Consider the following 72,089-nt stretch of genomic DNA (forward strand, 5'->3'; position numbering starts at 1 on the left):
ATTTTCCATCACAAGTGGAGGGAAAACATTTTCCATCACAATTGAATTTTCAGTTCAACCAAACAATGGAAAATGCTTAAAATGGAAAATCATTTTCCATTCAACCAAACAATGGAATACTTTTTTAAAAATGATTTTCCATTGTAAAATGATTTTCATACATTGAAAATGTTTTACACCCGATCAACGAACGGACAGGTTCAATTCCTTTAACAGTATAACTCACACTTTTTGCTTAAAATAGATTTTCAAGAGTCCAAGACAGCAGCCCAGACCGCCTCACCGCCGCGCCAAACCACCTTCCGGCTTCCGCACGCCAGAACCCAGACGCGTCGACGCCTCCAGGCTCCACCGACGACGACCAGACGGCAGACGACCAGTGGACTGGTGTCTGGTGAGCTTGCGGCCTTGCGCCCTTTCCCAGTGTCCCTTAATAATTTGCTATTTTTCACTACTTCACTTAGTTCACTACTTGTTTGTTGATTGTTGAAGTGTTGAAATGTCGATTGTCGAATTGTCTATTGAATTGTTGAAGTGTTGATTGTTGATTTTGAAGTGTCGGAATTAGTTGCGGCCGAGCCTTCACCATACGCCACTGGTTAGGTGGTTCGGCACTTCGAACAATCGGTCTTCAACAGTTCGACTCTTTGACTTCGTCAGTTCGTCAGTCACTCAGACGGCCTCGACGCCTCGACCTGCCGGCTGTCGACCTAGTGAGCTTGCCTTTCGCCCTTTCCGGCTGTCCCTTAATGTCTTGCTGTGAAATTGTGGATGTTGTCTTTGTCTAATTGTCTTGCTGTTGAAATTGTGAATGTTGTCTTTGTCCCTTAATGTCTTGCTGTGAAACTGTGAATGTTGTCTTTATCTAATTGTCTTGCTGTTGAAATTGTCGAATACTCAATACTCGAATGTCGATTAACTCGATTTGGCGATTTGCATTTGCTGAATTGTTGAATTGCGTTGCTGACTTGCTGTCTTTCTATTTTTTTCTAAAAAATTAATTACTGCGGGTCTTCCGTCTGCGGTTATGCCTTATTGCCTTATTGATGAGTTATTGGTAATTGGTAAATGATAATTGCTAATTTGATTGGGAATTTGGGATATAATGATATAATAATTGTTGTCTTGTTGAATAATTGATTATTTGATTGAATTAGAGTATTAGACCAATTAGTTATTTAGTTGAATAGTTGAATTTGAATACTTGTGGAGTTGTTGATTAATAATTAATTGATAGACATGATAGATTGATACTTTGATAGTCCATAGTTTCCAATTCATTTGTTTGATTTTTGTATATTGGGAGTTTTGTTAATTACGATTCCAAACTTCTGAAGTTCCGAACCCACACTTTGGAAATCTTGGAGACGGCACCGTCACCTCTACCCGTCGAGCGTCGACGAGCTGACCACCATTTCTGCTAAGCCACAGTAATTCTATTTTCCATTCTTATTAATTGAGTTCTTTGAATGAATTAAGTGATTCAACTATTAAGTAATTAATTTGATATACTGCTGGTTGATTTGTCATTGGATTTCAAGTTTTAACTTGCTAATTAAGCTTCAATTAGGGTTCATGGTTTTCTTTTTATTGGTAATTTGTTGAAATGATTGGGTGAATTAGCAAAATAATCAAATGAATTATCAATTTGATTATGAACTTTGATAGTTTCCATTGTTAAGCTAAGTATGTAATCAGACTAATTATTTACTTAATAGGATGATCTTGCAACCTTTTTCATGATGTTCCAGTATTGCTATTGTGTCATTGTTGAATGACCACTGTGAAAGTCTTGCATTTTTTATTGCAATTGTGGGTTTTTATTATGGAGTGAGAGTTATGATCGTTGTTGTGTCAACTTTCAAGTTATTGATAATGGTTTGTGTGCTTTCGTTTTAATTTTCGAAATTGAACTCATCCTTTTTATTATTACTCCAATTATAGAATCATACTCGGTAGGTTTTTATGAAGAATTATTGTGTCTATTACGGAGTATTTGAGCGTGTGTTAGTTGTAAAACTTGAGCGGTTTTCCGTTAGAAGTAGTAGTGGCAACATTTTAGGAACATTTGCTTATTGTGTTATTAGGGAGTGAATGCCTTCTTATGTCAATGCTATACAATTAAATTCCGTCATAAGGTAATGCCAAGTGATCACGGGATGCAGTGTGGTTGAAGCATTACAGATTATGAAGTTGAACCTTAATTCCATAGCTTGCCTTTATGTTTTTGGAATTTGGTTATCCCTGTACTTTCTTCCACTTGTATCGCATATTTTGTTTTTTCTTTCTTTATTTTTTCTATAGCTCAATTATTTGCAATTGATAATCTGTACTTAGGGTAGTACAGGATGGAAACTTGTCCCCTCATTATATTACTTGCTATTCTGAATAATGAGGTCCTTCTTGCAGTAACACGTTCTTGCATTCATTATGGACACTTCTCCTGCTGGGTTTCCTGTACCCCATAAGAAGCTCACTATTGATATCCAGGTTTCTCTCCCTCCCTCCCTTTCTTAATCAAAGGTGTTGCTTTTGCTAGGTTTTGGGTTGAATATAATGCAGCATGCTCAGTTGCTTAATTAGATATGAGATGCCACTGGTTCATTTAAGAATCAAGCTGCTTATGCCAATGCTAAACTTCATAAAGCTGTATTGTTTGAGAAATCCTTTCCCTCTTATCAACAGCAAGGATAATCTAAATTACCAAAATTTTAAAAGAAAATAGAATGAGCTACTTAAGTAGAATCATGACCAAAAAATTGAGAACCTTATTGTTGTAAAGTTCATGCCATGTACTGCTTGCGTCATTGTCTATGCTGTGTTATTGTTCAGGTGATATTGTCTTCGATTTGTTCTACAGTTTAATTCTTGGTTACGGAAACGTCGAAAAGTCATGTATCATGTTTCTTACAGTCATATTCAATAAAAAATTTTAATTCACTATACATTATCCGTAATTGGGAATTGATTACCTTTATTTTTCTAATCAAATGTCCTTCCTCTTCTGCTGCTATATTTTTCAAATATGTTTAACTGGTGTTTCTTCTACTGCTTGTCTCATCTCAAAATGTTTCATTTATGAATTTTTAAAAATAATCTTTCTACTTATTTTAACTGTTTTTAGATGATATTGCCAACTACAGCTCTTAGATATGTATTAAGTTGCTTGTGGTGCTTGAAAGAGGTTAATTTGATATCTTTACTTCTTTTACGAAGTATGTGCTTTTATTATACATGCATCCATTTAATTTGAAGCTAACCGATCAAGTAAAGAAACTTGAGACATTGGTTGTAGCTCATACATGGCTCTTAACTTGCTTGTGCCTTTACTTAGTCTGAAAGATATTGAAACACATTCAAGTTTTATTTATATTTTCTTTGATAAGAAATTGAAGTTTATTCTTGTGTAAGTTACGTGATGATATGTTAAGTAATTTTGCAGTGCCAATTTGATTCATTTTCAAAAAAATGTCTTTTGGACTGATCCTGATATGTTTTTGACACTTTTATTATTGACTGGATGCTTGCACTTTGGTTGACAGAAAATCAAAACAGATCTGGTCATTTGTCATTATGAAGATCATTTCCTTGTGAGTATTGGACTCATCTTGCTCCATCTAGTGACATTCTGTTTTACAGCTCTCAGTATTATTTTCTATCTACCAGGTAATTGTAATTTAAATAAGAGTATGAAAACAGGTAATTGTGACTCAGCTTGGAAGTATGGGAACGTTACTGCAAGCCAGAAAGGAGGAAGGTGTATCAGTTCAACCTACATTCAATGTTTCTGTCATATTTGGCAAACGAGATGAGGTAAACTGGTTTGTTAACTTCTTACCTAAATGCTTAAAGCCATCATAGGTAAGTAAACTAATTGAATGAACGTGCTGTCTATGCAGCCATTGCTTTCGGCTTGTGCTTGTCAGTTAATTGAAAATATAAGGTAAACTCTTTTCTTGCTCAATCTTTAGAGAAAAGCCTTTGAGCTGATGCTTTGTTTTCATGTGTTAGAAATTTTAAATACTTGGTGTGTCATTTTCTCGGTGTTCTTGGTGTTCAATCACCCTAAGCAGAAGCTGACCTCATAGATGAATTTCCAATAATCCATTGAAGCATAGGCCTGCTTTATGCCTTATGCCTGAAAACCTCAAGTAATTATCTATGGATAAAGCATAACAATAGAGTGATGTCCGATCCTACCTTCCTCCAATGTCTATTGTCTACCCACTTAGGGGAGTGGAGCAAAGTGATAGGAAATAGATAGAATTTAGCTCCTTGGTTTGCATGAATAATTGAAATTGATTGTGAAGAACGTCTTGGAAGAACCAATATCCACCAACTTAGGCTAAAAAAAAGTCCTTTGGTGGTTATTCAGACCTTGCTGCAGAGGCAAAAAGGTTCTTTATAAACAATTTTGACCAAATCACATAGATCCCCAGGCTCCAAGTGATGCAATCCAATATTTTCCATGCCTACTAGTCCTTTATTGATTTTATTCACTTTATTCATGACGGATTTTGTGAAGGTACCAAGGTGGGTAGCCTAGTAGGCCTCTGGATAAATTCTAAAGATTAGGCATACATTTATCTTTCATCCTAGAAGACCAAGTATGTGAAATTTTAATTGTTCTACATGCCCTGAAGATTACAGGTTTGAATCCTGTTCCCGCGGGAACCGAATACGGATAGCTCGCATCAACAATAGAAGTGCTCACGCCTAACCAAAATGAATCTTCCTCCCTCCCTATTGAGAAGAAAGGGGGATCCCTTAGCGAGCGGCAATTCTTCCTGGTGTCTTTTTATCACTTAAAGGATGCTGCTTAATTACAAAGGAAATTCTTTCTTAATCTAGGGATTTCCCTTTCATTAAGCGGGCATCAGCCAGGAGCGGACCTAAGAGAAATTGAAACTTATAAGACTATCTCTCCGAGTGCGAACCTAGACCTCAATAAATACCTGCTTAGACGCCTCTTACCCATGCCCCGGTTCCTGTAGCTAATGTAGTTCCTGTTGCCATATGCAACATTACACTTACTCCATTTATAAATAGATGCACTAGTTCTAAAGTGGCTTTTTTTTTAAGAGAGAAGAGAGATATGGTTAAAAAAAACAATTATACCCTTCCTTTCCATACAGGAACCACTACCATCTATCGTCTAACGATCTTGACAGCTTGACCACCCAACACCAAGCAACCCTTATTTGACTCTGGAAATGACCACCACCTCAAAGTCTCAAACTTCACCCAACCACCATCACCATTCCACTTGCCCACTACACTCATCATAGGAAGCCACCCACCGCCAAATTTTTGCAGCCTCAACACCATTACAATTAATTTCAACCACCAGCTCCAAGTCCAACTCAAGCTTTGGTTTAGCACAATCTATCTTAGCAAAATGTAGAAACCTTTTTTTGGGATGGGTTGATTAGGGGATGGAGAGGGTGAGAAGAGATAGAGGGGGAAGTAAAGCTGGGAGGGGTATTGAAACTCATGAAATGAAATCAGGAAGGCCACTTTGGTCACTTCTATAACAAACATACCAAATGTGGAAATGGTGCAGCTATTATGATATTTCCATAAAAGGAAAATGTTGCAAATATTTTTAATTGGATGAAGTATAAGTCATATTGGAAATAAATGTTAACAGATATAGATTTACTGTTGAAAGGGCTAGTAGTCTGCTTTAAAAGCCCTTGCACTGAGCAGATCCATTCATATTTACTATGTGATTTCAGGAGTTAAAAGTAGATAGCTGACACTCTTATTAGTTACACAGAAGGGCTATGATAGAAGAAGGCATGGCCCAGATTGGATTCATGCTTCAAGTGGCTTGAGACAAGATGATCCTTTGTCATCATCATTGTTCATTTAATGTGGATTAAGTTATAGATAGCTGGTAGAGGTATTGCAATGCTCCTCAGCCCCAGTTGTCCCATGGCTCATTTCTGATAAGAGCTGAGCCCCTCCCCCCCCTCCCCCCCCCCCCTTCTGGCGCTGAGTTCACGTATATTTTTTCTATCTTTAAGAATCTCTGGATGAATTTTTCCATGTGTTACTAACTCTTCAATTGCATAAAATGCTTTAAATTTTATTTATTCTTTTCCCCTGAAGATGTTAGCTCAATCACTGGTATTACTATCTATAGGGTATAGACATGTTTATCCCTTATAAAATAAGTACTTTGGTTACCATTTATCTGTAGGAGAAGCTAATTAGTATACTTTTTAGAATTAATATTTTGGTAAATCTTGTGATAGAATTAACAATTTGGAGAACTATCTCCATTTCTTAAGATGAAAAAAAATGTTGTGACTTGTGATGTGTTTCAGCTCAAAATTTTACCCCTTCATAAACAACCCAGATATCCAGAACATTGTACTTCCCTACCGAACTAATCATGGATTCCATAAAATAATAGATGTATCTTTGGAAGAAGATAGGATGACAAAGTGTTACTATTGACTGTGAAATAAAGCTTATAGATTAAATAAGAGTCAGGCCATTTGTAAAACAGGACATAGCAAATTTTATTTGTTTCAAGGTAAGTATCATCTTGAAAAAACTTTTATTAGCTTATCAACTTGAGATTTAGGGGTTGTTTCGTTGAGAGAGGTTTGACTAGTGAAACTCTAGTAGTAGTGACGTAGTGTTTGGTTGAGGGATAATTGGAAAAGAGGTTTGAGTCCAAAAGGCTGAAAAAGTTGGTTTCATGAGCTTTTTTGAAGAGAGGTTTGTTACTGTAATTGTGAAATGACGTATTCTATCTTATAGTTAAATTTACTATCCTTACAGTTAATTGTCCAAAAAATTTCCATACCATAATTTATTCTAGTGCCCTTATTGGCCATTTTACACGGTAAAGTAGTTATCAATTAACTGCTATTTACTAAGTAGTAAGTACTTTTACACAAAGCTAATGCAATTAGCTAACCAAACCAGCTAATACAACAAGATAATAACTAACCACTAATTTCCAAGTATGACCTAAGTTGTAGGGAATTAGATGAGAATCTTTTACGAAGATTTTGGAGATTAAAGAGGGAGGTAGTATTCATTATTCAACAATATGGGATTTGGTTTATGGCCTTTCTAAGAGCAAATAGTAATTCAGTAGCGTGGAAGCTAACACCTGTCCATTTTACATTTACCCCTCTTGACCATCTCGTTGAATTGTAAGCTTTCAACGGTGCGACTTATTCATTGTCTTCTATAGAGATAAATTTGCCTCTCTTTTTTATCAAACTGTTGAGGGGAGGGGATAAACTGATCTAAATATAGGTTTTAAGGCTTCAGGCAACATTCTCTAATCATTTTTGCATTGAGGGACGAAATTCAGGCCCCCCAAAATTTCTAGCACAACGTAGCTTTGTTAAGGTAATTTCTGGTGCATAGAAAGTGCAACTGGGTGAACTTTTGGATTGAATTACTTGATTTTTTCTTCTTTTAAAAACAAGTTTGCTTACCATTGGATCTTTATTTTTACAATATCTTATATAAAGTATATCTTTTCACTCCTTAAAAAGGAAAGAAAAAAGCTGTCAATCTAACCATAGTCTGGGTATGAAAATCTTCTTGAAGTTAGAATTGTGTATGGAGGATTGAATTAGGCACGACAATGAAATTACATTTTCTTGAGCAGAGGTTAAAGAGTTAAGTCTGTTGTGTAGGACCTGTCTTCTGCCCTAATACTGCAAGGGGAAAGCTCGATCTTTGATATGGCGTCCCTGATCTACCACAATTAGTAGAAAGCCCTTAAACAATCTTGAGGGCTACAGAAAAGTATTAGGCTTCTCCAAGTGAATTCATTTGTAGTGGTCTAGTGGAACATTGTTGCCTTTAAAGAATGAATCGCTTGAGCAGAGGTTAAAGAGTTGCTACTCTTACAGTGAATGTGTCTTTTGATTTAAATTTGTGATGTTATCTAAAAAGGATGGCTATTGCATTTGATAGTTCTCTGTTCGGTTTTTCATTTTTACGGTTACTTTATCCTGTAAGCATTGACAATTTTGTTCGATGATTTCTTCAGCGCTGCTGGCTCGTCTATGTCACTGGTGCTTTCTCTTGGTCTGAAGGACCATTCTGTGGTATGATCCCAAGTCATCCCTTGGCATTTTTATCAATTTACCAGGATTGTTTATGATGATTTTTGCATCATGGCAGGATACAATCAAGGCCATAGTCTCTGCAGTGATAGAAAATCGAATGTGGTGATCTTCTTGCTACATGGAACATCCAACTTACAGCAGTTACATCACTTTTCTGTGGTACAGCATAGCTGGATGCACTCAAGCAACAGAGCAGACGATCTGCACTGGTTTCTCTATGTCTATCTTTCCTAAGATTATGAATTTTCTAATATGCTCAAGGATATATATTCAATTTGCTCGTATTAATACACTTATTAAGTTATTATAGCACATAGGTTTAGGTGATTAGTTGTTATTTGATTCTTGTTGACCCTTTTGGTTTTGATGAACAAACTGACAAACTTGACTAACGAGAGTTTTAAGTCTTGGTGAATGAAAGGTTCAAGCAATGAAGATTGTTTCGGAGTAGGAACTCAAATCAAGGAATGCGGAGTAGCATTCACAATGATGCCTCATACAATCTTACGTTCTAGATTTAATTGTAAGCGCTCAAAAATATAAGTTGGAAGGAAATTCAATGAATCATGTTATTAAAATAATATAACTGGAATAAAAAAGTATTCTAAAGATTTATGATAAAACTATTTTTAATAAGTGGATTTAATTTTGGAAAAGATATTTTATAATTAACTTAATCTAGTTGAATATTTTGAATAAGATAATTATCTTTTTAAGTTTAGTTTTTAATAAATAAATATTTTATAAAATATCTTTTTCAAATAAAATCTTTTCAACAAACTTTTGAAGAAGTCAAAATTGCCTTGTTGCACGGTTTTACTGAAGCTATATTTTAGCTATATTGTTGAAGTACGTGGGTTAATGAGAAGTTTAAGAAACTTCCACTAACTTAACCACTGTCACGATTCTCCACTAATTGAAAGTGGGTGTTGACATGTGTTAGTGGTTAAGGTGGAAGTTAAGGATTAATCTTCTCTATAAAAGCCACGAACTTGATCTTTGCAAAAACACACTTCTTGAGCTAAAACATTCCAGTATACATTAATAACGTGAAGAGAAGTTCCTTTACATCTCTTATATTCTTGAGCGTACTAAGTTCTTGTATTGCTGTTTGTAATCAAGATATTTGGGGATTGGGATTGTGAGATTTGTAATCAGTGAGGTTAAAGAAACTTCATAGTTGAAGTTTCTGTGAGAGTTGGGAACAAGTTCCAATCTTGTGGAACTTGTTACGGGTTTTATTCTTCACTTGTAAAAGAGTTTATTTACATAGTGGAAAATTACAAAAGTCTATATCATCTCTCTTTACTGTTCTACTTAGTTTTAATTCCGCAAAAAGTTCTAAACTTCACTGCTTCTACAATTCACCCCCCTCTTGTAGTAGCCTATTAGACTTTCAATTCTCAATTGTTATTATATTGGAAAAGTAGATGTGATAGGAGATAGTGGGGTATTATTTTATTGAAAAAGTAGATGTAATAGGAGATGTAGAATATTTTTATATTAAATGTGAAATAGTAGGCCCTAACTTTTTTACCGTTGAAAGAGAGTTGTACATCCATCCCAGATAAGTGTCACATTTTCAAAAGCTCTCATGAATATAAATCTGTAATCGATAATCAAGGATTCTCCTTAATCTCACAAGAATGTCCTTTATAATACTAGTCTCCTTCCCGTCTTCTTATAATATCGGTTGCTTCCCAACCTCTTCACAAGTCTATGTAAGTTGAAGCTGTGTTTGGATATCTATAAGTCTCAAAGAGAGGATATTTATATTATCACAAATGAATGGCACACAAATGGGAAATGAGCAGAAAAAGAAATGCATAGTTGCATACTAATGAATGTTGAGGGTGAATTAAGCACAAATTCTATTCTTAAACCGGAAATACCCAAGTGTCTTAGAATGTATTAGGGGTTGATTTGCTCAAAGAAATCATGCAAAGATGACTTCTCAATAGGTGCCCATTTGAGTCATTACATCAGCAAGGTACCACAGTTCTTGACCACTTTTTAAGTTGGTAACAATATTCAAAGTACGAAGCATAACTATTAAAGCAACTTCACAAAAACTGGTTGACTACAAAATATAAGGGGCAAGAAATAGCATTCAATTTCTGGAATCATTACACCACAGCGTCGAACAATATAGCTCGATAAAACTAGTTAGCCAATCAGCCCTAAAAACAGAAAGGCCAGAGAACCAAATATCAATTGAACATTAATTATTTATTTGATAAAGTTACACAACAGAAGGTGGAATACGACACGGAAAGGATTTCATGTCTACAATATTCCACAACATTGAACATTAATTATTTGATAAAATTACAAGACCTAACTAACTAGGCCTAAAAATAGAAACACTAGAGAAAGTAGATTTGGCTCCGCACCATATGAATTTATGATACACAACGGTAAGTGACATGAGATTGTGTGATCTCACCACTGTACGTCACTTTGAGTACCTGCCCCTTCTCATATCCATAATGTCTTACAATTGCATCCTTTGCCGAGATTCGAGGAAGCTGAAACATAAGGGAGACAATTTCCATGTTACTAAAAAAAGCATAGAATCAAGTAGAAGAACATGCAATCAGTTCCTTTGTGATCACACAAAAATTAAAATACAAAAAACACACGAGACCAAGATTACAGGCAATCAATCACTCAAGTGATGCAGGACGAGACTTTCATCAAAAGGTGAAGAAAAACACAGATATATCAAGAGGTCAAGCCAAAATCTTCTAGGAACAACTTCCTGGAACATCCTTACGTGGCCTTAAAAGTACCAAAGTATACTTAGAATTATTTTGAATTCGCCATTAAATTAGGTACATTAACATAACATTCCTTTTACTCTATACCATGTTCTCTCTCCCTCTTAACAACCTCTACTTCCATTCATTGCTTTTGTACCCCCATCCCATCCTCCTCTACCTGTCATTTCACACAAAACAAAAAACAGAAATATTTTCCGAAAAAAAAGTTTCTGGGTATTTTTAAGGAATTCAATACAGATGTTAACTAACATATTGCTGGGCCTTTATCCTATTCCAACTTTCCAAGCTCTCATGTCTTCTGATACCACTGGTATTCTATACAAAGTTTCCCTAAACATCCTAGGCACAGACATACAGATAAGAGTAAGGCTATAACAATCCTTAGTCCAAAAAACAAATAGTGGCATGGCACGAAGATTCATATTCTTAAATGTTCTGTTGCATATGACAAACTGTAATAATCCATAGTATATCCACCATAGATAAGCTACCTACCTGCTTTTCTTCCAAATTGTATTTCTTCAAGAGCTTCTCTTTCTCCCTAGGAGTCAGCACTTGATGCTTTGGCTTCAATACATGCTTTGTGATATTCACGAGCAAATCAGTTATCTGAAAACAAATGTTAAGTTTTAGATTACAATTTCCATTTAAGACATATATACAACGAAACAGGATGTAGAGCTCCTAGAATCATAAAGAAACTCAAAGGGTGAAATCTAGCAGTTAGTATTTTAATTCTCAACAAACTTACTTGAAATATCTCGACTTTAAACGGGTATTCATCCACGGCTTTCTGAGCTTGGCTTGTTATTTTACTTTGTAATATCAGTATCAAGCCATTCAGACCTTCTTTGTTAACAATCTGAGCTCCAATGCCACGTATTGAGTTCACTTTGACCAGCTGAGGCCCACAGAAAATCACCATGATCTGCATTCAAAGTCAAGAAAACCAAATTAGAAATAGATTGCATGGAATTAAAGCAGGTTATTATTTGACAGAAGCAGACAAATGCTGATAGCAGAGAGTGAGGGCTTCTCCATTTTGATTCATTACAACAGTAACACACGCATAAATAATTGATGATACTAAAGGGTATATAACTACATAATACAAAGTATATGTGTTTCCACCTAATAATGGCCAATTCATTTCAGAGCAAAGAGAAAGTAAGATATTTTGGCAAAGCATCTACAAAGATCGGAGCTTAAACATAATGGTTGGAAAAGTAAAGCTACTTGTTACAGCACATAATAAGCGATACAATGACAGATGAAGTAACATTTGTCAGGAATGATTTCACAACAGAGGTTACAATACCAGATATGACTCAACAGTCCCAAAAGTCAAATTTTATTGTCGTCCAATTTCAATAACACAATAAAAAAAAAAGGTCTATGGTGAATTGGTGATCACTAGTTGAGTTTTTCCATATAATTCAAGCCATATAGCCAAAGACGATTTCTAAACAAGATTAGTACATAAATTTTGTACAAGGCAAGATATGATCATCCATATATTCTATACATATGCATCGGTATTCATACACGTGCTAATTAACATGGGTAATTAATGTAAAAGGTAAAGATATGGTATCAAGCTTTAATAAACTTCACCAGATAGTTAGCTGGTATTCATTAACCACCCATCTTAGCTAATAAATCACAAAGCTACCTAGTTCAGACTTCAGAGATTATTATATGAAGTACACAGAAAAAAGAAGAAAAAACTTGGAACCTCCGCATCTAAATCACTGCCCTTTACGTCTTTATGAACTCCTCACAAGTTCCTAAAACTAAATAGATAAATAAAGCAGAAGGTTCACCAAGCTCAACCAAGAACGATAATTGACACATGCAAGCAATGCAACATGAATCAATAGCCAAGCAAGTACTAGATAGTAAACAATCAAACACAAATATGTAGTTTCATACATAATCAAACACAAATTTAGCAAATTTAACTGCAATTTGACAAAACCCAAACCCCTTAAACCCAATTACTCAAAAAATAACACCAAAAAAAGACAAAAATATAGATAAAAATCATAGAATTCTTGGGGTAAGAGGGAATTAATTGATAGTTAAAGCAGGAGGTTGTTCACAAGCTTAACCAAATACGATAAATGACATATGCAAGCAATGCAATATGAATCAATTGTCATGCCACAAATATCACACATAATTAAACAAAAAATTAGCAAATTCAGAGAAATTAAACAAAACCCAGACCCCATTAAACCCAATTACTCAAAAAATCACAAGAAAAAGAACAAATACTATAATATTATACATAATTAGACACAAAGTTACACTTCTTCAAACAAAAAAAAAAAGTTACAAAATTTAAGAGAAAACAAAGAAAACCCAGACCCCATTAAACCCAATTACTCAAAAAAAACACAAGAAAAAGAACACATACTATTATGTTCTACATAATCAAACTCACAAGTTACAAAATTTTAGCGAAATCAAACAAAACCCAGAAACCTTAAACCCAATTACTCAAAAATTCACATAAAAAAAAACAAAACTAAATCAATAAAACCCAAGGGTTTTTGGGGAAAAGGGAAATATTGTTATACCGTTTTAGAGGGGTCGGAGGTGAGAAAGGAGGTGATACGAAGGCGATCAGGGTCAGGAATAGGGCCAAAAATAGTGCGAAATTCATGAAGAGATTGGTCAATTTCGGAACTGGGAATTGCATAACCCCTGTCTTTGAGCATCTCGAGAGTGGTTCTTCGAGCAAGGTAGTAGCGGTGGCTTTCGGTGGTACCGTCGTCTACGAAGCTGCTTAGGCATCGTCCGACCGCCTCGCCGTTGATCTCGCCGTCGATCTCCATTGTCGGCCAGGAATTTTTAGGAGAGAGAAAGATAGAAAGCACACTGGAAAGTAATGAGCGATTAAAACTCCCTGAGACAAGAGGCTGCACAGTTTGATAAACAAAGTACGGAGTACTTCGTATGTTGTTAATCCCGTAAAAACCGCTCCTAAAATACTCTACTCAGTAGTACTTCCTTTGTTCTTTTTTATTTGACTTATTTATTTTATTTTATTAGCTTGCCAATGCCAAACTTTAACGGTTAATAACTTTAATTTTTTATAAGTAAAAATTATATAATTATAATACTTATTGAGACTAATTTAAAAAGATTCTACATGAATATGTTTTTCCTTATATATTATTCACAAAAGACGGTCAAATGAGAGGTGATGAATAGTGTAAAAGTAAAAACGAGTCAAGTAAAAAAGAACGAAGGAAGTAGAATTTTTTTTTTTTATCACAAATTAGTTTTGGCTATGTGTAATGCACAGATTCAAAATTATAAAATTTAATAGTGATAGTCAATTGAAATGGAATTTAATTGAAATTAATCGACTTTATTATAAAATTTAAATTTTTTTAATGTTAAAAATTATTATTCCTCTCATACTTTATTACTTGTTCCATTTCTTCATATCTGGAGTTTTAGGATGAATCATAATAGTAAAAAGTAATAAAATACTCCATGATAGAAGTGGTGTTGGTTGATTAAAAAAAAATAGTATAAGTGGGGAGGTGAGAGAATATTAAAAATATTAAAATATAATGCAAGGGGACGACTAGAGTGAAGGAAAATACGATGTAATAAAATATTGTTAAAACTTTTCAAAAAAGAAAATAGAGCAAGTAATAAATACAGATGTTAAAGAATAAGTCATGTGTACAACGGGTGTGCATTAATTTTATTGTAAAACGGTCGGTTTGAGCGTAACTTTAACTATTTTTATGGTAATTTTAACCACTTAAAGGGTAACTTTTAATTTGTCGTTGTTTTGAATTTTATTTTAATGTGTAATTTCTTATAAATACGTGATTACATAATATAAAGATTAATATGATTAATTTAACACATTATAAGTTTTTTGTAAGATAAAATTTATTAATAGAAAAATAATAACTTTAGCAATACAAAAGGTAACTTTAAGTACTTTTAACACAACTTTAACCCGTTTTACAATAAATTAACATACACCCGTCTTATTGAAGAATTTGAGAAAGAAAAGTGAAGCAGGTAATAAAATATGAAGGGATACTATCATACCTTGTTGAGTTGTTGGGAATATACAAGTAGCATTTTGGTGGGAATATATTTTATGGAGTACAAAATTATGTCAAATGTTCTATCCAGTGATTACTTTGATAGGGTATCGGTTTACTCCGTATAAGTTTGCATATGAAGGGGTATGATTGTCTTTTCCAGTTTCTTATTTGGGGTGCATCATTGTCATTTCCTGGATAAGAGCTTGTTTCCATTTTCTAGCTCACCCAAAGCTTGTTTGTCCAACACTCTAGGAGCTTGCCTTGCCATTGTTTGGCTCACCCAAAGCTTGTTGAGGTGAGGCCGTGAGGGAGCGACTTGGAAGTGCTCCCTTCACCCAAATCGACATCAAACAAGGAAAGCGAGGAAGCAACTTAAAGTCGATATAATCACATTTCATATATATGATATCCTAGATAGTTATTGTGCACCGGGTCTATTCTAGACTTTACCTAATGCAGCACTTCATTCACTCCAAATTTGTGAGTTTTGTTGTCTTTGGCATGTTATTGGTTGTTGTAGATAAAAGGTTTAATGGAGAAAAGGAAGAAAAAAAGTGGCTGTGGATTCTTTTATTTGCGTGAAATTTATGTTCTGATCAAATGTGAAAATATTAGTTGACATCTGATCTTGTTCCTGCATAGGCTTGTGCTGCAAATGCCGCTGAGTATGACTGGTGTAGCTTAGTGCTGGAGAAGCTGATGAAAAGTGTGGTTACATTTGCACACCAGTTTTAAAGTTCCGATTTTGCTGGTGGCTGTGGTGGATGCTTAATTTATGCTGTGGTATTGTACATAAGCTTTCCATTCCCCCTTTTATAATGTGTCAATATTGGGATACCGGGTTTATAGTATACTTTATGTTAATAGGTATTTTATTTGGACCGGCTTAATAGGGATCCTGTAAAATGGGTTTTTTCCCTAGATTGAAGGTTTGGGACATGAAACAGATTGGGAGTGCTAGTAAGGAAGACCGATCACCAAATGGAGGTGACTATGGACAATTAGAGGTAAGTATAGACTGAATCTGTTTTAAACCTGCTCAACCAATTTGAACGTTTTTTATTTGTACTAGAACTCCCCTAATAACGCATCTGTGTTTTAATTGTTTGTGTCCATCAGACTTTGGATGTTGCGTGTGGGGAAAGCTATCCTAGGGAATACCAGGAACCTCTTGTTAACAGAGTGAAATAACTTCGCAATGTATTCCTCCACAATTCAGTTAGTTGATGCTCGACGATGTCATTACTTATAGGCCTAGGCCAAGGCGAGGGCAAACAAACAATGCTTAACAGAGTACTTAATCTGACAAGGGAAAAGCTGTTTATATCATGGGTGTTAAGATAGGCTAACTACTGCCCTCACAATCAGAGACGCGCACATAACAGGGATGAGATGTTAGCCTTCCTGAATGTGTAAAACAAGGTGGGTGGTATTTTGTGGGCTTTTGCTGTATTAAAAACTCTAATGTTAGTAGTCCTTTAATGCGGCTGGTTATTTTGTAACTGAATGCGGCTGTCTATTGGCTTTTGTTGTGCTGTAAACTAAATAGTGAATATGTGCAGCTACTAATCTCCAGCAATGGATAGAAATGGGTGTTCTACTTTTGCTTGTAACTTATGAATGTAAAGGAGGTTCTTATTAAGCTTAGTTTGTGGCATTTTGACGATGTGCCATGGATTGCTTTGAATGGTAACAAGTTATGGTTTTACTGGTTAATTCATTGAGATTTGTAATGGTATTGTATTTAAGATATAATTACCATGAAAATTAACAGTAATAAATAAAGAAGGTACTTGATTAAATTTTAAGGACACATAATTACCATGAAATTAACGGTAGTGAATTAACTAGTATGAAGTACTTGATTAATTTAAAAATTCTTCAAAACTTGTGTTGCACAATGGTTGGAGTTTGTCCATTAAAGTTGTAAAAATGATACTAGTATTAGAATAGGCATAGATGTTCATTTGAAAAACCATAAATTTTACTTGGGCTGATGATTTTATGTTTGCAGATGCAAATTAGATTTTAAAGACGTAATTCTAGCAAACTAGATATGGCGAAAGAAATTTGAGGATATTTTGGTGTTTTAAGAGGAAAGACTTGAGGTTCTCCACTCTCCAATGCGGAAAATTTTTAGTTTACTCTAGGAGAATATTAGAAATATCACCTCGTTTAATAGGTCAACTAGTTTTTAGACCCGGACGATGTCCTGAGTTATTATATGGGGTTAGATCATTAATATGCATTGTAATTTATGACTCATTCTTGTAATTAAATTGTTGTTCATAGTGTCATTTACTACATATTAATATTTTGTATTCAAAAGATTACATAAAAAATTACATAGCTTGATAAATTTGTTAACTAAATATAGACAGCTTTATAAATTAACAAAGTATCGGGAGTTAATTTTTATAAGAAAACTAGAACTACCATACATCACCCTTGTTTTCTTTTCTATATAATGTGGCAAAAAACCATCCCAATTTGCAATCTACGAAGTCCAGTATTGATGATTTTGGATAGCTTTGAAGTCATGCCATGATTGTTTTGTGCTTTTCATAATCTTTTCATGGTTTGAAAACCCCCCCTCTTTTAGTTGTGAATCGGTTGATTATGCCACTTTTGACTTTGTCCTTGAAATTGCACGTTTGAGGTATCTAAAATCACTGTAAATTGGATGATGGTATTGTCATACTGTAAAATTTTACTGCCCCCACCACCCATCTTACTATACAATAACCAAGAAGGCAAGAACTACTCAAGTATCCATGCGCATGAAAAAACTAGGGACCATTTTCATTCTTTCCGTGAGCAAAGTTATTAACCTTTTCAAGCTAACCTATAAGCAGCTTCTACAAACACTTACAGCTATTCGGGGAGTACAGATATGAAGTGTGGGTGTTGCATGATGTCTATCCTACACCGAGAAGTAATATCACACCCTTTCATGTTCTTTGCCCATGAGTGCATCAGAGTAAAAATTACACTCGAGTGTATGATAGAATTGTATGAACTTTGTGGCGGAGTGGCCTTGTTTTTATTTTAAATGTATTGCAGTCGTGTCACACCAGATATTTTACTTTTTGGGTGCCCTCCCTAGTAGGGTTCATTTGGTCCAGTGACTCCAGTCCAATATGGCCCTGAGAAAGTAATTATTAAATGCTAATCTGACAATTTTCAGGATACAATAGACCCGACCCATTTGAATCTTGCAGCAAATTAGGATTTTAACTGCTAGCCTCATAAGCCTTTGCAAGTTTGCAGCCTGCTCTGCAAGCGTGCAGTTCAGGGTTGTTACAAACTAACTTTGTGCTTTAACTCTTATTCCATATATACATAACATTGCCACTTTGGCAAGTTCATTTAAACCACCGAAAACCAAGAATGATGAATGTAGGACAAAAGCACTTAAATATGCAGCAAATCTAGTTGAGGAACAGTAAATGACAATTTACATTCTTATTTGCATGAACCGGAAAAATTCTTTACTGTACAGTGTAAACTATCATGGTTGAATAGGTTGATATAACATTATAACCTACGCAACTGTAAAGATACAGCAAATCTCTATTTTCCTTGAAAGCTATGGAACTAAGAAGGAGCGATATGTCATAAATTCTCTTAATGAGAAAGTGCAGTTAGACTTCGATTATGCCATTATAAGAACTACCGACATTTCACCTCATGTTAATTGTCCGATAATTCAACAAGGTGGATGAGATAATGCATCAGCAAAAGCGATCTATCTTTAGGCAAAAATAGGACCACACAATTCAAAATGGAGAAGGTTAAGCCTCTAAGCACATTACAAGGCTGACTTCCCATCAAATCAAGAGTAGACAATAAGCCCCTTTTTTCCCAGAAAAATACCCTACCATTGCTTAAGACTACGCAAGACATAATAATTACCAGCTACTACTACTCTCATGGCAAAATTTCAGCCTTAATCACAGCATCATTGTGACATCCAGGTCTTCAGGTGTGACTTTACAACTATAATTACAAATGCAATTGATAAAACTTAAATAGCTTCAACAACTAGACACCAAAGAGAAAAAAGGCTAGTAATGATAAGCACTGGAGTCACAATAACCCCATATCATAATTCATATACAGGCAAAATCATCCGATTCAAGAGTAATTTCTTCCAAAACTAACCCTATTTAGTCGCACAACCCCCAAAAAATTTGTATGCCACAAAAACAAAAGAAATGCCTAGGGATTCAAATCTTTCTAAGCCATCTCTGAGACGGAATTATATCTAACAAGCACTAATAGTAGTGCAATTCATGCTAGAAAATAAAAAGTATAAAGGCTAATTCAACCCTTGTTATTGGGGAAGAGTTGCCAGCCTTTCAAATCTAAGTAGTTTGCCCTTGCTATGTGTACATTGTGCAGTTCAGGCAGGTGTGATAAGACTTCCAGCTTAAAATTAAGCCTGGCCCTTGTCATATCAATTAACCACAGTAGAAAGTAGAAACCGAATAAAAGGGGATAGCAGTGAGCCAGCCAAGTATGCACAAGTATAGTTGAGGAATAGTAGTAAAGGAAAATAATGACCCAATTTACATAAAGAAAATTAATGAGCCAACCTACAGGCTCAGCTTGATAAATATGCTGTACCACCAAAACTAATGCAAGGGCCACGGGTTCCGGTAGTATGCACCACCAAAGTCCACAGTAAGAAATCATGAGTAACAGGCAGGCATGAAGTGACCCTTCAGGCATTAGTCTCTAGGCAGGATTAGGACCACAAAATAAATACGAGACGGAACTATTCTATCCCTGCCTAATTCAGAGATGAAATTAAGTACCCTTTTACCTGGTAAACTATCTTACTCCATCTCCATATACGTGCTACTTAAACAATTAATTTTGGTTCAATACTTAACATTTCACATAATTAATCTGATTTTTCATAATATCGGTACAGCAACTATCATATTCCTTCCTTGTGGGCAAAATCTTAAACAACAAATATTTACGAATTAAGAACAAGGAGGTTCAGGGTATCACACAGTCAACAGCAAGCACTTAGATATCCGGAATTTTGACCTTTTAAACTTATTGAAACAGACAGATTAGAGAATTCATCAACCTTCACTACAACTTTACATTCTACCAATATTGGATACACACAATCAAGTTTAGTATTTATTTGTCCAAGATCCTAAGAGAAAAATGAACAATTTAGCGATGCATCCAATGGCAAAAGATATTGATATATAAGAATAAAGGACACATTACACTGATCCAGACCTAGGCATAACAATATAGGAAGAATTAATTACTACCAAGAAACTGATGAAGTTTCGTAGTAAAATGAATGAATGAAACAAAAGTACATTCATGAGCAACAGCCTGGACAACGAACTAACCCATTCTCATTGCAGTCAGGGCACCTACTTGTTCGTCCTTCATCTTCCAGGAAAACCTTCCGACTTCCATAACAATTCGAGCAAGGAACAAACCTCGCATCACCACAACTCTCACATTCAAACCCGCAATCCTGAATAGGAAATCCATCCAATAGCCTCTCCAACTCTCCATTTTCATGCAACTGTTTGATCTCATCAGCACCTCCTATGTGCTTCCCTCTAATAAACAATTGGGGCAAACTGAATGCTTTTCCACCCAGTGCACGTTGCAATTCCTTCTTATAAGTTGAATCCATAGAAATATCCTTCTCATCCACCATCACTCTACACCCTCTAAGTATCAATCGGACTGCGCTACAATCCTCATAAGTCTTCCTAATCCCTCTCACACTAGTAAAATATAGCACAATCTTGTCCTTACAACCACCCACCTTAACCTTACCAACATCATCATCATCACCGCATAATTTCGAGACCACGGCACCGGAATCCACACTCTTGGTGATTTTAGGGGAAAATGGACTCGAACCCACTGGATTATTCATCCTCATAGATGTATTACACCCCAAATTTTTAGCCGATAGCGCCTTTTGATAGCTTGAAGCGACATTAGGGTCCATCTTAGATAACAATGACTCCTCAGACAAAAGTTGCCACAAAGGTTTCGAATTTAGGTTAGAATCCAACTCCCCTTCCTCAACTTTTGGTTGAGGCATTTCAACAAACACATAGGAGTCACTCAATTTTTTCACAGAATCAGTAAAATTTAAGCCTAATCTCAAAGTGGGTTTTTTCTGGGTATCATCAAAATCACATGAATTCAAAGATTTAAGCTTAAAATCGTTACCAAATTCATGATTAAACTCTTCTTCCGCTTCTTCCTCAAGCCCTTCCATAAGCTCCCATGTGTTGATCACAGAATCCGGCGATGATTGGCCGGAGAAATCGCCGCCGTCAACGGCGGAAGCGTGGTTGTCGACGACAATAAGAGACCCATAAGTAGTAGAGGTGAGAGAAACAAGGTGATGAGTATCGCCTTTTCGAATCGCAGGATGATGAACTAAAGGGGTTGTAAGAGAACGAGGTTTTGGAATTACAGAAGAATTTGCAGAAGTAGAAGAAGAAGATGATGAAGACGAAGTAGCAGCAGTTGCTGAAGAAGAAGAAAACGACGAGTGATGAGAGGAGAGAGAAAATGAAGGATCTTCAATGGCTTTTGCTAGAAGGGTATCAAGTCTTGAAGCTGAACACCCCATTGAAATTGATTGAATTGACTCACAGTTGTTCAGATTTCTGGGTATCTTACAAAAAAAAGTTGTTATTTTTGATAGATTACGACTATTTCAGTGGATTTAGTTTTAACAGGGCGTTAGGTTGGAGGGATGAAAATAAGAGGGATAAAAAAAGAAGATAAAGACAAGGGATGGATAGGTGGAACAAGGATAAAACATTATCCCATGTTTGATAAGTATGGGAAACAGAGATAAGTAATAAATTTATAAAAAAAGGTACTCTGTATTATTAGAGCTTGTTAAACTCTGACTTATCTAAAGTTCTAAACTCGAGCCGAGATAGGACCCAATAGGGAATTTCAATAGGTGCTTGTATGAGTCGGGATTTTAGAGTTTATTAGATTCGGACTAATTTAACCTCGAGTCAAGGCCGACAGGGGATTTTGGCAGGTGGATTGCTTGTATTAGTCAGGAAGGTAAGAAGGGAGTATCAGAGGACAGAGAAAGAGTTTGAAAAGGAAATATACAATGAATGAGATTATTATGGAAGTTTGGAGTAATTAATGAATATAGAAATTTGGAATTTTGCTTCAAATAAACAGAAACTTATGTCAAATTAAATTGAGTAATAATTGAAGGTATCTAATTAAGTAATTATTCCTTGTTTTTGAAGTTTGGTTGTGTTTTATAACCAGACAAGTTAATTAATTAAAGTACAAATTGCACGAACTGCCGTGCTTCTTTTACATGATTAACGACATTATTGACTTTTTATGGTGATTTAGATAAGTGAAATAGATTTTAATAGTATTTCCTCGTTTTGAAATTGACTTTATTAAGTTTGAAAAACACATGTAATGTACTCCATTGATTAATTATATCAATTGGTTTTTTTGGATTAGCGTATGACGTTTTTTGCGATTAATCCGAAATCCAATCCAATCCAAATTGAATTATTCATTCGAATCGGATCCGAATTTTAAATCGGATTGAGATTTTTTGAAAATTCGGATTTTTGAATTGGATCGGATTGGCCCTAATTGAATCCAAATCAAATCGAAAAACGAATTGTAAAATCTGCTGCCTAAGACTACTAACGACAGTTTTCCTCAACATCACGTCAATGAGGAATTCCAGTTTTCCTCATGGCGTGATGAAAAAACTAGATGAACAGTAGCAAGTGGGGCCCATCACCACTTGCTACTCATTTTTTTTTGGCTTCTTGCACCCCAAAACACTGAGTTTTGGGCTTCAACACCTCGAAACTCATCATTTTGATGGTGCTATGAGCAAAAAATTATAAATGATGCGCTGACACGTGTCCCTATCAGCGCTGAGCGCCAATTAAATTCAGCACTGTTTTGCAACGGTTATTTCTTTAAAACCAAATTTTCATGCTTATAAATTATAAAAAAATTAAAATAAAATAAAAATTACCAACGGTTATAAAAATATTTCCTCTATAAATTGACATCTATTTTCATATATTTCAGTATACTCAACAAAATCATAATAATTCTCTACATTTAATAATCTCCCAATTTTAGTACAAAATTAATTTTCTTTTTATCATCTAAATAATTATTATTAAAGATATTTTTATCTGGGAAAATTTGTCAAAAAAAAACCTTTTATATGCGCCATTTTGCGAAAAAAAACCTTTTAAAAGCTTTATCATAAAAAAAACCCGAAGTTAAAAATTTTGTTCAAAGAAACCTAGTATCACTAATTAACTTAATTAACCTCTAATCTCTTCTAATTACTCTTTAAATCTCACTTAACTATTTAATAATTAAATTAATGTATAAATTAAAAAAAAAAAAAAAAAACACCACCACCAGTCCACCACTCTAACCACCAGCCACCCTCCTCCCTTTCCCCCTCCCCTGGCAACAGCCCCCTCCCCCAACTTAGCCGCCACCTTAAACCCTCCACCTCCGGTGACCCACCTACACGTCCGACCAACCCCCTTCCGAAACCCTAAACCCGACAACCCACCATAAGATTATCAAATCAACCCCGTCAATGGCGGTTTTCGATCTTCGGCACCATGTTTTCCAGCGTCTATTGCTGGCTTAGTTTCCTCAATCATTTTATCTTTTTCAAACTTGAAAAATTGAATGATTGTAAATGGTTGAATGTTGATGGTGGTTGAAGAAGGGGGAAAAAGTGAAGTAGAAGATGGAGGAAGAAAACACAGTCCCTCCCCCCGTCGAGGTCGTCTGTGGGCGGTGGTACTTCGGGAATTCCGGTCGAGTGAGTGTGGCTGAGGTGGTTTTCGCGACTGATGTGGTGGGTATGAAGGTTGTCGGGATTAGGGTTTGAGAGGGGGTCGGTCGTAGGTGAGGGTCAGGCCGTTCGGAGGTGGTTTTCGTGGCTGAGGTGGTAAGGGGGAAAGGGAAAGGGGTCGGCGGTGGTGGAGTTGGGTCACCGATGGTGGGAGCGGCTGCCGGGGAAGGGGAGAGAAAGCAAGGTGGCTGGGTTGGTGGTTAGAGTGGTGATGGTTTTTTTTTTTTTTAATTTATAAATTAATTTAATTATTAAATAGTTAAGTGAGAGTTAGAGAGTAAATCAGAAAAGATTAGGGGTTAATTAAGTTAATTAGTGATACTAGGTTTCTTTGAACAAATATTTTTAGCTTCGGGTTTTTTTATACAATAAAGCTTTTAAAAGGTTTTTTTTTGCAAAATGGTGCATATAAAAGGTTTTTTTTTTGACAAATTTTCCTTTTATCTATTTTGTATCAAAGTTATTGTATTTTTGTTAAGTCTATTTTTTGTAATTAATCTTTACCAAATCCCTCCCCTATATATATATATATATATATATATATATATATATATATATATATATATATATATATATATATATATATATATATATATATATATATATATAACATACTGATACAAACCATATACAACTAACATTCGTTTCACTAAAATGGTTATAGACTTATACGGAGTAATAGCTTTTCGCACTGTTCAATTCACACATCTAAGTGATTTAACCATTAATGAGTAGTAATTACCACTCATTTAAAATTTGATTTTATTAAAATACTCGTTGAGATTAATCAACCTAGATCTTATATATATAATACATTATTCATAAGTTCATTTAATAGTCATTGAAGAATAATTAAGGTGATTTTACATTTCTACACAAACTCTTAGGTGACGAGAACCAAGATGCCGAAGTTTCCTGACATATAGCTGGACCATCCGAATGATAAGCGCAAATGCCATGTTCTGTTGCCTGTTGAACTCCTTTTAGAATGCAGAATACATCAGAAAAAGAAGCTTGATCTTACAAAAACTTAGTTGACTTTGTCTCTAAACTACACATCGGATTGTAATTTGATCTTTACTTGACAGCATTTAGAAGCAAGGGAGAGTTGATATTACATTTACAAGTAAACTGTATGTCTGTATGTATGCAATGTATCATGTATGTGACAGAAACCTGTATTACCAGCTTCTACAAGTGAGCAAAAATGTGATTTTATGTGGATTAAGAAGCATCCTCTCCATTTCTAATATGAATATGTATATACAAAATCCTCATTTTCTTTGTATGAAATACGAATGTGTTGGAAAGACTGATGCTTCCTGCAAAAATGTTCTGAAAACATAGCAGGTTGCCTCAATCAGATACTAAGTTAGACACATTGATCACACAGAAATTACATGCTCTTAAAAAAATTTCATGGAACATATATAGGCACATCTTGTTCCATAGTTTCCTAATATTTGCACAATGATCCATACAACAATATCAGAGAAACAGTCTCATCCAAAGTAAGAGCAGCACCATGCCTTGAGAATGTCAGAGTTAACTGAGCAGACCATTATACTGAACTTCTCATAAGGTACCTCGTGTATCAGTTACAAACTAACCCAAATTGCTTCATAGGCCTATATGATCACTTGCATCACTGAAAATGGAAGCAGTGTGAATAAGCTGCTTGGCCTAAGCCACAGCAACCTCAGGGCTTGCCTTGGACCTGGTCTGGGCATTGGGGGCTTGGGAGTTGGGAATGCTACTTTATCCTAGCAATCTGACATAGGGATAGCAGATGCATGTCACTGCCACTGGAATCACCGATCCATGGCCCCAGCAATCTGACATAGGGAGTAGGGAATGCTACTTTATCCTTGTTGCTACGGACCGAAGGGCTAAAAATAGAATATACAGACTAACACACAATCACCTCCAAGCCCCCAAGATCCCAAGACAAATTCTGGCAGCAAACTATGCTCTTTCATTCTGTCAAATAAGATAACTCATCAGCTGAGATGTAATACTTACATAGCTGTATGAAATTAGCAAGTCCAAGGCTCAGAATATCAACCATATAGCCAGAATTATAAGCATGAATATACTCCCCATAGAAATAATCATAATCAACCTCAGAGTCTTTCACAAGGTTTGACAGAAGGCGCATATTAATATTTTATCCAGCTCAAACAAAGGCCATCGACTCTAGTCACTCTACAATGAATAAACGAAAATTTCTAAATACAATGTGTCACTTAGGAAAAAGCAAATTCCAAAGCCCTATTTCCCTGAGAATAGAGCAACTTACCTGCATAATATTTACAAAAAATTAATTCCTAAATGGAAGTTTACATCTTCACTATCAGTCTATCATCGCTGAGGGCTCCAGACGAAAACATCCCAAGTTCCCCTTTACGACTAAGCAAGTTCTACAAAAGCTACAGTGTATAATATAATTTCTACAGCTCTGTTCATTGAAGATCTAATCCAATTGAAATCTCGAACCCAATATATAGAAAACACAGAGAAGCTGAGAAAGAAGAGATCCTAACATACCAATACTATCCAGGCTTAAAAATACATAAGTGGGCATATCCTTAACTACATAGGTCAGATTTTTGCGAAGTGTGACCTAAATTGTAGCTAGCTCTTACACCAAATAAAGAAACTACATCCTTAGTCCAACAACTCCAACTCCAACCAACGCAAACATGCCTCTTCAAGCCTAATATATCCACACCTAAAATTTAAGCAAACTTCTTAATCCCCTGTTTTCTTTCTTCTGAATATAGGAAGGAATTCAAAAAAAAAAAAAAAAGGCTTCAAAACAGACATTTAGGTCCAACACCGGCATTTGACCATACAATCAGGACAACTTTAAGCATCATAACTCCCTCTCTACCAGTCCGTTTCGTGCGTGCAAGCTCTTGAGATGAGCAGTCACCTCCAAAATAAATCACCTTCAAATGTTAAGTAGGTTCGAAGACGTGTCCATTTGAATCAAACCCTTGTGCATTCATGCCTTCAAATTCTTCCATGCCATGTAAGTATCCTAGGGTGTACCTACAAGATTAAAAGCATAAAAGCAGTTTCAACTTCAAACTCAAACATATTACGAAGATACCAGACCATCTATGGCAAATTGGCAATAATTTAGCTAAAACAATGAAATCCAGGCAATCCCCTTTTAGATGAAACATTATAACAAGTTAATCTCTTTGATAAGAGCAGTTCATGTTGTGGGAAAAAATATAAGTTAGTTATTTTCCCTCCATCTCATGTAATGCAGCTATTATATATAGCACACATGATGGTCATAATAAAATTAGTAATCACAAAATTCACTCACTATATTTTACAAGCTCCCTATCAGTTTTAGGGTCATTCCAAACTATATTTTACAAGCTCCCAATCAGTTTTACGATCAGAATCGTGTTCCAAACCTCTAATGCATCGAGTGACATTCATGCTAAAACTAAAAGCATATGTGCCAAGTGATAAGCCATTTATCAGACATATGTACAAAAAGTTATCAAACAGAAACAAATATATCTTTAAATGCTTCCAAAAGATGTATCAATGGAACAAACAAGAAAGACTAGATTTCACTCCACAATAGCAAGCCACGGACTTGGTACAAAATTGTCTGATTTTAGTTCGGCAAAGAGCAGGTACTTAATAAGTTAATATTGGACTATCTCAAACAACCCTAACATAATTTTCTCTCTAGCTGTTTGTTTAGGCTATACTTCACGTTAAATACAACAGAGGTTGCGAAAAGAAATTGCAACCAAGCAACTAGCTATGACAGTACCTACTTATGGTATGAGACTTGGCAATTTACCATACCACGGCCAAGCAACTAGCTATGACTAGCTCAATTCATTTATATTAGTATCCAGCTCCAGCTCAACTTCTGCCAAGGCTGATCTGCAAAAAGACTAAATTAATCAGTTGAGAGCCCGAAAAATGAAAAAATAAATAAATAAAAAAATTTCTTAGCATGTATTTCAAGTCAAATAAGGTTAGAAAGAAAAACCTGCTGGATAGAGTTTGGAGTCATCTGACTAGTTGATTGTCAAGAAAAAATTCGCGGACATGCTGTATGTTACAGAACTCTTCTCCATAAGGTTTAGCGCATCTAGTTGTCAAATGGGAGCAATTTCGGATCCTCAGAGTCTCCAAAGAATGGAGATGTCGAAATCCCTTGGGCAAAGCCAACAAATTTGGGCAATCGTAAATGTGAAGTCTTCGAAGATGTATGAAATCTTGCAGCCAATTAGGAAGCTGAGTAGTACTTATGCAGCATCCGATTGAGAGACTTAGAAGAGAGGTCGCAGCAGATTGGAGATCATCCGGCAAAGAAACCAATTTTGGAACCCCTACAATCTCTAATATTTGAAGGTTTTGAGTGAGAAGGAAGCTTATCATAGCTCAATTTCAAAATTCGCATCACATTAGTGCATTGAGTTTGCACCTCTACAAGGCTGGTTTTTCTATCAACCTGTAGCCATTCACTCTTGTTTCTCTCATTACGTAAAAAACTCGCTAACGTTTTAACAAGAAGTGGAACTCCAACACATTTCTTCACAATAGATCTTCCAATTTGAACAAGATCTGGATATCTCTGTTCATCTCCTTCAATGAACGCTAATTGCTCGAAGATAGACCAAGAACAGTGATCTGAAAGCCCAGCCAAATAATACGGCTTTACAGTTCCAATGACAGATGCAACATTTGCATGTCTTGTAGTGACCAAAATCACACTTTCATCGTTACCAACTGCTAGCATGTTCTTAAACTCAGTCCACAGTGCAATGTCATGTAACCATATATCATCTAGCACAAGAAAATATTTCTTTCCCCTCAGCAAATCTTGAAGTTTCTCTAAAACTCGACCTAAGCCTAGATTTGACAAATTATCATCAACAGCGGATTATATAATATCCTCCATGATTTTCTGAATGTCAAATTTATGCGAGATACATGCCCAAAGCTTGATATCAAATGCACGTACAACCCACTCATCATGGTACACCAACTTTGCTAATGCAGTTTTCCCAACACCTCCCAATCCTACTATAGGAAGCACAGGCGGATGATTACGAGCACCACCAATAGCTGATAATATATTTACAACATCCTGTCTAGCCTCATCTCTTCCAATAATGTCTGACATATTCACATAAGCACATGTATCTAAAGGGTTCCGCTCTACATGTGTGATTTCAACTGGATGCTCAGTCAATCCAAAATCATTTTTCTTAGCCACTATATCATCTAATTTTTCACGGAGATCTTTTATTTTGTTGCTCAACTCAAAAACGAATAATAACAGGATTAGAGGAAAAACAGTACCTCAGCTGGATAAGCAAATGACCTTCATTGGCAGTACGCTGCAAAGCATAAGTCGAAACTTCATCGAGAAGATCATCAATGTCGTAAACAACATCCTTGAGATCTCTTAGCCAAATTTTAATGGACTCGTTAGCGTACTGCCTCCGCTCTGCATCTTCAAGAACAGCACAAATGACAGAAAGTTTGCTCGCCATCGTCTTGAGATCTTTTCTAGCTGCTTTGGCAGCTCTGATCTCTTCTGTAGCCGAGGTCAATGCAAGATCAGCTGCGAAGGAAGCAAGCTTTTCAACAACAGACTTTGTGACTGCCATGAGAATTGCTTCTGCCATTACAGCAAAAGCTTAAGGATGGCTCAAAAGCTTCTATTTTATTCTACTTAACTTACAGATTGATTGTCCAGTTCTAGTACTTGAGATGGAAGTGAACAAATAAATGTAAAACACATATCGTTGACTTCTAATTACTAAACGCCCAAGTCTTGCAAGTTTTTTTTTTTAACCATGACCAACATCAACATTTCTAAACGAGGAGATAAAAATTTTGGGGGTTTGGGTTTCTTTGGTATTACAATTCATTGGGGTTTTGAGTTTTGGATTGGTTGTGGTTGTGGGGTGAGGGAAGAAGAAGATGGGTGGTGGTTGATGTGCTTAAAGTTTAGTTTTTTTTTTTTTCTAATGGTAAGAAGACCCTGATCATACCTCAACTCTCTCGTTTTTTTGGTCTAGTATTTGCGGGTAAGACGCTTGGGAGTAGAATGGAGAGTAAGGGAATTCCTACCCCCAAATACCTGAGATTCGAATCTTACCAAGTGAGCCAACATTTTTTTAGTGTGCTTGAAGTTTAATTATACGGAATATAAAACCATCTTTATTTATCATAATTATCACATTTTCTCTAAAATAATATTGATTGATTAGTTACATAATTCTGATAAATTGTGACTATTTTTGGCATTAGATCAACCATATAAAAAAGACTAGTCTGAACATTTTGACAAAATGGAGTGGACGATATGGACTAACTTGCTACATTTGTCATACTATCAGTCTATCATACCCTTGCAAATTCAACTTTGTGCTCTCCTCCTTTTCATTGCATCATGCTTGTTGATGCAGATTGTCAGCCACCTTGGTTGGTTAAATATTGGGTCCTATGTTAACATCACTCTCCGTTGTGGCTCTATATATACACACACAAAAATCTGTTTCACTAAAGCCTTGTTTGGTACTCCCTCTATTTCATAATAATCGGAGCAGTAGGGAAGGCACAAAATTCTAGGAAAATTATAGGCACAAAAAGAAGCTTGATCTTACAAAAACTTAGTTGACTCTGTCTATAAACATGTAGCTGGACCATCCGAATCATAAGCGCAAATGCCATGTTCTGTTGCCTGCTTAACTCCTTTTAGAATGCAAAATACATCAGAAAAGGAAGCTTGATCTTAAAAAAAATTAGTTGACTTTGTCTTTAGACTACACATCGTATTGTAATTTGATCTTTACTTGACAGCATTTAGAAGCAAGAGAGTTGAGGTTACATTTACAAGTACTGTATGTATGCAATGTATCATGTGTTTGACAGAAACCTGTATTACCAGCTTCTACGAGTGAGCAACGATTCGAGGCTTACCGCTTCAAATAAAAATTCCCTCCCTCGATGCCATATTGAATTTGTGATGTATGGTGATTTTATGTGGTTTAAAATACATCCTCTCCGTTTCTAATATGAATATATATACAAAATCCTCATTTTCTTTGTATAAAATACAAATGAGGTGGAAAGACTGATGCTTCCTGCAAAAATGTTGTGAAAACATTACATGATGCCTCAATCAGACACAAAGTTAGACGCATTGATGATTGATCACACAGAAATTACATGTTCATTAAAAAAAATCATGAAACACAGCCACATCGTTCCATATTTTCCTAATATTTGCACAATGAATCCATACAACTATATCAGAGAAACATTCTCATCCAAAGTAAGAGCAGCACCATGCCTTGAGAACGTCAGAGTTAACTGAGCAGCCCGTTGAACTTCTCATAAGAAACCTCATGTATCAGTTAAAAACTAACCCAAAACCTCATGATCACATGCATCTCTGAAAATGGAAGCAGTGTGAATAAGCTGCTTGGCCTAAGCTACAGTGACCTCAGGGCTCACCTTTGACCTGGCCTGGGCATTGGGGGCTTGGGAGTTGGGAATACTACATTATCCTAGCAATCTGACATAAGGATGGCAGATGCATGTCACTGCCACTGGAATCACCGACCCATGGCCCCAGTACCAGATATCCTACTGCTCAAGAAGTGCTCGAAACAATTCTTGCTGCTACGGACTGAAGTGCTAGGAACAGAATATACAGAGTAACGCACAATCACCTCCAGGCACCCAAGAGTCCAAGACAAATTCTGGCAGCTAACTATGCTCTTTCATTCTGTATAATATGATAACTCATCAGCTGAGATGTAATACTTGCATACTTGTATGAGATCAGCAAGTTCAAGGTTCAGATTATCAACCATATAGCCAGAATTATAAGCATGAATATACCCCCTACATAAACTATCATATTCAACCTCTGAGTTTCTCACAAGGTTTGACAGAAGCAATATATTATCCAACTCAAACAAAGACCACAGACTCTATAATGAATAAAATGAAAATATCTAAATAGAATTTGTTTCTTAAGAAAAAGCAAATTCCGACACCCTATTTCCCTGAGAATAGAGCATGTTACCTTCATGATTGTTAAAAATAAAACGAAGACCCTTTCAATCAAAAAAAAAAAAAAAAGGTACTCCAATATTCCTAAATGGAAGTTTAGGTCTTTACTATCATCGCTGAGGGCTCCAGTTGAAAATATCCCAAGTTCTCCTTTACGAGGCTAAACAAGTTCTACAAAAGCTACAGTTTAAACTATAATTTGTACAGCTCCATTCATCGACGAACTAATCCAATTGAAATCTCGAACCCAATAGATAGAAAACACAAAGAAGCCGAGAAAGAAGAGATCCCGACATACCAATACGATCCAGGCCTAAAAATACATAACTTGGCCATTCCTTCACTACATAGGTCAGGTTTTTGCAAAGTGTGACCTAAATTGTAGCTAGCTCTTACACCAAACAACGAAACTTCATCTCTAGTCCAACAACTCCAAGTCCAACAAACGCAACAACATGCCTCTTTAAGCCTAACATATCCACACCTAAAATATAAGCAATCTAAATGATCTCCCAATTATAAGTAAAGCAAATCCCATCATATCATGCATAAATCACTAACTATATTTTATACAACTAGTTTCGGGTTAGTCTCCAATCTCACCATGTTTTGGCCAAAAAATAAAAAAAATAAAAAAAAATCTCTTGTATATGTGTTACTCCTATAGATATACAAACAATGAAACAAATGGCCAATTCAAAAAGTAGCAACGTTTAGATCCTACACGTGAGAGCATGTCACGCTTTAAGTTACATTTTTTTCCATAACATCCACAAGTTCTTTTTCTATTTTTTCTTTTTCTACCAAACTTTCAAATATAAACCCTAAATGCCCTCTACTCTAACCGGCCATAGAACAAAACAATTCAATCAAATAGAGCAATAGAGATTGAATCAAACAAATTGAAAAAAACCCAAATAGAAAAAATTCAATTTTTGCTAATTAGAAACCATCAAAATTTAAAAAGTCAAAACACATAAATTGATGAAGAAAATAGATGATTGAAAAACTCACCAAAAAATTAATATAAAAAAAGAGAAGAAATCAACCGACATGGAAGGCACCAATATCACCAGTACGAATAGAGCTGGCAACTTCATCGGCTACGATTAAACAAGAAGAAATCCAACCGGCAAGTGCCAACCATACCATCTTTGATATCCATAACGTCATACTCCAAGGCATCGCCATGTTTGAGTAATTGATTGAATTTGAATTTGATTTTGATGGAATTTGAAGGAGAAATTTAAGAATGAAGGGTGGTTGATTTGGAAGACAAGTATAGTTAGCTTCTCAGTTGGATTCTCGGGGTAGCTTATGAAGTAGTTGACTTTGGAGTACTTGATTTAAGCATACTCTAACCAATAACGTCACTTTATTCTTACTAATCGGAATCGAGAATGGAATATGGAATACTCCTTTCGTCTCTAGAAGATAATTACATTTGTCATTTTAAAGGTTTTCCTAATCACCTATCACCTATTCCTCTTTAACATTACATATTAATATTTTTAAATTAAATTATTTTTCTCTTGTAAATTCTCCTCAAATATACATATTTTCAATGCAACTATCCTTATTCATCAAAATATTTGCATATTTCTACAGCATGTTTGCTTAGAGGGATAGGAAAGAAGGGATAAGGATTTAAGATAAAGGATTTAACTAGTCTTTTGTTTGTTTAGAGGGATGGGATCATGGGGAATTGGGGATAAAGAGGGGGGTTGGGATGGGGATAAAAAAAAAAGGGAGTTATCCCTCGTAACTAAAGGGGTGGTACAAGGGATGAGGATTAAATAAATGGATAAAAGATGTTTTCTACCCTTAATGAAGGGGAAAGGAAAAGAGAGTGGAGAAATGATAGTAAGGGTAGTTATGTATTTTTATTAGTTATTTCAATCTACTTCCAACCTATACCAAACAATGGAATATATTACTCCGTATTTTTTTTAATCCCTATCCCACTTATTTATTCCACCTTCTTATCCTACTTAATCCCACCCCTCATACCAAATGTCCCGCTAATGTAATCATTCTTATTTAATTACAAAAATATTTACCTACTTTCAATGCAAATATTCTTTTTTCAAAATTTATTTATGCTTACTTGATAAATCAAAGTATAACATCTACTTTCATTGTTTCCACTATTTTATTTTCCTTATTAACCGTGTAAAACCCAGCAAACATGACCTTCTTTTAGAAGGAGAGTAGTGGAGATTAGAGTTAAATGTGGGTAGAGACGTAGAGTCATTTAAATATGAAGTTAGCCAGGCTTGTTGATGGACCATAAGGCCACATTTTTTTAATACTAAGTGAGTTAGTCGGTAGATAATTAAATTTCTTGATTTTTTCGGTGACTTAACTTTAAAAATTAAGAGAAATTTCACTAACCTTTCATCAACATGGGAATCAAAATCTTCCAATTCCTTCTTATGAATGCACTTCACATGAGCTTTGTATAAGTACTCCATTCATCTACAAATAATTTTCTAGTTTTCTTTTTTGGATGTTCACAAAAAATCTTCTTTTTACTTAATTTTTTTTTTTTTAATTACAATTAATCTATATGAAATGTTTTTCTTGTGGACCCCTCTACTACCTTTTTTTTTTAGCATGCTTACTTCGTCTTATTAAATTCCTTAATATGCGTGTCAAAATTTAGCAGAATAATGTGAGTACTTTATAAGCTTTATTACACAAATCAAAAAGTTAAATCACATTGCAATAGAAATTAAATTACAAGGGAAACACCCGACCTATCCCTTATCCATATACAGTTGAGAGGTGGGTGCAGGGATAAAGAATTGAAAGCAATACACATGGTTCCATAACATAAGCTACTCTGACTTATAATTACTAGTACTAGTATAAGGCTAAAGCACTAGATTGCCATAAATAACTTAGGGGCCGTTTAGTTGGGGGTATTTAACAAAGGGAAAGGGAATCAACTGTCATGATTCCCTTTGTTGATGTTTGATAGGCAAATTCAATCATTCCCTTTACCCCTCCCATTACCCCATTTTCCTCTATTTTCATTCCCCAACCCCTCCCGGTGGAATCACCCTAACCCCCAAACTCCTCTTCACCCAACTACCTTGACCAACCTTTTAACTACCTTGACCACCCTTGAAACACCAACTGCCCACCGACACCACCACCCAACCACCACTATAATCATCGCCTAGCCACCAACAAATCGTCGACACACTGACGCCACCACCCAGCCACCACCGAAACTACCCAAAACCACCCAGCCACCACCGCACCACACTACCCACCACCGAAACAGCTAGCCACCTCACCGAAACCCCTCGCCTCGTACCCTCGCCCACCACCGAAACCCCTAATTAACCACCACATAAACAACCCCAAACACCCATATAAAGCCTTTAGCACCCTAAAAACAACCAAGCAAGCTAGATCTAAGAAAATTTTACTAAAAAAAAAAAGAGAAGAGGGTTGGCGGCGATAGAAGGTAGCAAGTGATGATTGGAGGGATCGAAGGGCAACAACCGTGACTAAAGTAGTGGTTGTAGGGTGAAAGACAGAGGTAGAAATGGTGGTGGTTGTAGAAGAATAGATAATGGTGGCTGTAAAGGTGGATGGGGAGGGGCAGTGGCAGCAAGCGGGCGGCGGTCGGATGGGAGGGGCGACGACGTGGTGAAGAGGACGGTGACAAAGCAGTGGTGGTAGGGTGAAGTGTAAATTGAAGTGGTGGTGGTTGTAGGGGGAGATGTAATAGTATTTGTTTGGCTAATTCACTTTCCTAGATGCAAAACAAACAACAATACAAAAATAAGGGTTTAGCTTTCCATTCCTTTTGTTTCCCTTTCTTAAAGTCATTCCCTTTCACCTTCACCAACCAAACGACCCCTTAGTTTTGAAGTGTAATGCCATTGATACCATGCTTGTACAAAGACTCGAATATACATGTCGGGGACTGAGTGCATATTAACAATTAATCCTGGGCACCGTGCCGTGCCGGGCCGCCGCGGGCCGTGCCGGGCCGCCGCGGGCCGTGCCTGGCGGGCCGCGGGCTGGTTCGTGCCGTGCCGGTCGTGCCGGCGGGCCCAGGATTTCGTGCCGTGCCGTGCCGGCCATTTTCACAGGCCAGCCCACGGCACGGCACGGCCCTCGTGCCTGGCGGGCTCGTGCCGTGCCGGCCACGTGCCGGGCTGCGGGCTGGCCTGCGCGGGCTGGTGCAGTTTTCATTTTTTTTTTTTTTTTTTTTAATGACAACATTATTAATTAATAAGTTTATAATGTATATAAGTTATAAAATTATAATTATAAGTTTTATAAGGTAACTTATAAGTTTATAACTTATAAGTTATAAGTTATTAAGTTATGAATTTTATAATTATAAGTTGAATATTTATGTTTTATAATTTGTATATTCAATATTTATATTTATATATTTACTTTATACTATTACTTTAAAATTTAATGTTTATGATTTATTAGTAATTGGTATAATTTTATTTTATTTTAATATGAATTTACAAATTGTAACAAAACGGGGAAAAAAGGCAAATTGGACTTTGGATGTGAATAATGCGTACTTTATATTATTATTACTTGAGTTGAGAAAATTGTACAATGATAACAATGATAAAAATCATACAATGATGGTATTAAACAAAAATTGGAAAATGATAAAATTGATATTTTTAAAATCGTACAATATACAATAATTGTCTATTCTTCTTCTCCTTCTTCTTGCTCGTCTTCGTCTTCGTCTTCGTCTTCGTCTTCGTCTTCGCCTTCAAGGTCATCGGCTAGTTGCATAGATTGGGAACTAGCCGAACCCGAACCGGAAGCGGAGGTTCCTTCTTCGTTGTCGTTGTGGTCGTAAGAACGGTCTTGTGAGCGATTTTCCGCATCCAACCAATCTTTGAAACACACGCACATTTCTAGTGTTTCGGGTTTTAGACTTGTTCTTCTATCGTCTAAAACCCTTCCGGATGCGCTGAAAGCTCGTTCGGAGGCGACGGAGGAAACTTGGATAGCAAGAATGTCTCGTGCCATTGCCGCCAAAGTTGGATGCTTCGAGCTTTGTTGTTTCCACCATGCAAGGAGGTCGAGGCTGTTTATCTCATCGTCGTCCATGCCTTTGGTGAAGTCGTAACTCAGGTACATCTGCAACTCCGAGACGTCGCTTTGCGTTCTCCTGATTGATGAATCACCTGAAAACCTTGAAATCAAGTTAGTAGCTTGTGAAAATAAATGTTTGGCCTTCTTACTTACGTTTTTAGATGGTTGGGAAGGCCCTGAGCGAGGAACGGTGCCATATTTGGCTTCATAGACTCTATATAAAGCAAAAAACTGATCCTTCACATTAGTCTTATAGTTTTCTACATCATCGTCAAGAAACATGCATTGAAAGTAAATGTCAACTAACATAAATGTGTTTTCATACTTTTGCCTAGGATCTAATATGGAAGCAAAAATATAAATCAAAGGAATCTGACTATAATATTTACGCCACTTTTTTTCCATTGCTGGAAGATACTGATCATAATCACTTTGATCGCGATGATCAGCGAAAAGTTGGGCGAGTAAGCATGCATTAGAAAGAAAGTTTTGAGCACAAGGATTGTAAACAGTAGAAAAACAATACGTCATGTTATATAATAATTGTAAAAATTGCATATATCTTTCACAGTTATTCCAATCATCATCATACAAAGCATTTTGTGGAAATTTTTGGTTGTAAAATAATGTCAACGGGCCCTTGTACTCAATTGCCTTTGTTAACATGTCATAGGTGGAATTCCACCTAGTTGGGCAATCGGTTCTAATTTTTATTACCCTTATCTTTTGTTGTTTTAGAAAACTCTTCCATTCTTGGTATCTCATGTTAGAGCTATTAATAGACATAATAGCATCTCTGATTTTGCTGTAGTATGGGCCAATTGCCCGAACTCCATCCTGTACACATAAGTTAAGTACATGGCAAACACATCTAGTATGAAGAGCTTCACCGTCTAATAGTACATCGGTTAAGTTTTGTTTGATAAGATTAGTTGTGTATGTCATAGAGGTTGCATTATCAAAAGTCATAGACATCATTTTATCTCGAAGGTTGTATTCGTCTATTGCTTGCATTAAATGGTGAGCAATGTTAATGCCGGTGTGTGGGTATTCCAGCATTTTGAAATGTATTATTCTTTTTTGTAACATCCATTGATCATCTACCCAATGGCAAGTCACACATAAATAGTGATATTTATAACCACTATCCCAAGAATCGGCTGTTAAAGATACTCTACAGTTAAGGTTACTCAATTCGGCTTGTAACCGGACTTTGTACTCTAGGAAATTTTTCATTGCTGCGGAACGAACGGTTTTCCTAGAGATTCTTTTATGTTGGGGTTGTAGTGCTTTGTTAATGTAGGTGTTGAATGCGTCACTTTCCGAGAAAAGAAAAGGTTGTTCGGCGTGTACTATCATTTTTCCTAGTTCATCCCTATCCCTCTCATAGTTGTATGTAAAGCCGTATGGATGGAATTGGGAAATTTTGGGTTGGGTTGGATCACTAGCTGGTTTTGCACAAGCTTTCATGTGTCTAGATAAGTGTCCCGTCCCGTTTTTGGTAACTGCCGTGAATACACTATTACATGTTTTACATTTTGCCCATTGTTCACCATCTTTACTTAGGACAAAATAACGCCATACCTCACTCCTTCGGTTTTTCAAAAGTAGCATCTCAGTTTCGGTTAACCATTCATGATGTGTGTATTGGTTAGTAGGGGGACTAGTGGGAGTGGCAGTAGAAGGGATAGAACCGGAGGGAATTCGGGTACTTTCTTGGCTACCTTGGCTAGAACAATAGTTTTGTTGATTACCGATATAATTAGGTGGAAATTGGTATGGTGGTAGTGGAAATTGGTTTAGTGGTGGTGCTGGAAATCCCGACGTATTATATGGCTCATAGCCCGGGGGGAAGTAAATGGGGTCATTGGTTTGACTCGTAATTTGGGGGCTCGTTGTATTTGGTGGTTCCCTAGAACTACTACTACGGATAAGTCGGCCTTTCCCCCTAGACCTAGATGATGGGTTGTTCGATGCCATAATTAACAATTAATTTTTTAATAAAAAGTGGTTAACTATAATAATAATAATTAATAACAACAATTTTAACAATAAAAATATCAATAATAATAATTAATAACAACAACTATAACAATAACAATAACAACAAAAATAAATAATAACAACAATTGTAACAATAATAATAATTAATAACAACAATTATAACAACAACAATAACAATTAACAACAATAATAATTAAACAAGATTATTCTAATAATAACAATAAAACAATAATAAATTTAAGATTAGTTTAGATCTTACAACCGTGCTTCAACGCTCCACTAATTACGATTACGAACTTTTTAATTTTTTCCGATATTAGGAAAATAATTAGAGAATTTAAGAGAATAATTAGAGAATTTAAGAAAATAAGGATTATTAGAGATTTAGAGAATATAAGAGATAAGAAGAAGAGATTGTGATTTTGTGATTTGGGAATGAAATGGAGGTGAGTATTTATAGAATTTTTGGCAAAAAACTAGCCGTTTATAGCCGTTTAACTAGTCGTTGGCCCGCAGGCACGTGGGTCGTGCCTGCGGGCCAGCACGGCGGGCCTTGCCCGTGCTCGTGCCGGGCCGTGCCTGGGAATTCTCCACCGTGTCCGTGGCACGGCCCGTGGCACGGAAGTCGAACTTCGTGCCGTGCCGTGCTTGACTTCGGGTCGTGCCGGGCTGCTCCGAACGGCGGGCCGTGCCGGGCGGCACGCGGGCCAACTCGGCCCGTGCCCAGGTTTATTAACAATGAATGCAAGGGAATGATAAGGAGCAATGAGAGTGGGAGATTTCTTTTTATTCATGTTTATTGCGCGAAAGGTAAAGAGGTGGTGGATTGGCTAGCAAATGCGGGAATCAATCATTCGGCTAGAATGGAGTGTATTCCTTTGGGTTTAGAGAGGATTCTTCATGATCAATGATATATAGTTAGAGCGGTATGACTATGATTTTTTTAGTAATTAATTAGTTTGAGGCCTTGCCCCTCTCTAACACCCAAAAACAAGAGAAAAAAATCACTGGTAGTCCATTATATCATTTGGCGAGCAAGAGCCGTGAATTTCAAACTTTATCAGCATCGTTTTTTACTCGATTAATTTCATATCCTAAGGTTCGACGTTAAATTCACCACTTCATGCTTGTAATCATTACTCATATCATTACTAATAATTACGGAGTAATAAATTAAAACTATCTTTGATTAGGGGATTTTGCTCCCACCAATCGGAATGCGCCACGTGGACCAATCAGGTCCTGCCAAGTGTCCCCCAGTTGGAACAGTCAGGGCTTCCCACGTGGCACGCGCTTATTCGTCCACCTTGGACCTGTTATGTCAAGACATGTGGCATACTCCATGCCTAATGGAGAAACCGGCCACCCAGGCCCAACTTCCGAGGGAAGCCCAATCGGCCCTAGGTTTACCTAAACCTAGGATGGGCACGTTTCCCAAGGTTATAAATACCTCCCTTAATCCTCATTAAGGGAATTACAAAAAGAGAACAGAAACGTTACGGAAAAAACACATTAATTACACACAGTAATAACCGGCTGATCTCGCTAACAAAGCAGATTACCTACATTAAACACTCTCACCTAGAGAGACCAAATCACTTTAATTTCCGCATTAATTACTCCTTAATCAGGTACTAACTTGACCGTTGGAGGCGGAGCTCACAGGAGTCTCCGTTATTTTGCAGGTACAGGCGTCCGGTTCCAGTCTCGGAATTGTAACTCTCCCGCAGGACATCAGAAAACCCCGAAACATTTGGCGCCGTCTGTGGGGAGAGTACTTCTGAGATGGAATCCAAGTCTGTACCGACTCCTGAAGAGAGGCGTCCCCTAGACGACCCTCAAGTTCAGTCGGACCATGATACCGAAAGTGAATTCGAAGTTGAAGCTCATACAACTTCAGACGGGACCCTAAGGGCCCGACGTACCCGTCATACCGAAAGGAGGGAACGGGAGCATCTTCAAACAGGAAGCGAGCCAGCAGGCACACCGCCTGTTCGGCAACAGCCGACTGATGGGTCTGCTCCCATCACAAGGAACGAACTCATGACCTTCATGAGGGACTTCAAGGGAGAGATTCAAGAGTTGATCAACAAGAAGCCGCCTGCTCCAGTCAAGGAGCAGTCGGCCAAGAAACCCTCTATTTCACTGAAGAGGAAGCCAGTTCAAGGGCGATAGGCGACTCCTCATCCTAAATCTAGGAAGCGGGAGCCACTTGCCCTTGATTTCACAAAATTCCGTTATCCTACAGGAAATAGGAAACCTGTTCGTCATATTTAGGCGGACGGGTCGAAGCAAACATTCACAGATGCTCGGCTACTGCTAGAGCAGAAGAAGAGTGACCGATTGTCAGAGTCGGCCTCTACTTCAAACTTTCAAGACAGTTTGCGAAATGCCTCGATGAGGCATACTCAGTCGTATCATGAGAGTTAGTCAGGCGGCACCTCCCGTCAGTCCGGCTTTTATAGCGGCCAGGCGGTACCAAACTTACCATTTGTGCCGCAACAACAGTATTTTTTGCAGCCACCTCCGTTTGGTGGACCTGCTGCAAAAAACGTCCAACCTATGGACTGGCAGCTACGGTTGCTTAGACTTGGTGAACAGTCGTCGGCCTTCTCCAAGGAAATTACTGAAGCCGCTCAGCCGACCAAAGTGAAAAATGTACTAGTAGGCGCCTATGACGGCACTACTAACCCAGAAGACCATCTGATGGCATTCACCAACCTGATGTACCTTCAAGGGTTGGATGATCCCACCTGGTGCAAGTGTTTCCCAGCGACTCTCAAAGGAATCGCACAGCAATGGTTCGGCAACCTGCCGACTGGTTGTGTAAATAGCTTCAGGACGCTTGCTTACTTATTTTCCTCCAACTTCGCCATGAACATCCCTGCGAAGAAAACGACCCTTGATTTGGGAACAATTCAGAAGGGCGAGAAGGAGGGGCTTCGTTCTTACATCAGGCGGTTTAACCTGATGAGAATACAGATTCAAGGGTTACCGGATGAGGTAGCTTATACTGACTTTTTCAGAGGTCTCAAAGACGGGTCTACCTTCAAATTTGATTTGGTTCGAAAAAGAGTGGCGACTCTTCAAGAGGCCTTGATTGAAGCAGAAGCCTATATACAGGCGACTGATCTTTGTACGATAAAACAGTCGGACGGGAAAAGGTTCGAAAAAAGAGAAGGACGACAGAAACAGTCGTCTAACAAAGATGAGAAAAGAAAAGAGGTATGGGCGGCTGATTCCTCTAAACAGCCGGCCCAGAAAAAGAAAAAAGAATTCAAACCATACTCCCCAAAGTATGCGTTTAACAAGGATAACCAGTTTATCCTAAAAGAAATCAAGGGACGGATCTCAATTGAGAAGCCGGTCCCCATGAAGGGTTCTGCAAACAACCGGAACCAAGATAAATTATGTGCTTATCATGATGATGTTGGTCATCACACCAATGACTGCATCAGTCTCATGCGGTACCTAGACCACCTGGCTGAGCAAGGTGATCTTGACACTTATGTCAAGAAATCTACGGGGAACACTTCCTCAAAAAAGCAGTCGACCAAAAAGAACCAACAGGCCGACAACTCCGATACAGATGATGCAGTCGTCTACACCATTGCAGGCGGCTTCTCAGGAGGCGGCCCCACTATTAGGGGCAGCAAAGACAATATCAGGCGGTTAGATGTAAATTCCGTTCACCAAGAACGGTCGTCCAAATATTCATTTCCTGAGATTGTCATCACTGAAGAAGATCTAGGAGGGGTAAGGGGGCCGCATGACGACCCTCTCGTTATTGAATGTAAAGTGGCCAACCAGAGAGTTGGCCGAATCCTCATAGATACCGGAAGCTCCTCAGATCTCATCAGTAGCAAATGTCTGTCGAAACTAAAATATCAGACTGATTGCATACATCCGGCCTCCCACCCTTTAGTAGGGTTTGGAGGAGGAGTCGTCCACCCACTGGGACGAGTAGATTTACCCATCCTCCTGGGCGAAAAAGGGGAAGGACGACACATGGTAGTCCGGTTCCTGGTAGTAGAGGAACTCTCGGCCTACAACATGATTCTGGGTCGACCTACCCTGAATAATTCCAAGGCTGTTATAATCCCGTCTCTTATGTTGCTCAAGTTTGAGAGGGATAATGGAACAGTCGGCTCCCTAAGGGGAGATCAGAGGATGGCCCGAGAGTGCTATCTCTCGGATGTCAAGCCCACTGTTATGGCTACTGGGTCAAGCGGTGAAAAAACAGACCTTGACAAGGAGAGTGCGCCTGTTCAAGAAGCAGGCGGCAAAAAGAGAAAGGCATCCCAGACAGGGGCCGCAAGAAAAGCAAGAAAATAACAATCATTGGCAGAGGAGCGGCCGGATGAGTTCCGCCCTCAGCCGGCTGGTGAGCATGCGGACCTGATCTTAGACGACTCACGTCCTGACCGAACAGTCAAAGTTGGGACGACTGCTCTGAGAAACCTTGGTGACAACTTTCACAACCTATTGAAAGAATACAAGGACATATTTGCATTCTAAGTCCATGAAATGCCAGGCATTAGTCCTGATCTGGCGGTACATAAACTCGCCGTGGATCCGAAAAAGAAGCCGGTACGGCAAAAGAAGCGGAACCATGGCGAAGAAAGAAGTCAGGCGGCAGCCGCCGAAGTTAAAAAATTACTTGATGCAGGGTTCATTCGGCAATGTTACTTCCCAGACTGGGTTGCAAATGTGGTGCTTGTTAAAAAGCCGAATGGCACCTGGCGAATGTGTGTAGACTACACAGACTTAAACAAGGCGTGCCCCAAAGACAGTTACCCTCTGCCTAAAATTGATAACCTGGTCGACTCAACAGCCGGCCATGCCTTGATGAGTTTTATGGACGTCTATTCTGGTTTCCATCAAATTCCTTTATGGAAGAAAGATCAGGAGAAGACGGCCTTTGTCACTGATCAGGGGTTATACTGTTACACGGTCATGCCGTTTGGTCTTAAGAATGCCCCGGCTACCTTCCAACGAATGATAAACACTGTGTTCTTTGATCAGATTGGGAGAAACGTCGAGGCATACATTGATGATATGATTGTCAAAACTAAACTTCAGAAAGATCATCTGTCGGACCTCCGAGAAACTTTCGCCACACTCAGGCGGCACCATGTCATGCTCAATCCCAAGAAATGTGTATTTGGAGTTGAGTCTGGGAAATTTCTCGGATTCCTTATCAATCAGAGAGGAATAGAGGCGAACCCTGAGAAGGTGCAGGCGGTCATTGACATGCAGTCGCCTCGTACCATCCGAGAGGTTAATAAGTTAACAGGTTGTCTGGCGGCCTTGGGAAGATTTCTAAGCCGATCAGGCGACAAATGCCTATACTTTTTCCAGGAAATTAAGAAAAAGGCAAGGTTTGAATGGGGGCCGGATGCTGAGGCCACCTTCCAGAAATTAAAAGTTCACTTGCATTCCTTGCCGAGGCTGGTCAGCCCTTTGCCCAAAGAGGTTCTCTACATGTACCTGGCCGTCTCTGATCATGCGTTAAGCGCTGTTCTCCTTGCTGAAAGGGACGGTTGTCAGCTCCCAGTCTACTTTGTCAGTCACGTACTGAAAAATGCCGAGTTGAGGTATCCCCTAGTGGAGAAATTTGGTCTTGCACTCTTCATGGCTGTTAAAAAATTGAAGCCCTACTTTTTGGCACATACAGTCGTCGTGTATACAGACCAACCTATCAAGCGGCCACTTACCATCATGGAGTCGTCAGGCCGAATGATCAAATGGGTCATAGAAATACAGAGCCTCGAAGTTACATTCGAGCCTAGAAAAGCAGTGAAGGGGCAAGCCTTTGCTGATTTTATTGTAGAGATGACTCGTCCTCCTGACTCTCAAGTTCCAGACCAAGTATGGAAGGTATATGTGGACGGAAGCTCTACTTCAAATGGTTGTGGAGCAGGCGTCATATGTCAGTCGCCAGAGGGCGACAGGTACGAGTATGCTCTACGCTTCAGTTTTCAGGCTTCAAACAATGAGGCAGAATATGAAGCTTTACTAGCCGGGATCCGCATGTGCAAGGCGGCAGGGGAAAGAAAAATAGACGCTTGTTCCGATTCACAATTGATAGTGAGTCAGTACAATGGCGAATACGAAGCAACCCATCCGGCCATGATCAAGTATTTACAGGCGGTCCGACAAGCAGTCGGCTCCCTTGAGGATTTCCATCTGATCCAAGTGCCGAGATCAGAAAACAACCAGGCGGATGCACTGTCAAAATTAGCATCATCCGCCTCCTCTGATACTCCTCGAACTGTTTTTTGGGAAGTAATGGAGAAGAGAAGCATCGAGGAAAACCCTATTGGAATCCTAGACAGAAGCTCAACCTGGATGGATTCAATCAGGGCATATCTGACAAACGGTACACTGCCGGATGATACTCAACAGGCGGCAGCACTGAAAAAACGAGCCACCTGTTTTGAAATGATAAAGGGAGAACTTCACAAAAAGGGGTACCTTCAACCCTTCTTAAAGTGTGTTACTCCAGAAAAGGGACGAGAGATACTAGACGATCTTCACTCTGGTTACTGTGCTTCTCATATAGGTGGTAGGATGCTTGCTCAAAGGGCAAGGCGGCAGGGCTACTTTTGGCCTACTTTGGAAGCAGATGCAATGGAGATGGTGAAAAAATGTGACAAGTGCCAAAGGTTTGGCAAACTAATTCACCGTCCGGCTACTGACCTCACTACCATTCACAGCCCACTATCGTTTGCTAAGTGGGGCATGGACATTCTGGGTCCATATACGCCTGCTACAGGCGGAAGGTGGTACATACTTGTTGCCGTCGACTACTTCACTAAATGGGTAGAGGCGGAGGCTGTAAAGGAAATCAAGACGAAAGATGTAATTTCATTCATTTGGAAAAATGTCATCACTCGGTTCGGGGTTCCCATGTCTATGGTTTTTGATAATGGTCCCCAATTTGAGACGCCTGTTCTCAAAAGCTGGTTGGGTGATCAAGGAATTGCAAACTACTTTGCATCTGTCGGCCGTCCACAAGCAAACGGCCAGGTAGAAGCCTTTAATAAAATCATCTCAGACGGTCTCAAGAAAAAGATTGAACGAGCAGGCGGCCTATGGGCGGATGAACTACCACATGTTCTCTGGGCCATTAGGACGACTGAAAAAGGGGCAACTGGAGAAACTCCATTCCTCCTAACTTACGGTGCGGAAGCTGTTCTTCCAATAGAACACTACGAGCCGACTCTTCGAGTAATGCTATATGACGAAGAGGCAAACTGGGAAGCCATGCGCCTGGCATTAGACTCACTTCCTGAAAAGAGGGGCAATGCTGTCTTGCGCCATGAGATCTATCGCCTGAGAATGACTAGATCATACAACAAAAAAGTACACAGGCGTCCACTCAAAGTAGGGGACTTTGTACTTAGAAAAATGGAAGCAGTTGGTAGGGCTAATGAGTCTGGCAAACTAACTCCCAACTGGGAAGGACCCTACCGAATCTATGAGGAAGTCAAGGACGGTACCTACCGTCTAGAAACACCAGACGGACAACCGTTGCCTCGAACTTGGAATGTAGATTATCTTAAGAAATATTTCTTTTGAATAATGTAAAGTAAAGAGCTACTTAATAAAAGTTTGCACTTACTATTCAATTTTGTACTACGAGGGGCATGCCGTCTGTACCTTTATAGTCGGCTACTCTCCATTGAGTTTTTTACTCTATCTTCAGAGGGGCATGCCGTCTGTACCTTTACAGTCGGCTACTCTCCATTGAGTTTTTCACTCTATCTTCAGAGGGGCATGCCGTCTGTACCTTTACAGTCGGCTACTCTCCATTGAGTATTTCACTCACAATAGGGGCATGTCGTCTGGGCATATAGTCGGCTACTCTCCATAAGAAGATGGCCGACTGGTTCCAAACACATAGCCACCCCCCTAATACTTAGCTAAAAAGATTAGGGCCTGGCCGACCCTGTGCCTAACAGGCGGCTACCCTCCTTTTACTTAGCACCTACGTTCACCAAGAACTTACCAAGGCCACAGGCCGAATGATCAGACCAGGCGCCAAGCCAACTGATCAAATCTACAAAACTAATACGACCTGTCCCAACAGCATAGCAGGCGTCCGACGGCATCCCTCCGGATGAAATTCGTCGCAGAGAGCAGCTCCCTTTTGGGTGGAACATTGTTCTATAAACTAATTACACGGCACCTATACGACTGTCCCCAAGGGCAACCACGTAGCCGTTTTTGAGACAAGGATAACTCTATCACTAACCAAACCAGTGGTAGCAGTTGACATCTGAGTCAGATGACCGCCTGTATTACTTGGGATAAATGCAGGGGGTACCTATTGAGTTAATAGCCAACAAACATTGGCGAATCAAGGGGTCTAGCCGGCCTACGCCGCCTGGTACCTCTACTTCTCAAGCAAAAGTGACGGCGACTGAGTAACTCCAACGTTAACTCATAGTCACTCCCTCAAATTTGGTATGGAACCTAAAAGGTTTGAGTAGACCACCTGTTTTTTTGGCTAACAGGGGCACTCAAACCCCTATTCCTACTAGGTAACCTATTGAGTTAATAGCCCACAAACATTGGCAAATCAAGGGGATCAGCCGGCATCCGCCGCCTGGTACCTCTACTACTCAATCTAGATTGTGACGAAGACTAAGTAACTCCTATGTTAACTTAATAGTCACTCAACTTAGTATGGAGCCTAAAAGGTATGAGTCGTCCGCCTGTTTTTAATAAACAAGGGCTCTCAACCACTACTCTTGCTAGGTTAACAAATTATGAGTTAAAAGCCAACAAACATTGGCATTAAAGGGAAACAATCGGTACCCGCCGCTTTTATCTCTACTACTCAGTTCCTTGGCGACTAGGTAATACTCTATTTACTTGGTCAGACCACTTTCCTATTTGGTTAAATTTACAAATGACAGGACCGCCTGCCTTAAAAGGATCCAGACAAAATAGTTCGAATACTAATTGGATAAATGGCCGACTGATCGTCTATCCTGGAAACAGAAAACCAGTAGTCCAGGGGCATAGGCGGCGTACTAACTATCCGTACCTGTCTGCAACGTTCGGCCATGTAAAACAGTCGGTCTAGTGAACAATTGGATATTAGATATGGAATACTTAGACAAATTTGAAGCAAAACAAAAATTCATTAAAAATAAGCCGGTCATTAAAGACCAACAAAATATTCAAAGCCCCGGCCCCCTGGCCGGGTAAATACAAAGCAAACGGCACGCAGGCCGTGGAAAGAATACATAAAGCTTAAGAAGGGGGCAGTTCAGTATTAGCAGCTGCCGCCTGGTCAGCACTCTTCTTGCTGGACTCGGCTTCAGCTGCATCCTTTTTTGATACCTTACCCCAAGCGGCACAAGCGCCACTACCGGCTCCTCCTCCTCCAACGCTTCCCCCAACGCCTCTTCTTCAGCAGCCGCCAGGATCTCTTGATTATATGTATCCGAACACTGGCGGTACGTTCTTTCCCAAGAGGCAAAGTCGGCACTGGGGAAGAGGCGGCCCCAGGTCATGCGCTGGATTTGAGCGGAGTCTTCCATCATCTCCCGGACCAGCTCTTTCTTCTCTTGCTCGGCCTTTTCCGAGAGCTCTTGGATAAGACTCTTCTCCTGGGTCACCAGGCGTTCCTTTACGCTGGCCAAGGATTTCTCCATGGCTTCGTAAGAGTACATTTTCAGGCGAAGAGGTTTCAGCTCGGCCTTGAGATTTGTGATGGTCGCCTCCAGCTCGTCATTCTTCTTCTGGGCCGCCTCTAACTGAGCCCGAACAGCGGCGGTAGCCTGCGCCTGATAATAAAGAATATCAATGGTCAGTACTTCATTTTGGGCAATTTGAAACATTGCCTTATCACAGTCAGAGGCGGCCATAGCTTTTGCAGCCTTTACCTCTTTGTTCTTCCGATTAAGCGGCTTGCGAAGGCCGTTAACTCGGAGCAGGGCCTAAGTACAAAAAAACAGGCGTCAGTTTCCAAACAAAAAAGAAAACAGGCGTCCAGAAATTCAAATACTCAAAAATATGCTAAGTATACCTCAGCAAGAACCCCTGCAATCCCGTCAAGGTCAAGGGTGCCGACACCCCTGACCGCCTCCCTTTCAGCTGGAGGAACTGCCCTGATCATAGACTTGGCCATCTCTACCAAGTCAGGCTCCTGGGGGCAGGCTGCATCAAGCATAAACAAATGGATTAGACTTAGTAACAAAGGGAGCAAGTCTAAAATTTACAAGGACAACTTCATACCTCTAGGCGGCCCAGTTGGAGTTTTAGAAGAAGTGGTCGGCTGTTTCTCAGCCGCCACCTGTTTCCTGGCAGAACCAGGAGAGCTCCAACCAGTCGTCTTCCGGGCCTTGGGGTCCGGTTGTTGGGAAGATGAAGCTCTTGGAGCACCCGTCTAAAAAAGAAGAAAAAAGTCAGTATATGCATAAACACTCCAAAAAGAGGGTGAAAGGTTCGGAGCTCACCAAGGGTGCCCCCTTCTTAGGGGAGTCGGTTGAAGCTTGTTGCATAATAGAGGCCCGCAACATGGCCGCCGCAGTCTTAGAGGCGGTGATTTTGCTCATGGCGTCAGCTGCAAAAACAAACAGCAAAGTTAATAAAAGATAAACAACAAATGTATGGAACAACAGAGTATTCGACAGGCCGACTACCTCTTGAGCACCGACTGCTGAGGCTGCAGGCGGCCAAAAAGTACTCGTCATAGAGCCACTTGAAGCTCGGGACGCAGTGCAGGGGTACTTGCTCTCGTACCCCTGAAGTAGAGTCGACCCTCGACTCTACTTTAAAGAGTCCTTTATCAAGGATCTCTTTCTTAGCCTTGGGGGGAACAGGCGGCATGCTACGGCCGCCTGCAAGAAGGGGCGGATTCCTGTTCCACCTATTGAAGCACTTGTTCTGCTCAATGTCTGAACTCTCAATGATGAGGAAGGTGCTCCGCTAGTCCTTCCACTTGTTTGCTTTACCTCTTGTCATGAGGTAGCCCCTGTGGCTTGTCAATGGATACCAGCCGGTACCGCCTGTCTTAGGGGTCCGGCTGAGATAGTTCATATGGGCGAAAGCCTCGAAGCTCGGCTCCACCCCGTGCAGTTTGCACCCGGCCACATAGCCGAGTACGTTGACCCAGGAGTTTGGGCCTAACTGCCATAACCCCAACTCATACCCATCCAAAATCCGCTGAACAGCCGGATGTAATGAGAAGCAAAGCCCTGCCTTGATGGCCGCATCGTAGCAGCCAAAGCAGGCGCTTTCATAACTGGAACCAGCCGGCCAGACGACTGTGTCTTCTGGATCCGACACAAACACTAGAAAGTCGGGGCCCATGGTGTGGTTTGCAATAAAGCTCTCCACTTTCTCTTGCATGGCTTTGATTCGGCCCCGAGGTACCGTGCAGTAGTAGGGGGTACTTAGCTGTCGGTAAGAGGTGGATGGTTCCGCCCAATTGTCCCCCTTCTCAACTGCGTGAGAAAGTCTCGCCTCTTGCAGGCGGCTGTTTTTCTCTTCTGTACCCAAAGAAGCATGGCCAGAAGAGCTTGACTCGGAATCGTCCTCCGACGAGTCTGAAGAGGACGACTCCTCCCCTCTCCCGGAGGGGCCCGCCTCCTCTCTTTGAAAAGGAGCAGATTTGTTAACTGTTAAATGGGAGGGGGTCACTATGACTCCCCCCACAGAATTGCCGGCATCCAGGCCGCCTTGTTTCACTTCCACATCTGGCGCCTGGTCAGATGTTTCACTAAGCGGCACCCTGTGGGAGGAGCCGTCTGAATTTGAGATCCTAGCTGTCTTTTTCGTTCTGGCCATCCTGCTCTGCATAGACACAGATACAGTCGGACTTTGTATAAAGGGCAAAGATGGGTCCGGAAAAGGGCAGGCGGCACTCCTAGTCCTAGATTCAGCCGTCCCCGGTGACCGGCTGATCACTAACCTAGGTCGTGTCGTGTGCTTCCGTGGTGCCATTTCAGAAAATAAAAAGAAAATTAAGAGTAAGAGAACTGAGTTACCTGAACGAGTGACGGTTGATGAAGTTCTGGAAATCCGGTGCAGTCGGCTTGTCAGAACAGGCGGTAGGCAGAAAAGGTCCAAAATGTCAGAGCAAGTTCAGGGGTCCGAATGTTCTCAAAAAGTTCTCAAAGTGTGAAAATGACTCAAGACAACTCTCCCTTATATAGGCGAAGTGAGAAGGCGAAGGGTCACTTTCAGAATTCAAAATTTGGGCGAGAAAATCTCTCGTCCTTTCGCCGACTGACACCTGTAGCAGGTCGTCGCCTGTTACAGTGCGACACCTGTCACAGGTAACACGTGACCAATCACGTGCCACCTGTGAGGGGCAAATGATTAGGGGATTTTGCTCCCACCAATCGGAATGCGCCACGTGGACCAATCACGTCCTGCCAAGTGTCCCCCAGTTGGAACAGTCAGGGCTTCCCACGTGGCACGCGCTTATTCGTCCACCTTGGACCTGTTATGTCAAGACATGTGGCATACTCCATGCCTAATGGAGAAACCGGCCACCCAGGCCCAACTTCCGAGGGAAGCCCAATCGGCCCTAGATTTACCTAAACCAAGGATGGGCACGTTTCCCAAGGTTATAAATACCTCCCTTAATCCTCATTAAGTAAGATTACAAAAAGAGAACAGAAACATTACGGAAAAAACACATTAATTACACACAGTAATAACCGGCTGATCTCGCTAACAAAGCAGATTACCTACATTAAACACTCTCACCTAGAGAGACCAAATTACTTTAATTTCCGCATTAATTACTCCTTAATCAGGTACTAACTTGACCGTTGGAGGCGGAGCTCACAGGAGTCTCCGTTATTTTGCAGGTACAGGCGTCCGGTTCCAGTCTCGGAATTGTAACTCTCCCGCAGGACATAAGAAAACCCCGAAACACATGATATCCTTGATTTGAACAAGAGATTGTGAATTGAGTATTTCATTATTGAATGTGGTTTAATTATGTATCGAGTAATGTTAAGTGCATGAGAAATCCAAGCTTAGTATTGCCCGTTGTCTTCCTATCACATGATATTGATCAGACTTATAGTCTTTGCATATCCCGTTTGCCTCTGTGATTCCTTGTTGCTTAGTTACCAATGGTTAGGCGGATTCCCGTTCTCCCTAGTGTCTTAGTTTATTGATTTATTCCATCTTATTAGTATTATTTTAGAACACCATTTTCCATTGATTTCGAACTAGCTTAGGTTTAAGATTGATTTGCAATTACTCTCGTTCCTCGTGGACCGAACCTTTATTTGCCATTGTACTTGGTTATAGGGTGTTCGTATAACTATTGTTTGATTGAGAGTTAGATTGTAGCGACCGATTTAACCCTTGTCAAAATGGCGCCGTTGCCGGGGAACGGTGTTTGTTAATTGCTTTTTGATTTCTTGAGTCTAGTTCATCATAAAAAAAGCACAAAAAGATTTTTCCCTTTTGGCTACACTTGTAGCCCTGCTATTTAATTGGTTTGGTTAGTGTGTATGCGCAGGTCTAAACAGAGAGAATTAATACCCTTCGATCCAGAAATCGAAAGAACTTTGAAGAGCAATCGTAAATCTCGATTGACGTCATCAAACTCTCAAGGAAAGGAACACAACACACAACAGGTTCCAATGGCAGACATACCGCGCCAATCCAATCGGCCAGCACCACGACCCCTTAAGGAGTTGGGAACTCCTGGGGCGTATAGAGCTTCAAGTGGGATTGCTCCACCCACTACTGAGGCCAATGATTTCGAGATCCGGCCGGCTATGATCACCCTCATCGAGAGAAGGCAGTTTAGTGGTGCCAAGCATGAGAGCCCTTTGGCTCATTTGAACGAGTTTGAGAAATACTGCAATACCATCAAGGTTAATGGGGTGAATCAAGAGTTCGTGAGATTGAAGCTTTTCCCCTTTTCACTTATTGGGAGAGCTCTCGAATGGTTAGAGAAGGAGGTGAAGCCGAACTCTCTACACACTTGGGATGATGTCACGACAGCATTCTTGGGAAGATTTTATTCCCAAAAGAAGACGGCCGATGCTAGAGCTTTGATCCAGGGATTTCGACAAAGGAGTGGGGAGTCAATCTACGAAGCGTGGGAAAGGTACAAGGAGTATCAAAGAGAGTGCCCACACCACGGAATCCCAACATATCAAGTTTTACAGATTTTCTATGGAGGATTGACTCCTCAAGGAAGACCAGTTTGGATGCGGGAGCAGGTGGCCCCATTATGAACAAAACCGAAGAAGAAGTCATTGATATCATAGAAGATGTGGTACGACACCACATGGATTGGCAAGATGGAGAGCGAGAGGCCATGAGCAAGAGTGGAGGAGTGGTCTATTCGATAGACCATCTTAATGCAATCGGGAATTTGACATCGCAAATTGTAAATCTAGGTAAGGAAATGTCAATTATCAAAGAGAAGCTCAACGCTCCACCGCATCAAAATCTTCCATCCTATTCTAAGGGAGCAGGAATGCACTCTAACTCTAATAATATGCCTGCTGGATATATATTCTGTGAAAACTGTGGGTCTTATGACCATGATACCTCTGCCTGTAACGTAGATTCCCAATTTCAATCCAACTATAATGATGGTAATGAGTGTGAGTCAATGCCTTGTCTTATGATAATAGACCTAGGAATGACAATAACATATATTTACCACCTAATCAAAGAGGGAACAATTATAATCAATAGGGTAATAATTCTGACTACCAACAGCAAAACCAGTGGGGAAACAGGAACCAAAGGGACCAAAATCCCCAAGGGTCTTATAATCAACATGGTAATTTTGGTAATCAGAATAATTACCAACAAAATGCAGGTAATCAAGGGCAATACAATCAGAACATGAATGCCAATAACAGGGGAAATTGGAATAACAATGGTAACAGGAACAACTTCCAAAATCAAAATCCCCAACAGTCTAATGCGCATGGCTCTCGAGCCTCTAATGACAACTACAATGCTCAAGGACCATCGCAAAGGACTAGTTTGGAGGAGATGATGGAAGCACAGACCAAAATGTTCAACACTTTCATGGCCACCAGTGACAAAAAGTTTAATGAAGTGATGACACATAATAAAATGCTTGAAACCCAGATTTCTCAGTTGGCTAGTGCTATAAAGGATGGGGTTGGAGTGTCAAAACTCCCACCTCAAGGTATTGACCCTAAAAACTCTGTAAAGGCTATCACCACTAGGAGTGGAAAGACATTAAGGGGGAGCGATGAAGTAGTACCCCCTAGGAGTCAATCTGTGACTACACCTACCACTGATACTGTTATAGAGAGTGAGGAGGAGAGGACCGGAGAGAATGATAAAACTGTAGAGGTCTTAAATTAAAAGGAAGTAACACAAGTCAAAGAACCCAATCTATTGCAAAAACTTCCTTACACCCATAAGTTTGTGAGACATAAGTTGGATGTTCAATTCGGTAAGTTTTTAGATACTTTGAAGCAAATTCACCTTTCCATACCATTCACCGACGCTATAAAACAAATGCCTAACTATGCTAGGTTTTTTAAAGATATTTTGAGTGGCAGGAGGAATTGTGATGGGGTGGAAACTGTTAACCTCACCGCGAATTGTAGTGCAATCATCATGAACAAGATGCCTCCCAAATTGGGAGACCCAGGTAATTTCTCAATCCCTTGTGCTATTAATAAAATGAAAATTGATAATGCATTATGTGATCTTGTGGCTAGTGTTAGTCTTATGCTATATTCTGTATATCAAAGATTAGGGGTAGGAGAACTTCTTCCTACCAACATTACCCTACAGTTAGCTGATCGTTCGATCAAATTTCCTAAGGGTAAGGTAGAAGATGTTCCCCTACGAGTTGGGAAATTTGTGATACCTGTGGATTTTGTAGTTTTGGAAATGGATGAAGATAATCATATACCTATTATTCTTGGGCGACCTTTCCTAGCTACCTCTGGTGCTCTCATTGATGTGAAGAGTGCCAAGATTTCTTTAAAGGTAGGAGAGGAGGTCCTTGAATTAGATCTGAACAAAAGCATGCAATATCCTTTGTCTACTTCCGAAAACTGCATGATGATTGACACTATTGATTCGATTGTCTCTAGTATGCATACACTATTGCTTTCTACTAACCATGATCTTGAGCCAAGTGATACCGATGAGAGCAGGTACATAGAGGAGCAAATGCTAGAGGAAGATGATGGTGATAACGGTTTTAAGGAAATTACACCCATGTATGCACTTGCTAAGGCCACCACAAAAGAGGTAAACGAGGCCCCTAAGGTAGAATTGAAACCTCTACCATCACATCTAAGGTACGAATTTCTTGGCCCTGATTCAACTTATCCTGTCATTGTGAATTCTTTTTTAGATGCGGATCAAACTCGGAAGTTGTGTGATGTATTGAGAGAGCATCAAAGTGCCATAGGCTATACAATTGATAACCTCAAGGGTATTAGCCCCGCTATATGTATGCATCACATAACTCTCGAGGATGGTGCGAGGCCTTCTATTGAGAGGCAGAGGAAACTCAATCCTCAAATGGGGGAGGTGGTGAAGAAAGAGATCACCAAACTTCTTGATGCAGGTATCATCTTCCCCATTTCAAGCTCTAGATGGGTTTCCCCTGTGCATGTTGTCCCTAAGAAGGGGGGAATGACTGTAGTTGAGAATGAGAATGGTGAGCTCATCTCAACTAGAATGGTGATCGGCTGGCGGATGTGCATAGACTATAGACGTCTAAACGCATCTACCAAAAAGGACCATTTTCCCCTCCCTTTTATTGATCAAATGCTCGAAAGACTAACTAGGCACAAGTATTATTGCTTTCTTGACGGTTATTCGGGGTTTTTCCAAATACCTATAAACCCAGATGACCAAGAGAAGACGACTTTTACTTGTCCATATGGTACTTTTGCCTACAGGAGAATGCCTTTTGGACTTTGCAATGCACCGGGCACCTTTCAACGGTGTATGATGAGCATTTTTGGGGACATGTTGGAGGCCGAGATGGAGGTTTTCATGGACGATTTTTCTGTTGGGGGAGCCTCCTTTGATGTTTTCCTAGTGAACTTGGGGAAGTGCCTACAACGGTGTGAGAGAGTGAATTTAGTCCTGAACTGGGAGAAGTGTCACTTCATGGTTGAAGAAGGTATTGTTCTTGGTCACAAGATCTCAAAATGCAGGCATAGAGGTGGACAAAGCAAAGGTTGAAGTTATAGCAAAGCTACCACCACCGGTCAATGCAAAAGGGGTAAGACAATTCCTAGGGCATGCGGGGTTCTACATGCGATTCATATTAGATTTCTTTCTTATAGCCAAGCCTTTGACTGCCTTATTGCAAAAGGAAGTCGACTTCAAGTTCGACAAAGAGTGCCTACAAGCTTTTAACACACTTAAGAAAGCTTTTGTTTCGGCACCGATTGTGCAAGGACCACGGTGGGATCTACCTTTTGAGTTGATGTGCGATTCTAGTGATACGGCTATTGGAGGTGTTCTTGGGCAACGAGTTGAGAAGAGGGTTCACGTGATCTATTACATGTCCAAGACCTTAAATGAAGCACAAAGGAACTACACCACTACAGAGAAAGAGTTCCTAGCCATTGTTCATGCATTTGAGAAATTTTGGGACTACCTCATTGGTTCCAAAACGATTGTTTATACCGACCATGCTGCCATCAAGTACCTAATTTCGAAGAAGGAATCCAAACCACGCCTCCTCCGATGGGTCCTCTCTTTACAACAATTTCATGTGGAGATCCGGGACAAGAAGGGAGCCGAGAATGTGGTTGCGGATCACCTTTCGTGCATGGAGAGGGAGCAACAAGAAGATGATGGGCTGCCCATTTGTGATGAGTTGAAGGATGATATTTTATACCTCCTCAAGGAGAAGATTCTACCATGGTTTGCGGATTTGGTAAATTACTTGGCTTGTGAGGAGTTTCCCCCCGATTACTCCAAGAACCAACGGAAGAAGATTAGGAGAGATGCAAGGCATTACATATGGGATGATCCAATTTTGTTCAAGAGAGGTGTAGATGGTCTCCTAAGAAGGTGCGTTCCGGAGGAAGAAGTTCATAGTGTGCTGAAAATGTGCCACTCCGACCCTTGCGGAGGTCACATGGGGGCTAATAAGACAGCCCAAAAGGTTTTGCAATGTTGGCTATGGTGGCCCCATATCTTTAGGGACGCGTGGGCATTTGTGAAGACTTGCGATGCTTGCCAACGGAGTAGAAACATTTCCAAGAAGAATGAAACGCCTCAAAAACCCATACTTGAACTTGAGATCTTTGATGTGTGGGGCATTGACTTTATGGGACCCTTCCCTTCCTCCCGTGGGAACCAATACATACTTGTGGCTGTGGATTACGTGTATAAGTGGGTGGAAGCAATTGCCTCCCCTACAAATGATCACAAGGTGGTGGTGAAACTCTTCAAGAAGATTATATTTCCAAGGTTCGGGGTTCCTAGGGCGGTTATAAGTGACAATGGGTCACACTTTGTGCATGGGGCCTTTCAAAGGATGCTTCGAAAGAATGGAGTACATCAAAGTTTCGGGACAACCTATCACCCTCAATCTAGTGGGCAAGCGGAAGTCTCCAATCGACTGATAAAGTCCATCCTTGAGAAGAAAGTGGCGAAGAATAGGAAAGATTGGTCCGATAAGCTTGATGATGCACTTTGGGCATACCGGACTGCTTTCAAGACCCTAATAGGCACCACCCCATACCGCTTGGTCTACGGGAAATCATGTCACCTCCCGGTCGAACTAGAGCACCGCGCTCAATGAGCTATCAAGAAGATAAATTTTGATCTAGCAAGCGCGGGAGAGCAACGGATGTTGGACCTTCATGAATTGGAGGAGCTTCGGATGGACGCATATGACAGTGCGAACCTATACAAGTCTCGATCTAAGAAGTTCCATGACCGGAAGATAGAGCGGAAGGTGTTCAATGTTGGTGACAAAGTCCTCTTATATAACTCTAGGATGAAGCTCTTCCCCGGTAAGTTGATGTCAAGATGGAGGGGTCCATTCACTGTCAAAGATGTTTTCCCGTCCGGTGCGGTTGAGCTTTATGATTCTAGTGGGTTGCAATCCTTCGTGGTTAAGGGGAAAAGGTTGAAGACATACTATGAGGGAGCCCATGTTGGTGTGATAGATGTGTTAGAATGCGGTCACAAGATTTGAATGTGACCACGTCAAGCTATCGACGTTAAACTTAGCGCTTCCGGGAGGCAACCCGATTTTCTTGCTTTTACTAGAGTAGTTTCTTTTGTTTTGTTTGGTTTAGCTCCTAACTTGTGTGAGTTTTGTGTGCTCTTGTGTGTATTTGTGCAGGTAGAAGATTGGTTAGAAATCGGAATGAAGAGAGTGATACGTACCTTGAAGGAAAAGAAAACCTGCAGACTGCAGCAGACAGCACGGCCGTGCAAGAATCCAGCACGGCCGTGCCAAAATCTGCACGGCCGTGCCAAACCTCAAAAGCCCACTGACATTCTAGCACGGCCGTGCCATTTTCAGCACGGCCGTGTCAAGTACTAGCACGACCGTGCTAATTTTAGCACGGCCGTGCCATCTGAAATTCAATTTCGCAAAAAGCCTGCCAAGCCAACACGGCCGTGCCGAATTCGGCACGGCCGTGCCAAACCTCAGCACGGCCGTTCCAGTTATAGCACGGCCGTGCAGCGCGGGTTCTGGATAGTTTTTCGTGTTTTTTAAACACGATTTCACTCAAACTCTCTCATTATTCCCCAACTCTCTAACACTCTTTCCTACCCTTTTTCTCTCTAAACAAACCCAAACCCCCAACCTCCTCCCTCAATTCCTCAAATCAAACCCTAATTCCCCATACTCTTCTTTCAAGATCTCGGCACCCTCCTTGCATTGGAGCATTTTTTCAAGTGATTGGACGCAAAATTCGGCCCTCTTTGAGCTCGCCACAACTCTACTTCGTGGAGTCCTCGGTGAATTCGTTCTTAAACTCATTGATTTTCGCAATTTTTGTCCAATTTCATTCGTTTTATTAAATATTTGTTGTTGAATTGTGCTTTATTGTTGCAAGTTTGGGTGAACTAGTAGTGTTAGGGTAGTACATTGCATGCTAGGATAGTTTCTTGCTTGTTAATTGGTATATTGTGCTTAATTTCTTGAATCAAACATGCCTAGAACAAAGACATCGACTAGGAGACTGGGTCGGGACGATGCATCTTCATCCATGGTTCCACCCACGGTGGACACCATGGGTATTGTTTTTAATAACCCGTCCTTTTTGGACAAATTTGTAGGATTATCCCACCGACCGATTCGGCCTACCAATTTCTACGACCCTTTAGCCGCTAGGGCTCTAGGGATCGAAAGCGACATGGTTCAACTATTTTCATTTACCAACTTTGATTCTTTCCTTACCATGCATGCTCTCACTTACAAGAGGCTTACCCTCGAATTTTTGTCTTCTTTGTACGTGCATCGGGATGAGAATAACTCACCCCGGTACTTGTCCTTTCAACTAATGAACTCGGGCACCATTCAAATGTCAGTGGCCCAAGTTAATGCCGCCTTTGGGTGGACATCTGACCTGAAATATGGTCATAAGGATGGCCACTCAAAACACTACAACTCCGGGTTGTTTTGGCGGCAAATCACAGGGAAAATGGATAGAGATCCCCGTAGGGATAAGGCGACTTCCATCGTCAATGCCGCCTTTCAGTTGTCCCACAGGACCTTCTCCTCTACTATCTTTGCTAGAGGAGATAGTTCGGGTGTAGTCTCCATTAGGGAGTTACAGTATATTTGGCACCTCACCCGTGGGGACGGGCGTCTAGACATGGGAGCGTGGTTACTAGACCACCTCGACGGTGTAGCCCGGGGTAGGGGTGATATTATTATCGGTGGCATGATCACCATTCTTGCGCAATATAATGGGATTGATTTTTCTGAATTGCAGGCTATCCCAGGCACTACGAGGCTTAATATGCGCACCTTGAGAGCCATGCAGTGGCTTGAAGGGACATCCCTGCCGGATTGCTATTTGTGGCTCGTAGCAGGCAAGCCATACGCCTACTTGCCCAATCCGGAGAGGACGGTGGTTTACAACAAAGACAACTGGATCTTCGACCCCGACTTCTCCTGGCACGAGGACGGAGGCACGGAGTATGTAGACCGCAATCCCCAGCCTCACCAGGGGGATGAGCAGGCCCACGGGGGCCAAGGAGGTGACGATGCTGATGATGATGATGATGACGAGGAGGGTGGCCCGGATGCGGCCCAGCAGATCCCGGCGCAAGACTTCGCCTGGCTCCGCCAAGGAATGGAAGATTTGAAGCTCGAGGTAGCGGATTTGCGCCGGTCAAACGAGGATATGACCTCCGCCTTCAGAGACCTGAAGAGGAGTGTTGATGATATGGCCTCCCGTTTCCCTTATGGCCCGGGCGGGCCTAGCTCGTGATCCCTTTCTCTTTCCCTTTAGTTACCTCCCTCTCCTTACTATTGTAAGTCCTTGATGTATAAACATTGAGGACAATGTTTGATTCTAGCTTGGGGGGGGGTCTTACTTGTATTCATTCTAAAACAAAACAAAAAAAAAGATTTACTGCTTTCCTAGACTAACCTTAACTTGTTTGCTAGTATGTCTTTCCTTTTTGCAGATTGGGAACATTCGAGACGCGGCATGAGTTTGAAGAACGATGCTATGGTCGTTAATTGGAGCTCCCGGGAAGCAAATTTGGTGAGATCTTTTCTTTTTTTTTTGTGCTTAGGATAGTTTAGTTTAGGAAGAAGTTGAATGGTTTGAGGATGTTTGATCGGTTCTAAGGAACCTGGGATCGTTGATGTTGATATCATTCGATCACTTGTTTGTCGATTGGGATTTTATGTGATTTTTATGCCTCGTTATGTGCCTTTCAACTTATTCAGTTGGCTTAGTTGTACATATGTTTGTGTTAGATAGGAAAAGCTTCTGCTATGAGGATGTGTGGTTTAGCTTATATGATATGCCTCGTAGTCTTTTCCTATGTTTTTGGATCATAATAAACTTGTCTAATTGCAAAATTTTGGAATATTGTTCATGTTGGATTCGAAATGTGAATGAATGTGTATGGAATGTCTATTTCCGCTTAAGCAAGTGATGAATACACAGTTCGAGTCTATTGTTGATCAATGTGGACGAGTCTAGGCGAAGGGTAGAAATAGAACACTTTGTCATGTGAAACTCTATGCCTTTGGGTTGTGGTAAGATGGAGTCGCTTCCCGGTTGTGGATTTGACCCCCTTGATTGGTAGTTGCTTTATTTGTTAAATCCCGTGAGGTTTATTTGTTCTAGCCTTCATCATTCTTGTTGAGTGGCATATTTGGATCCTTGATTACGCATTTTTCGATCTTTGTGTTGACTAGTAGCTCCCGAGACCGACTTGACACTTTTAAGGGACGAAGAGGGCACCTTTTTCATTTTTCTTATTTTGTTCCTTTTGTTTTGTTACAAATTGATTTTCTTTTTACATCATCTTACTTGCTAACCATGTTGAGATTTAATTCCATTCTTGGTTAACCGTGTTACAAACCCGATGGCCAATGTTTTACCAACCCTTAGTTGTGAAGCGTTTACCTAGATATGTTTGTTGAGCTTATTGTTTACTAATCAAGAAATTAAGTTTGATAGTGGGTTTGAGCAGGTGTGAAAGTGAGCCTAATTGTAAATATGTAATGTGAAAGTCATTTTGCCATCAATAAAAAAAAAGAAAAAAAAAGAAGAAGAGAAAAGCCGTCCGAATTGTGAAAAAGGCAAGGACACATAAATAAAGTTCTGAAGTTTGAAAGAGGTCATTTGAGTGTGTATTATATGGGTAATTTGGGATGTGTAAGAATGTGAATCAATGAGATTGTGGAAAGTGAATTACATCTTTTGAACTATTGTTTTTGAGAATTGTGATTCTTGCGCTTCATTTAGGAATTAACCCCACTTTTTTTAAATTGTTTTCACCTACCTTACCCATTTCCAATACATTACAACCCTTTTAAGACCCTTAGACTTTAGAGGTGTTCGGTTCTCAAACGGTGGAGGGAGATACCTTTCAACCCTATGGAAAGATTATGCGTAATCGAGATGTCGGGATACCTTTGTTATTTCCTCAAAACATCACTTCTTCCGGTTCCTTCGAGGAATCACGAGGGGCCAATTAGGGTGGTGATTTGAAGCAAAAGGGGAGGACGTGGCCGGTTTGGTCGGGTTTAGAGGGAAGCATGATTTCTTTGTTCTCTATGCTTGGTTTAGGTCTTGTTCGCATTTGATCAACGATATCTTGGATTGTGTGTCTCGTTGCTTGTTTGAGTGAGTTTTCCTTCCGTGCATGGTTGTTCTAAGTAGGATCCATTGATTTCATTCCGTGCTTAATTTGATTTGTTCGCAATGGCATAGTTTATTTGATCTTGTGTGTGTTTCCCTTGGTTTTTGCTCGAGGACTAGCAAAAGTGTAGCTTGGGGGGTTTTGACAAGCGCACTTTAGGGCGCGCTTTAGAGCATATTTTAGGATGATTTTGGATGTATTTGGGGCCGCTTTGGCCGATTATTACCTTGTTATGCTTACGTTCCCCATATTACGTGCTTCACGGGTTTTCGGTTTGTTTTTGATGTGTTTTCAGGTAATATCAACCGAGTTTAATCGGATCCCGAGCCCTTGATGCGTAACCGAGCTAGCCTTGACCGGAGTCCGAGGAGTTAAGGAAGTTCAAGTGTCGTGCATTGATTACATAGCACAGGCAGCACGGCCGTGTTACCATAGGCACACCCGTGCTGGCCTATAAGCAAGCAACCCCAGGCAAGGCAGCACGGCCGTGCAAGCCATTAGCACGGCCGTGTCAGTATCCACGCACCAGCACGGCCGTGCAGGCCATTAGCACGGCCGTGCCAAATGTTGCCCGTGCCCGTGTCAGCTTCAGTATGAGCCCCGTGCTAGAGCATATTCAGCACGGCCGTGTCATTTTTAGCACGGCCGTGCAAGGAAGCTGCACGGCCGTGCCATATATAGCACGACCGTGCCAATTTGAAGAAGAAATCCGGTTTACTTACTGACAAGCTAGCACGGCCGTGCCAAATACAGCACGGCCGTGCTGATCCAGGGTTAACTGCGCGCTTGACTTCTCCGAATTAGAAGACATATATAAGGCCCGACTTTAAGAGGATTCCGGAGAGAGTTTTAGAGATAGTTTTGAGAGCCTTTGTAGAGAGTTATTGGAGAACGTTCTTAGTTTTAGATATTCATTAGTTTTCTTAGAGATTATTCTAGCGATTTTAGTTTTCTTGGATTGATTTGAAGCAAGATTTGTGAAGATTCTTTGTATTATTCATTGACGACGGATATCAAAGTTCTGAACTTTTCCATTGATTCGCATCAATACAATTGGTATTATTCATTCTTGTTTATTAATCAAGCTTTATTATTCCTTAATCAGAATTCATGTTTATATCTATTATGCTTTTGGAATTCATTATTGCTTTGATTATGAATATGTGTGAGTAGTCTCCTAGCTAGGGTTTTCGGGATAAAACCCGGCCTAGGTAATCTATGTAATTGAGGATTGATTTTGATAAACGGATTGTGATTAAATTGATTATATGCGATTGCATGTTAATTCATTATAATAGGAGTAGCTAACCTAGAATCTTGAATTTGATTGCATGGTATCCTTGATTTGAACAAGAGATTGTGAATTGTGTATTTCATTATTGAATGTGGTTTGATTATGTATCGAGTAATGTTAAGTGCATGAGAAATCCAAGCTTAGTATTGCCCGTTGTCTTCCTATCACATGATATTGATCAGACTTATAGTCTTTGCATATCTCGTTTGTCTCTGTGATTCCTTGTTGCTTAGTTACCAATGGTTAGGCGGATTCCCGTTCTCCCTAGTGTCTTAGTTTATTGATTTATTCCATCTTATTAGTACTATTTTAGAACACCATTTTCCATTGATTTCGAACTAGCTTAGGTTCAAGATTGATTTGCAATTACTCTCGTTCCTCGTGGACCGAACCTTTATTTGCCATTGTACTTGGTTATAGGGTGTTCGTATAAGTATTGTTTGATTGAGAGTTAGATTGTAGCAACCGATTTAACCCTTGTCACCCACTCGGGGAGTCGACCAAGCGAAGTGGACGGCTCGGCATCGTCCTCCACGGGCTCGTGCTCCCTTCGAACGTCTCGGGACCGTGAACTGGAACCTCGCTGTCTAGCCATGCTAGATTGTGCAGAATTATCATAAATTAAGGTTCGCCTAGCCGCATGATACTATGTTCGCAAAAAAAAAAGTACGTCGTACTAAAACAGAGCACATTCAAATTGAGCATAACCACATTTTTTAAGCAATCAAACAATTTCTTGCAATACCATAGTAATTATTGTGACAAATGGACAAGAATTGCTAGCAAAAACATCAAGAACGAGCTACATTGTGTTCCCGACCTTAAGAGGTTCAACAATGGCAATTTATTCATTTCTTCACCAACTTGAGTCAAACAAGTCTCAAATTACTCCCAAGGCAATATATAAACATAATCAAGCAATTTCATGGTATAAAATTTGACAAACAAAGAGAATGAAGCATTCTAAGTTTCGAATTTTCATGAAATTCGAGAATAAACACATGCAAAATTCATTAAAACTGGTGTGAGTTTGAAGAAAACTTACATAGATCAAGAAAATGATGGAATAAGCTTTGATTTGCAACAAATTTGAGCGAAGTTGGTTGAGAAACGAGCAAGAACGAAGCAAATGAAATTTTGAGAATTCTCGAGCAAGAAACGCGACGAGCAGCAGCAGAAATGAAGAAGAGAAGGGTATTTATGGAAAACCCAATTCTAGCGCCAAGCGCTAGACATTGGTGTCAGCAGATACGCTTTAGCGCCTGGCGCTAGCTCCAGCGTTTGGCGCTACAACGAGTTAATTGGCGCTGATGTTATTTCAGTGGCGCCAGAACATTCAGCTACTCAGTACGGTTGTTCTAACCTTTTGTAATATGTTTTGGGTTCCTTGGTACGCCAGTTAGCCCCTCTAAGAAATTGTACATGATTTTTAGTAATCGTCTTGATTGCATAAAGTGATCGACCTGATGAAGGATCGTCGCACTTAGCTTAAAGCGCCTAAGCGTTGGCTCATCAGGCACCGACATAATGGTTCATTCGGAAAGGCACCGACATATTGGTTCATAATTCAAAAGGCACCGACATACAGGTTCAAGCAGTAAAAGCGCCGACATACAGGCATAGCGGAAGCAAAGTTCAAGTGAACTTTTAAAGATCGACAAGCGGAGATCTTCGGTGATTTGCTTTGGAAAATTATCGCAGCAAATGAGGATAGCTTCAAGCGAAGATATCTTCGACAGCGTTCCCTAGATTGTGGAGAGTTTTCATAAACAACTGAAGGTGATTTCAGGAGAAGTTGTCTTCGATCATGTTCCCTTAGACGTGGAAGATGGTCACAAAGCGGAAGAGGATTGTTTCAAGCGAAGCAATCTTCGATAGTGTTCCTTGGTTTGTTGAATATTATCAAAGCAGAAGAGGATCGTTTCAAGCGAAGCAATCTTCTAAATTGAAAACAGTTACAAGCAAAGCAGTTTTCAAGCGGGATGGCATTCTCTTGGCATGAGGTCATCAAAACAGTAAAACGGCAACAAATTGGTTACTTTTAGAGACGTTTGCTCGACGGTGCAAGGTACGTGTTTCTTAACACTTTTATCTATTTACCTAACGCTAGTTTGCAGGTATCGGCGTTGCAAAAGTGATTTAGGATCGCCAAACGTTCTGAATCATTCTCCGTCCCTATCGATACTTTAACTTTTGTTTTCGAAACTCGCATTTCGCCAAACTCGGTCAAAGTGGGGGCTTCTATAGACACCCATTTGTGTCTCCCCAAAACCAAACCCAGTGATGAGTACCTTTCACGTCGAATCATAATCAAATGAGGTGAAAGTGTGGAAAGTTTAGTGTTGCGGATAGTTTTAATTTCTTTTCTCTTCTCTCTATTTTTGAAAACCTATTTTAATAAAACATCCAATCCAGTTTGGTTGGTCCATGATATGGGTCCAATAATAGCGTAGTTGGATAGGTATTGAAAAGAGCTTTCCAACGATATATTATAAGCCCAATTCCGATGAATATTGAGGAAGTTATGGCCAAATTACTGAACTGGGCCAGGTTTGAGCCTTATATGCGGCCCAATGATCTAGGGGAGGGCCTAATATAGATTTATCATTCCTAATGCAATAAGGAATGGTTTTAGTCTTCTAGATTTTTCTAGAAGGTTCTTTTCATTCCTAATTTAATTAGCATTGAAAAATTGACTTTTGTTGACTTTTTAGAGTTTTAATCAGAACAAAAGAACGTTTTTGAGGAAAATACGATTTTATCCTCCTATACGACAATTTCTATCTGATTTTAAGAAAACGCGTCGATTTCTTAGTCAGCGCCAAACGCCAGCTGTAGCGCCTAACGCTACGATTAGCGCCTGGCGCTAGCCTTAGCGCCTGGCGCTAAAGTAAGCGTTTGGCGCTAATCTGGCTTTTTGCGTCAGAACTCTGTTTTTGATGTTTTATCTTTTTGGCTGATTTTCTCTATAAATAGCTTCCTAAAAACTCCGTTTTCATTCACCAATTCTCTCTCTAACCAACTCTCATGAAGATTCTCTTGATTACTCTATTTCTCTCTCTTTTCTAAACTAGCCTTTTTCTCAAATATAAAAATTCTGCATTCATTAGACTTAGATACACCTAGCATTATTCGAAGTTTCCTTCGCCCTAGACATGAAAGGTTTAATTTCTGAGGGTTTGGTCCCAAATCGCTCTTTCCATTATTTAATTTTATTGTTTATTTAATTATTTTCCTTGAAGTTACTAACGTGTGTATTTTGTTATTAGAAAAAGATACGAGGCATCCAAGTAAGTTCTTTAATTGTTTGAGTTGTTATTATGTTATAGAAATCATGTCTAGGTTGTTATTAATATTCCTAATGTCATGTTAGGGCATTTTGATCTTCCTAGTATCATGTTTAGGGAAAAGGTTATAATATCAAATATGCTTATTATGATTCCTGCGATGCTTCCTATATTCTTTCCTAATATTTATTATTATTAGTATCTTGTTAGGGCTAAAGATATGATTTTTGATGTTTAGTGACATGCTAGGGTTTGTTATTAATCTTCTTAGTATCATGCCTAGGATCTTACTATTATTATGCTTTAAACATGATTATGATTTTTATGATTTATTATCATTGATTATTTTTATAATTATTATAATTATTGTTATGATGATTATTTTCAAGTATTGTTGTTATGGTTATAATTATTATTATGATGATTATAATTATAATTAAGATTGCTACAATAGGCAAAAAAGAATCCCAAAGGGCTATGAGAATAGTCCAGGAAAGGGTATGTGGAACACACGTAAATGGCAAAATGATAGTCCAAAAGATAATGCGCAAAGGATATTATTGGACTACCATGAGTAGGGACTATCATCAATATGTCAAAAGATGCCCTAAATGCCAAATATATGCAAACTTCCAACATGATCCCCCGACACTCCTCTACACCTACACATCACCATGGCCATTCTTAACATGAGGAATAGACATCATTGGTAGAATTACTCCTCCAGAAATAAGTGGCAATGAATATATATTAGTAGCAATTGATTATTTCATTAAATGGGTTTAAGAAAAATTATATGCTAAACTCACTGCAAAACATGTAGCACTCTTTATCAAAAGAAATATCATTTGTTGATATGAAGTCCCACATTAAATGATAAGTGACAATAGAACTCACTTTCAAGCAGAATGTGAAAAATTGTTACAAAAGTATGGCATTAAATACTATCATTCTTCTCCCTATAGACCTCAGGCAAATGGTGCCGTTGAGGCAGTTAATAAAAATTTAAAAACAATCATCGAGAAGATGATATAAAATTACAAAGATTGGTCTGACAAACTCCACTTCGCCCTATGGGGTTATCGCACGTCAATTCGGTCATCAAAAGGGAATACGCCATTTTCCTTAGTCTATGGAATGGATGTCGTACAACCTGTGGAGATAAAAATACCTTCTCTACGCATCGCGTTAGAAAGTAAACTCGATGAAGTAGAATGGACTAGGGCGAGATACGAAGAGCTAATTCTACTTGATGAAAAGCGACTAGAGGCTCTACACCATACTCAATTTTATCAAACTCGTATGGCTAGGCACTTCAACAAGAAAGTCAAGACACGAAATATAAAAGTAGGAGACTTGGTCCTAAAAGCATTAAGGAAAAATGTTTTAGACCCAAGAGGCAAGTTTAGACCCAATTGGTTTGGGCCATATATTGTCAAAGCTATCCTATCAGGAGGAGCTGCAAAACTAACTGATATTGATGGCAATGAGTTCTCAAACATGACAAATCTTGACCAACTTAAGAAGTACTACCCATAATTACTTGAGCATGAAACTCAAGAGAGCTACGTTTGGCCTGATTCCTAAGGAAAGGATACGTAGGCAACCCTTATAGGGTGCGCCCACCTTAATTTTAATAAACCTCGCATTCTAGCAAATCAACTCGGAGAAATAAGCGCGAAAATTTGCAAGCGCACCCTTGAAAAGTTGTCGTCTGGTGATGAAGCCAGCGCCGGGCAACGAGCAATAGCGTCTGGCGACGAGGATAATGCTAGGCGACGGAGACCAGTGTCTGGCGACGGACATCAATTTCAACGCCAATTTTTTTGCATTAAACAGGGCAAATTTTTGTGTATTTCGGAAATTTTTTACTTCCATACTCGAATATTTTCAGAAAAATAATTAATTATTTTCATTGCTTTAATAAAGAGTGTTATGTAAATGTTAATTTAATTTTAAAAAAATTTGAAAATTGCATTACTAAAACAAAGTAAAATCATATTATTGATGGAATTTTAATAAAATCTTAATAAAATAAATTGACTTAAAAAAAATTAAATTTGTTTAATAAATTGAAAGTTAAGCAATGCTTAAATCTTTTTTCTCTTTCTTTGCTCTCTTCCAATTCTTGTCAGCGTCTTCTTCATCGCCTATTACATTTGCTATAGTAGGCATCCTTTAGAGGATCTACATTCAATTTTGGAGTAAAGAGTTTCTCCCTTAGCTAGTATACTATGTTTCTTCTCTACCCAAATTTTCTTTTCTGTAGAGTCAGCTTTCTTTTTTTCTTTGCCTTTAGTAGTGTCTTTCTTCTTAGGCATCATAGGTGTTTTTAACTCAAATCTTTCACCTAAGCGTTCCTTAACAGGAGCTATCTTGTCACCTAGACGATTCTTCACATTGATTTCACTTTGATCTTTCTTCTTATCCCTTTTAGGCTTATTAAGAAGCCAATGCTTCACATCCTTGGATAAAGAAGGAGGAACCTTTTGGGTAACCACTTCCCATAAAGGCCTAGCACTCCAATAAGTGTCAAACCTCTCTAATTCTTGTGAAACAGGGAATTCATAAGGATGACGAAGATCTCCAGAAGGAATTGTTTGAGTAAGGACGTACTATCTTTTTACCCTGCAGGGGTAATAAAAAGTCATCTTGGTTAAGCTTGGAAGATGGCAAAAGGGTTGCTTGTTAACACCAACCATCTTCTCAATTTTCCACCACGAGATGATCCATTTCATAGCAAAATCACGAGAGGCAAATATTTTGCTCCACTCCCGTCGACCTATCTTTATGGAAAATAGCTTCTTTTGCCTCACAAAGCAGTTTGGAGTATATTTTTCAATGTTGTCAAAAGGACTAATTAATTCTAGTCTTTCCATTAGCCACATCTGCGAAAAAATTCAATGTAAATAATTAGTATTAGTATACTAAAATATATATTTTTGATTTCTGCAATTAAAAATATTATTTTTCTATCTGTAACAAAATTGGAGAGCCTCGAAAGGGTGTTATTGGATTTTTCTTTAATTCATCCAAATTGAGCATTGTTTCTCCAATAATTAATAGCATTGGATTTCTCCCTGATTCAATTTGTTCCATCACTGGTACTAAAATTGCTTGAGCCTCACGATTATTATCACTAGTAAGGAGATATTGGCTAAGTATTCAAAAGATAAAAGCTCTTCTTCTATAAACATGAAAAGATTCAGAATATGGTCTATCAAAGTAGTGGCGTGCAAATTCTTTCAGATTAACTACAGTACCATCTACAATGTTTGTTACATCTTTGTCTTTCAGATTAAAGAAGCGCTCAAAATATTTATAATCATAGTAACTAATATTAGGAATTACCGCAAGATCCATGGAGGAAAAGCCTAGAATGGCACCAAATTCTTCTGGTAAAGGACTAATTACATCATAGGCTAGTCTAAAGCAATGTGTGTCTGGATCCCAATATTCTAAGGCAGTATGAATAAAATCTATATCTATATCTTCCCCCTTAATACCATAAATACCTCCCATATGAAAGAAATCAAGCTCTTTTCTCTCCCAACTAGTCAAAGAACGACACCACTCACGAGTAAAATCATTAAAACTCTTAGACTTGATTTCATAAAGAGAATTAAAGCTATAATTTTTATTTTAATCTGTTTGAAATATACCAAATTCGACAGATTTGGAGGCTAGTTATCAACAAAACTGGTGTAGTTCGTTTTCTGAAAGGACTTGGAGAAAACGAGTCTGTCGCTAGAAGACAAGGACAACGTCTGGCAACAAGGCTTGTCGCCTGGCGAAACCAGCGTCTTGCAACGACACCAGCGCTTGGCAACAGATAGTCGGTTTAACGACAGATAGTCCTCTCCTCCCTTTGGCAAAACCGGTGGTGGAGCTAAAAGAGACAGCAAGGTCTCTGAATAACACAGCTCTGGTTGAGCGTATGACCGCCAAGGCGTGCCCTTTGGCGTCCTACTCGCCAAAGTCTTCAACCTCTCCTTATCGAATATGTGCCGAGGTTGGCGAGCCGAAATCACAAAGGCCTCTAAGGAGTGATGAATAGCCACTCTCTCGCCAAGATACACCACAACACTATACATCCCCTGGAAATAGCGACGCTGAGTAGTGTATTGCGCAGCAAGCGTAGGAACGTCAAAATCGGCCCACGGCCGAAACTCTACAGTCGGTTCCTACAAAATGCATACTCATAAGATAAAATCCTTTTAAAAGGACTAAAAAGCGAGTAACTGAAAAAAATACCGAGAGGATAGACTCTCAAATGCGCCTAGAAGTGACATTTGCACTGTGACGACCTCCCCAACTGGCAGCAACAGGGAGCTCGCAGGATGAAGGTCTCGCCGGCGTAAGAGGTGTAAATTACTCATAGAATCAGATCTACGAAAACAAAGAAATGCCAACAGATGCTAAAATAGGTCTAGAGCTAACTTTAAAAGGGAATAAAGTGTACCTTTACGACTCTCCAAAAGGTGGAAAGTGCGATGTCTCCCTTGAAGGAGTTATGACGACTAGAAAGTCGCAGTCCAACTAGGAAGTCCGCATAGGCCAGGCTGGCCCAATCATACGACCCGACTGAAGCAAGGTCGCGAACAGCAAGCAGGTAGTAGAGTAGCACTCGACTACCTCTGTCAGGAGAAAAGGTCCCTGACAACAGGATAAGAAAAAAAATGCGCACCCGTTGCTCTAGGTGGTCGCAGGATCCTGAAGGCCGCAAGCGTGCTCCGGAAAATGTATCTTATTTAGGGTAAAAATACCCTAGACATGTGGACCAATAAGAGAAGGCCACGTGTCAAACCCAGGATGGTCAAAGTGGCCCAATAGCCATCTGACATGTGTCCCCTTCAGATATCTTCTGAAGTTGCGGCCTTCAAGGGCCTAATTCCCAAGAAGCGCTGTAAAACGGCGCAACCCACTAAAATCTAGGTCAAGTGACCTAGATAGGGGCACACCTTCCAACGACCCTATAAATAGGGAGATATTTCCCCATTTTGGGGACAATCAATCATTTATTACACCTACTTTCTCTCACATTAGAGAAACCCCTGAGCTTGGAATCCAAGAAGATACCCACCTAAATTTCCGCACCCTTTATTCTCTTTCAAGTTACTAACTT

At 39.5% G+C, this 72,089-nt stretch overlaps 3 protein-coding genes and 2 long non-coding RNA genes across 8 annotated transcripts; 2 read left to right on the plus strand and 3 right to left on the minus strand.

Moving 5' to 3' along the window:
• Nucleotides 1-212: 212 nt before the first annotated feature.
• On the plus strand, nucleotides 213-8,572 carry LOC110707449 (proteasome assembly chaperone 3-like). Of its 4 annotated transcripts, XM_021885463.1 has the most exons (9): nucleotides 216-394; nucleotides 557-713; nucleotides 1,338-1,430; nucleotides 2,410-2,490; nucleotides 3,543-3,590; nucleotides 3,700-3,813; nucleotides 3,900-3,943; nucleotides 8,030-8,087; nucleotides 8,164-8,572. In XM_021885463.1, exons 4-9 carry the CDS (start codon nucleotides 2,431-2,433, stop codon nucleotides 8,212-8,214), a joined length of 375 nt encoding a protein of 124 aa, XP_021741155.1. In that variant the 5' UTR covers nucleotides 216-394; nucleotides 557-713; nucleotides 1,338-1,430; nucleotides 2,410-2,430; the 3' UTR covers nucleotides 8,215-8,572. The 4 variants fall into 4 exon arrangements, with proteins under 4 accessions (XP_021741157.1, XP_021741158.1, XP_021741155.1 ...); XM_021885465.1 differs by lacking the exon at nucleotides 1,338-1,430 and having other exon boundaries at nucleotides 213-394; XM_021885464.1 differs by lacking the exon at nucleotides 557-713.
• Nucleotides 8,573-10,198: 1,626 nt separating this feature from the next.
• Nucleotides 10,199-13,844, minus strand: LOC110707451 (DNA-directed RNA polymerase V subunit 5A-like). The gene is made up of 4 exons (XM_021885467.1): nucleotides 13,474-13,844; nucleotides 11,643-11,819; nucleotides 11,387-11,500; nucleotides 10,199-10,636 (listed from the first exon to the last, which is right to left on the minus strand). The coding sequence occupies exons 1-4, from the start codon at nucleotides 13,729-13,731 to the stop codon at nucleotides 10,511-10,513; spliced, it is 675 nt and encodes a 224-aa protein (XP_021741159.1). The 5' UTR covers nucleotides 13,732-13,844; the 3' UTR covers nucleotides 10,199-10,510.
• Nucleotides 13,845-15,447: 1,603 nt separating this feature from the next.
• LOC110707419 lies at nucleotides 15,448-16,603 on the plus strand. The gene is made up of 3 exons (XR_002508480.1): nucleotides 15,448-15,756; nucleotides 15,841-15,980; nucleotides 16,093-16,603. It is a non-coding gene; the product is annotated as an uncharacterized LOC110707419 (long non-coding RNA).
• A 3,462-nt stretch (nucleotides 16,604-20,065) lies between these two features.
• On the minus strand, nucleotides 20,066-22,055 carry LOC110707452 (uncharacterized protein At5g39865-like). The gene has a single exon (XM_021885469.1). The coding sequence runs from the start codon at nucleotides 21,611-21,613 to the stop codon at nucleotides 20,327-20,329; it is 1,287 nt and encodes a 428-aa protein (XP_021741161.1). The 5' UTR covers nucleotides 21,614-22,055; the 3' UTR covers nucleotides 20,066-20,326.
• A 4,362-nt stretch (nucleotides 22,056-26,417) lies between these two features.
• On the minus strand, nucleotides 26,418-33,484 carry LOC110707453. The gene is made up of 4 exons (XR_002508494.1): nucleotides 32,972-33,484; nucleotides 27,909-31,667; nucleotides 27,684-27,799; nucleotides 26,418-26,932 (listed from the first exon to the last, which is right to left on the minus strand). It is a non-coding gene; the product is annotated as an uncharacterized LOC110707453 (long non-coding RNA).
• Between the last annotated feature and the right edge of the window lie 38,605 nt (nucleotides 33,485-72,089).

Source organism: Chenopodium quinoa, unplaced genomic scaffold (genome assembly GCF_001683475.1).
Source record: "Chenopodium quinoa cultivar QQ74 unplaced genomic scaffold, ASM168347v1, whole genome shotgun sequence".
Classification (NCBI taxonomy): Eukaryota; Viridiplantae; Streptophyta; class Magnoliopsida; order Caryophyllales; family Amaranthaceae; genus Chenopodium; species Chenopodium quinoa.

What these genes read in the sequence shown, in the direction of transcription:
- LOC110707449 (XM_021885465.1), top strand. Translation starts at nt 2,431, where the DNA reads ATGGACACTTCTCCTGCTGGGTTTCCTGTACCCCATAAGAAGCTCACT. An exon ending in ATTATGAAGATCATTTCCTT is followed by an intron (nt 3,591 to 3,699) that starts GTGAGTATTGGA and finishes GTATGAAAACAG; the next exon opens with GTAATTGTGACTCAGCTTGG. An exon ending in CAGTTAATTGAAAATATAAG is followed by an intron (nt 3,944 to 8,029) that starts GTAAACTCTTTT and finishes TGATTTCTTCAG; the next exon opens with CGCTGCTGGCTCGTCTATGT.
- LOC110707452 (XM_021885469.1), bottom strand. Translation starts at nt 21,613, where the DNA reads ATGGGGTGTTCAGCTTCAAGACTTGATACCCTTCTAGCAAAAGCCATT.
- LOC110707451 (XM_021885467.1), bottom strand. Translation starts at nt 13,731, where the DNA reads ATGGAGATCGACGGCGAGATCAACGGCGAGGCGGTCGGACGATGCCTA. An exon ending in TTAAAGTCGAGATATTTCAA is followed by an intron (nt 11,501 to 11,642) that starts GTAAGTTTGTTG and finishes ATTTGTTTTCAG; the next exon opens with ATAACTGATTTGCTCGTGAA. An exon ending in ACAATTTGGAAGAAAAGCAG is followed by an intron (nt 10,637 to 11,386) that starts GTAGGTAGCTTA and finishes CTTATGTTTCAG; the next exon opens with CTTCCTCGAATCTCGGCAAA.